General features: G+C 41.2%; 3 protein-coding genes across 4 annotated transcripts; 1 reads left to right on the forward strand and 2 right to left on the reverse strand.

The window, feature by feature from the left end:
* Positions 1–28,722: 28,722 nt before the first annotated feature.
* Positions 28,723–30,430, forward strand: LOC135550504 (large ribosomal subunit protein eL42). Its single transcript, XM_064981397.1, has 5 exons — positions 28,723–28,800; positions 29,143–29,248; positions 29,784–29,851; positions 30,046–30,168; positions 30,361–30,430. The coding sequence occupies exons 1-5, from the start codon at positions 28,798–28,800 to the stop codon at positions 30,379–30,381; spliced, it is 321 nt and encodes a 106-aa protein (XP_064837469.1). The 5' UTR covers positions 28,723–28,797; the 3' UTR covers positions 30,382–30,430.
* Positions 30,431–31,394: 964 nt separating this feature from the next.
* Positions 31,395–55,633, reverse strand: LOC135549175 (glycine receptor subunit alpha-2-like). Its single transcript, XM_064979215.1, has 10 exons — positions 55,434–55,633; positions 54,407–54,534; positions 53,439–53,506; positions 53,122–53,345; positions 52,829–52,911; positions 52,492–52,629; positions 51,788–52,002; positions 50,736–50,894; positions 33,845–33,955; positions 31,395–32,305 (listed from the first exon to the last, which is right to left on the reverse strand). The coding sequence occupies exons 1-10, from the start codon at positions 55,490–55,492 to the stop codon at positions 32,036–32,038; spliced, it is 1,455 nt and encodes a 484-aa protein (XP_064835287.1). The 5' UTR covers positions 55,493–55,633; the 3' UTR covers positions 31,395–32,035.
* An 8,238-nt stretch (positions 55,634–63,871) lies between these two features.
* LOC135550505 (non-POU domain-containing octamer-binding protein-like) lies at positions 63,872–68,014 on the reverse strand. Of its 2 annotated transcripts, none has more exons than XM_064981400.1 (10): positions 67,896–68,014; positions 67,090–67,216; positions 66,805–66,998; positions 66,200–66,501; positions 65,996–66,091; positions 65,639–65,835; positions 65,211–65,398; positions 64,932–64,962; positions 64,470–64,570; positions 63,872–64,264 (listed from the first exon to the last, which is right to left on the reverse strand). In XM_064981400.1, exons 2-10 carry the CDS (start codon positions 67,214–67,216, stop codon positions 64,160–64,162), a joined length of 1,341 nt encoding a protein of 446 aa, XP_064837472.1. In that variant the 5' UTR covers positions 67,896–68,014; the 3' UTR covers positions 63,872–64,159. The 2 variants fall into 2 exon arrangements, with proteins under 2 accessions (XP_064837472.1, XP_064837471.1); XM_064981399.1 differs by having other exon boundaries at positions 63,872–64,267.
* Positions 68,015–72,089: the final 4,075 nt, after the last annotated feature.

Genomic DNA, 72,089 nt, shown 5'->3' on the forward strand with positions numbered 1-72,089 from the left:
AACTCATTGAACCAGGCAGAATTCTATGGAGAGCGGAGACATTTGTGTTAACACACAGCTTATCTCGGAGGCTTTAATTGGCACATGAACCATGAAGGGACCCCCACTGACTCTCACAGCACTTAGACAGGCTGTATTTAGCATTTTGATTGCTGGTGTTGACGTTGAACTGACAAAGTAGACGTTGCTCAATCATATATAACACAGAGGGAAACATGCCCTGGAAGAGTGTTACTTGTCATTACCATGTTGGATTGAGCGTTTGAGGGTTCCATCTTTCAGACTGCTGGGCTCAGAGGTGGCCTCTGTCAGGGTATTGATTGGCTCTGGAGGCTGAGGTCAGGTCATGGGTCACTCGGGCATCTTTGTCTGTCTGTAGCTGGAGGCTTGGTCTGGTGTGAGGAGGAAGTAATTACAGTACATTTCAAACACATCCATTAACCCCCCCCCCACACACACACACACACACACATAATAATTTCACAGATTCAAACTTTTCACATGATTTTTTTCACTCTGACATCAATGAGACTACAGCGCTTGCTACAGTACATCATTAATTTATCTCCTCATACAAGTATTTGCTAGACGGTACACTGTCCTTCTCTCAGCACATATCTAAGCTGCAGGCTAGAGTTAAATCTAGACTTGGTGTCTTCTATCGTAATCGCTCCTCTTTCACCCCAGCTGCCAAACTAACCCTGATTCAGATGACCATCCTACCCATGCTAGATTACGGAGAAGTAATTTATAGATCGGCAGGTAAGGGTGCTCTTGACCGGCTAGATGTTCTTTACCATTATTGTTAACACAGAGCCACGCTGATCCATCACGACTGGACTGCCGATGTGATCGCCCGATGTGGTCTCAACAGGCTATTCTGTTACGATATCACAAAGAACCATCTACTAGCCCGACCCGCTAGCTTTTCTGAACGCTGTGTCCCCTGCTCGCCCAGCATAGTAGTGACCGAACAGCACCCTAATTCACCCATTGCTGCTCTTTTGACCCTATTATCACTCGGCTACGCAGCTGTTGCCCCCTGGACTGTTTCAATAACACGGTACCTCTCTTTGTTTACCTGTCGGCCCCAGCCTCAAACTCAGGTCCTGTATGTAACTAACTGACCCACTCTGCCCATTCATCACCATTTACCCGTTGTTGTCTTAGCTCTCCTGATCAACACCTGTGATTGCATTATGCCTCTCTCCAATGTCAATATGCCTTGTCTACTGCTGTCTTGGCTAGTTTTTGTTTTTATTGTTTTACTTCACTGTAGAGCCCTCCGTCCCACTCAAAATGCCTTAGCTCTTTCATCCGACCCCACACACATGCAGAGACCTCACCTAGGTTAACTGATTCCTCCAGAGACGAAACCTCTCTCATCGTCACCCAACACATAGGTTTACCTCCACTGTACTCACCTCCTACCATACCCTTGTCTGTACATTATGCCTTGAATCTATTCTACCACACCCAGAAACCTGCTCCTCTTATTCTCTGTCCCCAACGTACTAGACGACTAGTTTTTATAGCCTTTAGCCGTACCCTTATCCTATTCCTCCTCTGTTCCTCTGGTGATGAAGAGGTTAACGCAGGCCCTGTAGCACCTGGGGAATAGGAGTGGAACTGGGGTCTATCATTTGTTGGCTTCTGTAACCGTAAAAGCCTTGGTTTCATGCATGTTAACACCAGAAGCCTCCTCACTAAGTTCATTTTTTTTCACTGCTTAAGCACACACACTCCGCCAACCCTGATGTCCTAGCCGTGTCTGAATCGAAGCTTAGGAAGGCCACCAAAAAATGTTGAAATTTCCATCCCCAAATACAACAGTTTCCGCCACGATAGAACTGCCAAAGAAAACCGATAGAAAACCCATTCTCTCATTTAGAAGGTTAACATCACATTACATTTAACAATATTAGATGTAAACCTGACAGCTTGGAAATGTACACTTTAAGAGATACAGTTATGTGTTTCCTGTCCTTCATGAGATCACCAAATGAAACACACTCGTCATAACTGTCCCTTTAAGTGTCCACGGACCATTCCCACATTCTCAAAAGTAGAAATATTGTTTAGTTCTCCCCATTTTGGGTATTAGGAGTTTTGAATAAAATAAGATCTTTGTTCTGGTAGACTCTCTCAGTACTGCACGGCAGTTTCTACCAGGTATTTATAACCTGTCGTAAATTCATAAAACTAGAGAGAGAGCTATGATCTTCCCCCAGGGCACGTCATGACACTATCTTGTCGTGATGTGTGTGTGTTGTCCTATATTTATATTTTATTTTTAATCCCAACCCCTGCAGGGGGCCTTTTGTCTTTTGGTAGGCCGTCATTGTAAATAAGAATTTGTTCTTAACTGACTTGCCTAGTTAAAAAGGTTAAATAAATAAATGTGTTATCTGTGAAGGATGAGGAGCTATCTCTGACAGTTTGCCTTCACATGACGATATAACAACCTACCAGCATCAGACTGAGGTACGTCAGGTAGGCCAAAACAATCTGAGATATAACTTTTTATTTGTTTGACTTTTATTGTGTATTCATTGCAGGATATGTACACACTGAGAGTATAAAACATTAGGAACACAAGGATGTCGAAAGCTTTTAAAGGCACTTAAATATTTTGTCTGCCCAATCACCCACTGATTGGCACACACACAATCCATGTCTCAAGTTTCTCAAGGCTTAGAGATCCTTCTTTAACCTGTCTCCTCCCCTTCATCCACACTGATTGAAGTGGATTTAACAGGTGATATCAATAAGGGATCATAGCTTTCACCTGGTCAGTCTATCTCATGGAAAGAGCAGGTGTTCCTAATGTTTGTACACTCAGTGCTGCATATAAATCAAACATTAAAATTGCCTTGTAAAGCTCTTATACATTGATCCATTGTTTATGAGGTGGTTGGCAAGAACGTTTTCTATAGATGATCTTTATATGCCCAAATCATCTCTACAGTCTGCTGGTTTTACAGAATCACAAACTCCCAACGCATGCAGTATATAAAATGTAATCCAAATGAAATTATAAATAGTGAGAGAGAGTACTTTAATCCACATTATGGGCTCCCGAGTGGTGCAGTTGTCTAAGGCACTGCATCTTAGTGCTAGAGGCGTCACTGCAGACCCTGGTTCGATTCCAGGCTGTATCACAACCAGCCGTGATTGGGAGTACCATAGGGCGGCACACAATTGGCCCAGCTTCGTCCGGGTTTGGCCGGGGTAGGCCATCATTGTAAATAAAAGTTTATTCTTAATTGTCTTGCCTAGTTAAATAACGGTTAAATAAAAATTATGTAGTCTGGATATTGTCATTGGAAAGAAACACAGCTTCAGTCTGGAGCCTGAATTTGTGACTATTTCTTTTCTTGTTTGCTCCCGACTTTATTTGCCAGTCCACAAAGGTCTTATCTAATTCAGTTACAAGGTAGAACCAAACAAGATATATTATGTATACTTCAGTTTTCTGGTTTTATTAACATCAAGTCTTGTTCTGCTGTTATGTGCAGCACATCAACCAGAGCGATACAAAGATCATGGAACGGATGTCTGTTCTGTTGATCTCATCCGTAGGTTTTTGTTGAGAAGTCACTTTTTATTTACTCATTGTTGGAGTCTGCTCAGGCCTTCCTCTCACAATGTGCCACTATGGATCAGAAGACGGCAAAGGAAGTCTGCAGGATATGGCAAAACCAATTATCAGATCGGTAAGTCACGACATTAGCAGTACTGGTGCGTGGGTAAAATCACTGGTGAAGCCAAGTCTGTAAAAAAAGCCATATTACATGTTGTGATAATTGCATTGTTTGCTCTATAGCCCGTTAAGTCATATGCCTTGTGGCTGTGATATACTGTATCGGTCCAAGGCCGAGACAATAAGAAGACACTGGCAGAAAAAATTCAACCACATCTTTGCTTCATCAGAAAACCGGAGAGCAACCTCTGTCCAGTGAAGTCCACAAAGCATAATGCATGTAACAAACAGTTACATGACCTACAGCATGGTCAAGCCAGTTAATGTTTCTGACATTTTCGGACTGCTAAACAACTGTTGATTTAGAACCATGGAGAGTTACCTCAAGTTGCAAAGAAAACAGGAGCTGCCTTCACTATTCCAGCAACATTTCAAAATCAACATTTTACATAATCAAATCACCCATGCTTATTCTAATACAGTGATAACTAAAAGATACAAAAAAATATTTAGTCCAATCAACTTAAGCTAAATATGATGTGGCTGTCCATGATTCTGATTTCTGTGTGTGTGTGTGTGTGTGTGTGTGTGTGTGTGAGTGTGTGTGTGTGTGAGCAAGCAGAAAAAACATTTACCCTACTTGTAGAGAAAAGCTAATCCTCTTCTCTTTCATGTTGCAGTAACGGTCTATGACCCTGTCATACAGTAAACGGTCTATGACTCTTATTTTTTATTGTCCAAGACTAAAATGTTAGCTTGCTAGCCTAACTTCCTTTCATAGGAACGTTAGCCAGTTAACATTAGCCTTCTACATCTAGCTACATATTGAACTTCCTTCCTCTCAGGCAAGGGTCACAATGTATGAATTCATGGTTGGATCAGAATCACCATTATATTTATTGGCCAGTACGGAGAATTAAGTAAAACCACAAGTCCAAATCCCTATCTCCATCCATGGCTAATTTAGGAAAGGGCTAATTGTAGCTAGCTAGCCATCAGAGAATAACAAAACAACGAGAAGCAACAATTCAAGTTGTTCCTGTCAATTACGTATTGCTCTCAAAGGGATGTGATTGGAGTGAAGCCAAATCCAAACTGGCCTCCCTTGACACATTATTTTTATTTTTGGTGCACCAGAACCATTCACAGCTGAACTCACTCAGTTTAGCTCAACACTGATTGGTTATTATTTTATACTTTGTTTATCAAGGGAGGCCAAATGCTCGCTGGCTTCCCTTACGTTTAATGCTACGGGTGCCAACAAAGTCATATTCTTTTTGACCAGACCGCATCACATGCAGAGACAGAGGGGTGCTGTTTTGCTCACTCGAATGCTTTCTCTAGTGAGATACATTCAGCCTCTTGCGAATTTAAGGAACATTATGAAACACGGAGAGACAAAAGATTAATTATGTTATGTGTTTCATTTTATTTTTCTTGGTCAGTTTTTTGGAGAAGCTTGGCTTCCCTTGGCATCCATGAATACACACCACTGGGAATGAGTTATGTGTTCCTGGTTGGGAAGAAAATGCTAATCACATAATTAGATCCATTGTCATTGACTCTGCAGTGAGATCTGCCCCTCCTGTTCCTCTGCCTTTCCTCTCTGTAGATATGAGTCCTCGGCAGCAGAGTACCGGTCACTGGGTGTAGAGGCAGGCTGCAGACATGTGGGAGAGAGTGATGTCACGCAGTGTCCAGCGCCACAAACACATGCAGTGTACACGGATGGGTGGGCATACAACACGAACGTCTAGCAACCCAAAGGTTGCGTGTTCGAATCTCATCACGGAAAACTTCAGCAATTCATCTTATTAGCAGCAATTTACTACTTTTTAATAACTACTTAGCATGTTAACTAACCCTTCCCCTAACCTTAATCCCAAACCTTAACTTTAACCCATAACCCCTAGCCTAGCCAACTAGCTAACGTTAGCCACAACAAATTGGAATTTGTAACGTATCATACTAATTTAAGTGTTACAGATTTACATTAACAATATTGGCCCAGGTTGAGTCCAGGTTGGCCGACACAAAATTGCATTAAGATTGTTCAGCCTTCCTATTGGTCAACAAAAGATGGTCTGTCTCTGGTTGTCAAATTGGAAGGCTGCACCCTTCCTCTCTTCCATCAGCGTCAATCAGAGGTGTGGTTAAGTACAATCATCAATGGTAGAAATTACACTGCCATTACATGGTTGCTAAAATCATATTTGCCTAATTTCAGTTTGTGACAAAACAAGCAAAAAATGTCTGAGAGAAATGCTGTGTAGAGAATCATTGTACCATCTAAATCTAAATATTGTTTGAAGCTGGTGGACAAAACCGAAACGGAGAGGCTCAAAAGTGGGGAGGGGATGGGGAGTAAATCCAGGAGGGGGAAGAGTTGTTTAGATTCAGCATAAGTGTTGTTGCAATTCGTTCAGCTTCAACAATGTTTAATTTTTTATATAACCTTTATTTAACTAGGCAAGTAAACAAGGGGGAAGCATCTTAGAAATAGTTCCTTTAACGTGTTCACGCTACACGTTCCCCAAGGGCACCCCCCCCCCCCGCTCAACTCAAAAGGTGGCGCACTGAATGCAAAAATATTCTTTGAAATATTTAACCTACACACATTAACAAGTCCAATAGCTCAAATGAAAGATAAACACATTGTTCATCTACCCAGCGAGTCAGATTTCTAAAATGTTTTACGGCGAAAACATAGCACATATGTATATCAAACCACCACAAAGACACAGACGATATGTAGCCATTTTGTCGAACAAAAGATACAATCACAAACGCAGGATTAAAAGACAAATAATTCACTAACCTTTTGAAAATCTTCATCAGATGACAGTAATGGGACATGTTACACAGTACATTTATGTTTTTTTCAATAATATGCAATTTATATCCATAAATCTCCATTTACATTGATGCCATGTTCAGAAAATCCTCAAAAATGTCCGGAGAAATTATAGATAGCTCCGCCAGATAACACCAGATAACAGCAATACACATCATAAATTTTGACTAAATATACATGTTCTACATATAGTTAGAAAGATACACTGCTTCTTAATGCAACCGCTTTGTCACATTTCTTTTTCACGTTACAGAAATCGTTCACTATTCAATAATCTGAGGCGGCGCTCAGACGTAAGCAATATTTCTCCGCTATGTTGGAGTCAACAGAAATACAAAATTACAACATAAATATTCCCTTACACTACATTCTGATCGAAGACCATCAAAGGTAAGAAGTCATACTTACCCAATACATCGTTTTGTTTCAGTTCGTGTGTAGTTATAGTAGCATAGGCTACCCGTGTCAGCTGAAATGCATCCAAAATTACTTCTGGTCCCAAACAGTTGCGCATCAAAACTTCAAAATTACATATTATATGTCGACTAAACTGGTCAAACTAAGTGCAGAATCAAGCTTTAGGATGTTATAAACGTACAAAACAATTGGCGATTCAACCGGACAAAAGCAATTCTTCTCAGACCTTCTGGAACGGATGGATGACTGTGTACAATTCGCGCTCGAACGCGCATGTATTTTCTCGCGACACCCACTATTTTGCCTGCCAAAGGGTCAAAGCTCGCGGGATTTGTGCAATTAAACGCTCTACTGATAGAGGACATCTCGTGGAAGACATAGAAAGTGTTTCCAGATCCATAGCTGGTTGGGAAGGGTGGGGACGATGACGTCAAAGTTGCCCCAACTTTCTGGATGCCAAAACTACTTTGGGAGATTGCCTGCCCTGTGAGTTCTGCTATACTTACAGACATAATTAAAATGGTTTTAGAAGCTTTAGAGTGTTTTCTATCCAATAATTATTATTATATGCATATATTAGCAATTTTGGACAGATTTGCTTTCAGTTTACTATGGGCACGCAATTCATCCAAAAGAGGCAGTATTGTCCCGAGCCTTAACAGGTTTTAATGCAGGAGGTCTCAAACCTTTTGGGGCCGGGGACCTGTTTTGTGATAGCAAATTCCTCAGGGCCCCCCCATAATCAAAACACAACAGATGAGATTAAAAATAGCATACAAGAAGTTTTACTAGGACTTCGGCAGTGCATGGCTGGACGAACCAAGTCTCGGGCCCAGGGAAAGAACATTGCCTCTGCAATTCTACAGAGTTTGTCATGAAGCAGAGAGATGTTTTGTTGTTGGCAGGATATTAGCTTTAAAGCTGCAATCTTAGAGATGTGTGTGCTGCAGTGTTTTGGGTTTCCCCGTTGCAGGAGTCCACTGAGGATAGGCTGAGGCAGTTACTGGAGGTCCACAGGCACCTTGGGCCCAGGTCCCAGCATTGATTTGCCATGCTTTGTGCAAAGCATTGATCTCCTGGTTAAATCTGCCATGCTACATAGCTGTGCTTGCTTGATTTACAATGCTGTTTGTTTTATTTCCATGGGAATGTGCCATATTGCCCAACAAAGTGCCATACTACTGTCGTGGTCAATTTGAGAATGACACAAATATTAATTTTCAAAATCTGCTGCCTCAGTTTGTATGATGGCAATTTGCATATACTCCAGAATGTTATGAAGAGTGATCAGATGAATTGCAATTAATTGCAAAGTCTCTCTTTGCCATGCAAATGAACTGAATCCCCAAAAAACATTTCTACTGCATTTCAGCCCTGCCACAAAAGGACCAGCTGACATCATGTTAGTGTTTCTCTCATTAACTCAGGTGTGAGTGTTGACAAGGCTGGAGATCACTCTGTCATGCTGATTGAGTTCGAATAACAGACTGGATGCTTCAGAAGGAGGGTGGTGCTTGGAATCATTGTTCTTCCTCTGTCAACCATGGTTAACTGCAAGGAAACACGTGCCGTCATCATTGCTTTGCACAAAAAGGGCTTCACAGGCAAGGATATTGCTGCCAGTAAGATTGCACCTAAATCAACCATTTATCAGATCATCAAGAACTTCAAGGAGAGCGGTTCAATTGTTGTAATGAATGCTTCAGAGTGCCCAAGAAAGTCCAGCAAGCACCTGGACTGTCTCCTAAAGTTGATTCAGCTGCGGGATCGGGGCACCACCAGTACAGAGCATGCTCAGGAATGAAAGCAGGCAGGTGTGAGTGCATCTGCACGCACAGTGAGGCAAAGACTTTTGGAGGATGGCCTGGTGTCAAGAAGGGCAGCATGGAAGCCACTTCTCTCCAGGAAAAACATCAGGGACAGACTGATATTCTGCAAAAGGTACAGGGATTGGACTGCTGAGGACTGGGGTAAAGTCATTTTCTCTGATGAATCCCCTTTCCGATTGTTTGGGGCATCCGGAAAAAAGCTTGTCCGGAGAAGACAAGGTAAGCGCTACCATCAGTCCTGTATCATGACAACAGTAAAGCATCCTGAGACCATTCATGTGGGGTTGCTTCTCAGCCAAGGGAGTGGGCTCACTAACAATTTTGCCTAAGAATACAGACTTGAATAAAGAATTGTACCAACACATCCTCCGAGAGCAACTTCTCCCAACCATCCAGGAACAGTTTGGTGACGAACAATGCCTTTCCAGCATGGCGGAGCACCTTGCCATAAGGCAAAAGTGATAACTAAGTGGCTCGGGGAAGAAAACATCTATATTTTGGGTCCATTGCCAGGAAACTCCCCAGATCTTAATCCCATTGAGAACTTGTGGTCAATCCTCAAGAGGCGGGTGGACAAACAAAATCCCACAATTTCTGACAAACTCCAAGCATTGATTATGCAAGAATGGGCTGCCATCAGTCAGGATGTGGCCAAGAAGTTAATTGACAGCATGCCAGGGCGGATTGCAGAGGTCTTGAAAAAGAAGGGTCAACACTGCAAATATTGACTCTTTGCATCAGCTTCATGTAATTGTCAATAAAAGCCTTTGACACTTATGAAATGCTTAAAGTTACTATGGAAAACTGAAGTATAATATCTAAAGACACTGATGCAGCAAACTTTGTGAAAATTAATATTTGTGAAATTCTCAAAACCTTTGGCCACGACTGTACATTAAGTAAGCCATCAAACCCAGACCACTTGTTGGGATCATCCTCAGATGAAAGTGCTCTACCAGGCACTTGGTATGATTGGATTATTACAGTATAACAAGAATGTGTGATATAGATGTGTCTAAGATGAAGAGACAGAAATTAGCTCTTTGTCACTGCAAAAAATCTGGATGCACCTGAAGTGAGGACATTATATGGTGCTGATCTAAACATGTCCATATTTCCCTCCTTTCCCCAGCTGATCTGAACAACACCAAGTTCTCTGCCTATCGAACAATACATGAAGCTGCGCCGTGTACAACAGGCCTTGAGATGTGTAATTTAGCAGACGTTCTTATCCAAAGCGACTTAGTAGCAATTAGGGTTAAGTGCCTTGCTCAAGGACACATCTACAGATTTTTCACCTAGTCGCCTCAGGGATTCAAACCAGCAACGTTTCAGTTACTGTCCCAACGCTCTTAACCGCTAGGCTACCTGCCCCCCTACTTCTGAGTATTTTGTATATTGCATTACACTGGGCTGACTCTGTACCGGCACCCCCCCTGTATATATTGTTATTTTTACTGCTCCTCTTTAATTACTTGTTTCTTTATCTCTTATTCTTATCTGTATTATTTGAAACTGCACTGTCAGTCAGGGGCTCGTAAGTAAGCATTTCACTGTAAGGTTGTATTCCGTGCATGTGACTAATAAAATTGGATTTGAACTACACTCCATTGTATTTTGTAACAAGATACTTTCGAAAGCTGTACAAAATACAAAATCATTTTCAAAACCATTTCGTTATAACGGTTCACAATTTTGTGGCTGTCACGACTTTTGCCGAAGTCGGTTCCTCTCCTTATTCTGGCAGCGTTCGGCGGTCGACGTCACCGGTCTTCTAGCCATCGACTATCCACCTTTCATTTTCCATTTGTTTTGTCTTGTTCTCCCACACACCTGGTTTACATTCCCTCATTACTTGTTGTGTATTTAACCCTCTGCACCCCCCCATGTCTGTGTGTAAAATTGTTTGTTGTAAAGTGCTTTTGCACTCTGACTGGTTCGCGACAGGTTATTTTTGTACCCATATTTTGTTGTTCTGGGTGCCGTTGGTTTTGCATATTAAACTGCTCCGGTTATTACCCAGTTCTGCTCTCCTGCTCCTGACTTCCCTGCAGCCAGTCACGCACCCCTTACAGTGGCTTCCTTTCACCCTGCATTAGTATTAAAAGTCTGATGGCACTATGGTGTGATAAGAGCATCTGCTAAATGGATATGTAAAAATGAACAATTGCAAAGCATGCGGAGTATTGCTCTGATGAGCTCCGCCTCAAAACAAGGTCAATGACAATACCCAGTGTGCTTTGCAGTTGTTAATTTTCACATGCACATTTACATTGGTCATTTATCAGATGCTCTTATCCAGAGTGACAGTGCTCCCAGATGTCTTGCTCCCAGACAGACTAACTAACTTTTTTGCTCGCTTTGAGGACGATACAGTGCCACTGACACGGCCCGCTACCAAAACCTACGGGCTCTCCTTCACTGCAGCCGACGTGAGTAAAACGTTTTTTGTTTTTTTTGAATTTATAACCCGTTTCCTCCCCAATTTCGTGGTATCCAATTGTTTTAGTAGCTACTATCTTGTCTCATCGCTACAACTCCCGTACGGGCTCAGAAGAGACGAAGGTCGAAAGTCATGTGTCCTCCGATACACAACCCAACCAAGCCGCACTGCTTCTTAACACAGCGCGCATCCAACCCGGAAGCCAGCCACACCAATGTGTCTTAGGAAACATCATGCACCTCGCCACCTTGGTTAGCGCGCACTACGATACCACAGGAGTCGCTGGTGCGCGAAGAGACAAGGATATCCCTACCGGCCAACCCCTCCCTAAACCGGACGACACTAGGCCAATTGTGCGTCGCCCCACGGACCTCTCAGTCGAGGCCGGCTACGACATAGCCTGGGTGCAAACCCAGTCTCTGGTGGCACAGCTGGCGCTGCAGTACAGTGCCCTTAACCACTGCGCCACCCGGGAGGCCGTGAGTAAAACATTAAACGTGTTAACCCTTGACCGGCTGCAGGCCCAGACGGCATCCCCAGCCGCGTTCTTAGAGCATGCGCAGACCACCTGGCTGGTGTGTTTACGGACATATTTAATCCCAGTCTGCTGTTCCCACACGTGTCAAGAGGGCCACCATTGTTCCTGTTCCCAAGAAAGCTAAGGTAACTGAGCTAAACGACTACCGTCCCGTAGCACTCACTTCCGTCATCATGAAGTGCTTTTAGAGACTAGTCAAGGACCATATCACCTCCACGCTACCTGACACCCTAGACCCACTCAAATTTGCTTACCTCCCCAATAGGTCCACATATGACGCAATAGCAACCACACTGCACACTGCCCTAACCCATCTGGACAAGAGGAACACCTATGTGAGAATGCTGTTCATCGACTACAGCTCAGCATTTAACACCATAGTACCCCCCAAACTCGTCATCAAGCTCGAGACCCTGGGTCACGACCCCGCCATGTGCAACTGGGTACTGGACTTCCTGATGGGCTGCCCCCAGGTGGTGAGGGTAGGTAACAACATCTCCACCCCGCTGATCCTCAACACTGGGGCACCACAAGGGTGTGTTCTGAGCCCTCTCCTGTACTCCCTGTTCACCCACGACTGCGTGGCCACTCACGCCTCCAACTCAATCATCAAGTTTGCGGACAACACTACAGTGGTAGGCTTGATTACCAACAACGACGAGATGGCCTACAGGGAGGAGGTGAGGGCCCTCGGAGTATAGTGTGATGTCAGGACAATAACCTCACACTCAATGTCAACAAAACAAAGAGATGATTGTGGACTTCAGGAAACAGCAGAGGGAGCACCCCCCCTATCCACATCGACGGGACAGTAGTAAGTTTAAAGTTCCTCGGCGTACACATCACGGACAAACTGAATTGGTCCACCCACACAGACAGCGTGGTGAAGAAGGCGCAGTAGCGCCTCTTCAACCTCAGGAGGCTGAAAAAATTTGGCTTGCCACCAAAAGCACTCACAAACTTCTACAGATGCACAATCGAGAGCATCCTGTTGGGCTGTATCACCGGCTGGTACGGCAACTGCTCCACCCACAACCGTAAGGCTCTCCAGAGGGTAGTGAGGTCTGCACAACGTATCACCGGGGGCAAACTACCTGCCCTCCAGGACACCTACACCACCCGATGTCACAGGAAGGCCATAAAGATCTTCAAGGACAACAACCACTCGAGCCACTGCCTGTTCACCCCACTATCATCCAGAAGACGAGGTCAGTACAGGTGCATCAAAGCGGTCCCCGAGAGACTGAAAAACAGCTTCTATCTCAAGGCCATCAGACTGTTAAACAGCCACCAGTAACATTGAGTGGCTGCTGCCTGCATACTGACTCAACTCCAGCCACTTCAATAATGGGAATTGATGGAAATGTATCACTAGCCACATTAAACAATGCCACTTAATATAATGTTTATAATGTACTCATTTAAACTGCTGCATCTTGCCATCTTTATGTAATACATGTATCACTAGCCACTTTAAACTATGCCACTTTATGTTTATATACCCTACATTACTCATCTCATATGTATATACTGTACTCTATACCATCTACTGCATCTTGCCTATGCCGTTCTGTACCATCACTCATTCATATATCTTTATGTACATATTCTTTATCCCTTTGTATAAGGTAGTAGTTGTGGAATTGTTAGGTTAGATTACTCGTTGGTTATTACTGCATTGTCGGAACTAGAAGCACAAGCATTTCGCTACCCTCGCGTTAAAATCTGCTAACCATGTGTATGTGACAAATAAAATTTGATTTGATTTGCATTCAACTAATGTAGATAAACAACAACATATCACAGTCAAAGCAAGTAAGAAGTTTTTAAGAATGTTGTTTATGTTCGTCCGGCTACTTGCAAATGTATTTTTGAATTTTAAAATACATGTATTTGAATTAAATACAATACTTTGGTCTTTAGGGTATTTTGTAGTTGTATTTTGCCATTTATGCCCGTCCTTGTCTGTGTCCTATTTCCTGTCTAAGGGGAGGATGTTCTGGCAGGTGTCTGGTCCTAGTGGATGTGCTGACCAGCAACACCTCAGTGCCCTGCTCCAGGAGCTCATCCAGGTCCCACGGCAGCTAGGAGAGGTGGCCGCCTTCGGAGGGAGCAACGTGGAGCCCAGCATGCCCAGCTGCTTTCGCATGGTGAGCTGGGATTTACGTTGGTCAAAATAAGCATTTAGCTATTACTGTTAAGTACAGCCCAAGGTTTTCCCCATGTTAGTCGCTGTTATAGTACAATATTACAAGAAGGGTAGAAATAAAATCCAATCTGTGTTAAAAACTCTCATTGGATTATCTCCAATCTTGATATGTGATGTTATTGATTTTCAAAACGGATTTTGAACATTCTTTATGCACTTGTAAGATGTACTTTAATCCATTATGTGAGCAGCAGACTAATGTCAAGAGAGGATTTGAGGCTATTTATACGTCTTTGAGAGTAGCTCTGTGACCATGGTGGAGAGATGCAGATGCCTAAACACTGTGAGATCTATTAAACTGAGCATCTAATTTATGATGACAGTTATGCTAACTCAAACCTTATGTCAAACATTCATGATGAATACGGTGAGACATCAATGCCTTGTTTCTGATAGACTCTTATAGATGAGTCAGTCATATGTCTGCGGCCTCAGTCTCATCTTGACGTGTCTGAGATTAGTGTACACTAAATTGTTTGAAGGGGTCATGGCATTTTAATGGGCTGTGTTATCCGAAAGGGCTAATCACCACAGGCCCTGTCTCTGACCTTGTGCTGTCTGGCACTTATGTGTACGCTGCCAGAGAGCATATGCCCTGACTCTGGATCTCTGGTGGTCTCATGGTCCTCCTCTCCTCTCTTCCCCACCATGTGGCTATAGGCTCCTAGGAAAACCTCCATCCAGCTGTCCCACTTCCTGGAGTGGATGAGCCTGGAGCTCCAGTCCGTGGTGTGGCTGTCTGTGCTGCAGCGAGTGGTCCAGGCAGAGAACGCCTAACACCAAGCCAAGTGCTCCACCTGGAAACAGTTTCCCATCAAGAGCTTTAGGTGAGCCACAGGGCCTCAACAGGTGAATGCTATTTCAACCATATAGGGAATGTCAAAGCTGCTTCCTGTCCTGGCATACTACCAAGGGCAAGGCTTTAATTTAACCCATCATTGAGTACTTCAGTACACCCCAGTAAAAAGCATAAATCATAGTCCACAGATGCTGAGATACGATTGTCTCATGTCCCATCTGAGACCACCAAAGTGGGGGATGTACATCCACACAATTCCTAGCCAACGCGTCTCCGGTACGTACGTGTCCTCTATTCATTTGAATGTGTTGACAGTTGGTGAAATTGCTTGAGCTGTGCTGAGAATTCGAAAAGTATAAAAGACAACGGTCCAATGTTGGAGAACACTGCTGTGCATACGCATACACATTTTGGACTCTGATAAACCCATAAGACCAATTTCATTATGCCATTGGTATTTTTTATGTCACTCTCAGCCCATCCCAGCTATCACCATAAACCACCCTCATTTGGTTTCCATGTGTCATATATTTTTCAATTGTGATGTTTTACATACATTGAACCTTTCTAATTGTATATTTGTTATTTTTATTTAAGTAGGCAAGTCGGTTAAGAAGGCATTTTTATTTACATTGACGGCCTACCAAAGGGCAAAAGGCCTCCTGCGGGGACGGGGGCTGGGATTAAAAATAAAATGTATATAGGACAAAACACACATCACGACAAGAGAGACAACACTACATAAAGTAGAGACCTAAGACAACAGCATAGCATGGCAGCAACACATGACAACACAGCATGGTAGCAGCACAAAACATGGTATAAACATTATTGGGCACAGACAACAGCACAAAGGGCAAGAAGGTAGAAACAACAATACATCACGCAAAGCAGCCACAACTGTCAGTAATAGTGTCCATGATTGAGTCTTTGAATGAAGAGATTAAGATAAAACTGTCCAGTTTGAGTGTTTGTTGCAGCTCGTTCCAGTCGGTAGCTGCAGCAAACTGAAAAGACGAGCGACTCAGGGATGTGTGTGCTTTAGTATCCACAGATAGTGAGCTAAAGATGAAAACCTTTTCTGCGAGTATTATTTGACTGACTATGGCTTTCTAAATCACCCAACACTGCTATTTGTAAGGTTCATTTTAAGTGATTTGTTTTAAACCAGAATAAATGGGATCCCTGGTGGCATAGTGGTTTAAGGCATCTCAGTGCTTGAGGCGTCACTACAGACTCCTTGGTTTGATTCCAGGCTGTACCACAACAGGTCATGAGTGGGAGTCCCATAGGGCAGCGCACAATTGGCCCAGGGTCGTCCGGGTTTGGTCGGTGTAGGCCGTCATTTTAAATAAGAATTTGTTCTTAATTGACTTGCCTAGTTAAATTTAAATGTAAAATTAATCTAGGGATTCTGTCTATTCGCAGCAAAACAGAGCTGAGATTGTTGTACGGCGGCAATAATAATTTAAATTGAAAAACATCAAGTGTTGTTTTTGTACCAGTTCATAAACCATGTAATCGGTATGTCAAATCTCTTCCCATTTATTTTGAAACCTGTATGGTGCTGCTGTCAACATTTTTGTCCTCAAACGAAACTCTTATATTTTTCTATTTGTGCCAAATCCTTACAGCCAATTTGCATCTTTAATATATGGCAGGCAAACAAGTTCCCTTCCTTCTCCCTTTTCCACTTGTCTCCTCCATTTTTGTGGGTTATGCTGCAATCAGTTGGTTGTAAATTTGGATTGAGCAGACATTCCCCATATATTTCCGATAGCTACATATGCGACACCGTTTCTATTCATAATATCATTAATAAATATAATGCAGTTTTAAAATAAAAAATCCATAAAGAATGTTGTTTTATTAAGCAGTATATTTGAGTTTAACCATAACATTTACTGTAATATTTGTTCTATCTTTTCTGGAGGATAAAACAGAAATTGTAACCAGCTTTGTATGGCTTGTTTAAGAAAGGGTGATACTTTAAACAAAATTTAATTTTCAATTCGTCGGAAATTAGAAGTTGTAATCTGTATAAAGACAAAAAGGCCATTTTTGAACAAATCTACTGGAGAACCATTTTAGGTTTAAGTATAATTTATGTATGAGTGAAGCTTTTAGTGAGAGGTTTAAAGCTTTAATATTTAATAATTTTAGCCCCCAAACTCATATTCATTATATAAATAGGCACGTTTAATTTGTCTGGCTTAGCATTCCAAATAAAAATAAATATTTTTTGCTCATATGATATAAATAATGAGTCATCTGGAGTAGGCAGTGCCATTAGTAAGTAAGTAAACTGTGATAGGACCAAAGAGTTAATCATTGTGATTTTTCCATAAATAGACAAGTGTTTACCTCTCCATGGTTGCAGAATCTTATTCATTTTTGCAAACGGTCTATTGAATTTGATTGTGATAAGTTGATTTATATTTTTTGAGATGTGAATACCAAGTATGTCTACTGCAACATCCGCCCATTTTATTGGTAAACTACAAGGTAGTGTAAACACTGTCTTTTTAATGATCAAATACGTAATATGGTACACTTGTCATAATTAGGTTTTAGTCCAGAAGCTAGAAAAGTGATCATGAGACTGTGCAGGGATCCAGATTGCGGACTTAAGAAAACTAGAGTCATCAGCATACATTGACATTTTGTTTTTATCCCCTGGATTTCTAACCCCTTGATGTTCTTGTTGGATCTAATTTTATTAGCTAGCATTTCAAATGGTCATAATAAATAGATATGGAGACAACGGATAGCCTTGTTTTACTCCTCTTAAAAGCTCAACACTTTCTGAGAAGTAACCATTATTTACTATTTTACATCTGGGGTTGCTGTACATAACTTTAACCCATTGTAATTGAGATGCACTTAAATTAAAGTAATTCAGGGCATTTATAAATAAATTATAGTCGTACTTTATCAAACACCTTTTCAAAATCTGCTTTGAAGACCAGGCCTGGTATATTTGATGTTTCATCATGTTCAATTGTTTCAAATAATTGTTGTATATTATCTCCAATATGTCATCCATGTAAAAAAAACTGTCTGATCAAGATGAACAATATCTGGTAAAAAACGTTTTTATTCTATGTGCTATGCATTTCGCCAGGAAGTTTGCATCACAACATTGAAGTGGAAAGAGGCATCCAGTTTTTTAAATGGACTGGCTTTTTATACTTACCACCTGGGTCCTGTTTTAGTAGTAATGAAATCAGACCTGGTTGAATACTTGAAAGTCTACCATTTTTATAGGAGTAATTAAATCATGCTAATAATGGATCTTTAGGTACATCAGAAAAGGTCTGATATACCTGGTATACCATCAAGCCCTGGTTTTTCCAGACTGAAAATATTTAATTGCCTCAAAGTTCCTCTTTCTGTAAATATGTTAATTTTATGCCATCATTGTTTACTACACCCAAGCATGGATTCTAGAATATTTCCAAGGAATTGAAATGTCTGTTCTTTTCTGATTTCAGAACAAACCACTTCAGGGGAGAGGATGTGATTTTGCCAAAACACTGAAAAACAAGTTCAAATGTACAGCCTGTCTTCGGGGCAGGGAGTGAGGATTATTAGTCCTAAAGCCTGGGAGGTCTTATGTGATGGAACATCTAGAGACTGTCAACACAGATTGACACTCCTTATTTTGATAGACATCTCTGTGCTTCCGTCAGGTCCAGCTCGTCCCCAAGGCTTCCCCTCTGACACACACTCCAGAATTGAGCACTATACCTGTAGGTATGAGTCAAGAAATAATTTTATAGCATCACCTGCCTGCTGATTCCCACTAGTTGAGTAGGCTTCACCCCAGGGGTATTGATCAGTTGTAACACATTTGTGAATAAGGCTCAGAGAAGTCAGAGAAGTGGGCCAGCCCTACCAGACAGCACAGGAGAGCACGCTGAATGTCAGCAGGGTCGGCAGAACTTCATTTTTTACATTTTTTTATTTCACCTTTATTTAACCAGGTAGGCTAGTTGAGAACAAGTTCTCATTTACAACTGCGACCTGGCCAAGATAAAGCATAGAAGTGTGAACAGACAACACAGAGTTACACATGGAGTAAACAATTAACAAGTCAATAACACAGTAGGAAAAAAAAGGGGAGTCTATATACAATGTGTGCAAAAGGCATGAGGAGGTAGGCGAATAATTACAATATTGCAGATTAACACTGGATTGATAAATGATCATGTACAGGTAGAGATATTGGTGTGCAAAAGAGCAGAAAAGTAAATAAATAAAAACTGTGGGGATGAAGTAGGGTGAGAATGGGTGGGCTATTTACCAATAGATTATGTACAGCTGCAGCGATCGGTTAGCTGCTCAGATAGCTGATGTTTGAAGTTGGTGAGGGAGATAAAGGTCTCCAACTTCAGCGATTTTTGCAATTCGTTCCAGTCACAGGCAGCAGAGTACTGGAACGAAAGGCGGCCGAATGAGGTGTTGGCTTTAGGGATGATCAGTGAGATACACCTGTTCATAACCCAGTTTCTATCAGGCAATGACTCCTGCAGACTATACTTTGAACAGCTGGGTTGACATCAGCAGACTGTGCATAGTGAACACTACTTGCATGCAAAGGATAGCCTGTCAGTTTCTTAACTTTTCCCCCTGACATTTAAGTAATCTGTAGTAGGCTAACTCCTCCGTTTTAATTTGTACATTATACATGCATGCAGTCTTTATATGTCATTATATTCTGCCCTCAGCAGCACTGCCCACAATGTGCCTTTTCTTTGAAATAATCTTCTCCACACAGATGAACATGATGCCACTAACGAGTATGGTGGAGTGGCGTGACTCCTTTGTTTGGGTTTAATCATATTAAAACATTTGGTCTGGCGTGTCCTCGTTCTCTGCCAGATCATGTTTATAAAATGTAAGCAATGAGTGAAGAAGGCACAGAAATGTAATTCTGACAAAGAAAAGCACATAAACCTGACTTAGCAACAACAGCTAGGGTTTCCCTTTTGTAATGTTAAGACTGCTGGATTTGCACTTCTTGGAATTCCCTCCCATGACACATTTCATTTTAAAGTGAACTGTTTTTACTCTCTGCTTCTGTTCCAAGACTCGTTGAGATGGAGAACTGCTCCTTCTTCACTGAGAGCCTGTGAGTTTATCATATAAAGCTCTTACGATACAACAAGATGAGACTGTGTTCGAAAACATTAGGTTATCTTCACTCAGGTTTCCTCACGTCCGCATGGTTCATTCTGTCCTTCCCTCTGTTCTGGTTGAGGATTCTGGTTGAGGATCAGTATCTTGACCGCCTGGAGCCGGACTCCCTGGCATCCTATGACCATTACCTGGGTTATACAGGCTGTGACTGAGGATGAGCTGCAGAAAACACTGGCCATGCTGTAGAATGAGAACAGGTGAGAGGTCACGAACCCTCATGTCCTTTTCATTTTATGAGTACCAAAGTCATTCCAATCACACCCAAATAAAAATATTTCTGGCATCGGGGCCCAGTTTTCCAATGGTTATCTATCTGTATTTTGCCTATCGGATAGGATTAAATGCATGATTAGAACAGACAAATCATTGACTTTAATGGGAACTCACGTTCTAATCATTCTATATGCATTTAATCCTATTCAATTGGCGAAATCCAGATAACTTTTGAAAAACCGGGCCCAGAGTATCTAATCATAATTGGTTTACCTCAGATCTAAGAAAGAAAACAAGTAGGTGGCCAGTACGATGCAGAAAACTTTAGTTAACTATTTACAGATAATATATACATAAATTAGGAGCCAATCAGCCTATAGTTTATATCAGTACGCACAACTACTAAGCGTTTTGAGTACTACAAGAGTATTCTTCAGGCAGTGTTTACCTTAGATCTGCCATCATATCAGAGCACAGTTGTAGACATAAAACACAAAGTACCTTGGGTCACAAAAGTGTAATTCCCCCCAAGGTACTGCAGGGGGAGTACTGACATCGAGAGTGGCAGCATGCTGTGGCCAGGCCTGACCACATCTGAGGGAGGGCTCCGTGGAGCAGTAGGACTACCAGAACCAGGCCTTGCTGGCTGAGGCCAGGGACCTGAAGTACCATCAGGGCAGGCTGGAAACCTGCATGCAGATCCTGGAGTACACCAACAAGGAGCTAGAGTCAGCTCCACCGGCTAAGGTAGATTCTACAACAGGGAGTCCCAGTCAGAGGTTAGCAGACAGGGGGATGCCTTGAATGCAGTCCTATCCACATGAAGGTGCATCCTTTTATTTTCTCGTGATATTAGTATATGTTTAGAGAGAGAGAGGATTCCAAGGACAATGTATCGACTGGAACCCCATCATCAGTGTTACAAAGAGACCAGCTGGGGAGACAGCTAAGCACAGGAGCCAGCAACACTGAACCCCCAGGTAACATAGTACGCTCGTTTGATATGAGGATTAACTGTCAAAAGGCATTAGGGGCCTGTCTAAAAGGGAGCCCTCATGCCTTTGTTTTCCCTCTGTGTAAGCAGGACCGGCCTTAGGCTGGATCACCCTGCTCCAGCTCCATCACCTTCAACAGGCCATAGAGCAACTGAAGAATGTCTTTCCCTTACATGGGACCCAAACCGGCTGCGCGCGTGCGCCATCGTGCATAAATGTATTTTGTCCCCCCACACAACGTGATCATGACACGCAGGTTAAAATATCAAAACAAACTCAACCAATTATATTAATTTGGGGACAGGTCAAAAAGCATTAAACATTTATGGCAATTTAGCTAGTTAGCTTACACTTGCTAGCTAATTTGTCCTATTTAGCTAGCTAGCTTGCTGTTACTAGCTAATTTGTCCTGGGATATAAACATTGAGTTGTTATTTTACCTGAAATGCACAAGGTTCTCTACTCCGCCAATTAATCCACACATAAAACGGTCAAATGAATAATTTCAAGTAATTTCTCTTCCTTCTAGGGTTTTTCTTCTCTCGACTTTATATTGCGATTGGCAATTTTAATAAATTAGGTGCATTACCGCCACTGACCTCGTTTGTCTTTCAGTCACCTACGTGCTACGGGTACCTGCTTCTATAAACTAATGAGATGGGAGAGGCAGGACTTGCAGCGCGATCTGTGTCAGAAATATAACTCATTTCTATTTTAGCCCTTGGCAATGCAGACGCTCGTTGGAGCGCACAAGCAGTGTGGGTGAATAATTGAATAACATAGATTTCTACATTTATTTTGCAACACATGCGACGCGAGCGGTGTGGTCAGCCTGTTAGAGAGAGAACTGTGAGTTCCCTTTCAGTCAACTTTCGTACAACATACTATGGGGAGTCGCTCTCTCGTGACTTCGGTTGAAGCATCTACAATCACGCCAGACAAGGCCAATAAAATCCACACCTCCCTGGAAGCCCCGCCTTCCATAGGTGATAAGCGTGAGGCTTGGATTCATTCCTTCAATTATTCCACATTTCACCTCTCAGGGCTGTAACCAGGGTTTGTGTTTTAGTGAGGTCCAGAAGGGGGCTCCTATGACATTTTCTGAAAGTTGAAGCTCATTTTATGCATTTCTATAAAATAAAATAAATGTTAAAATGCTATTTGGAGAACAGCAAAAACAAGCAAAAATAACCCCAGCCATTATCACCTTGGCTGCTGTAGGTTAATTCACCTCAGTCGCTCTACAAACACATAGCCTATTAGCTATACAATTCTAATGTTATATCCCTGAAAGGGGATATAACATGCCAAGTATTGTGTATTGTGTTCCCTACGGGTTGCAGAAAAGAGCAGGAGGACAACATTTGCTCTTTTAGTATTTCTTCAGTACACCATAAATACTACAGTAATATCTGCAAAAACTCTACAGTAAATACTAGAGTATACTACAGTCTGCAAAAACAACACATAAATACTACAATCTACAATATACTACAATCTGCAAAAACACTACACTAAATACATTATACTAGAATCTGCAGAAACACTACATTAATTACTATACTTTATACTACATTGTTATATTACTACAGTATTCATACTATAGTCAACTATAAGTATTACAGTAAATACTACAGTGAATACTACAATATTTATACCACAGTATAATATAGTATTTTTTTTGTTGAAGCACCTTTGGCCGCGATTATAGCCTTGGGTCTTCTTGGGAATGACGCTACAAGCTTGGCACACCTGTACTTTCTCCCATTCTTTTCTGCAGATCCTCTCAAGCTCTGTTAGGTTGGATGGGGTGTTTTGCTGCACAGCTATTTTCAGGTCTCTCCAGAGCTAAGCAATCGGGGGAGACGGGCCTTGGTCAGGGAGGTGACCAAGAACCCGATGGTCACTCTGACCGAGCTCTAGAGTGCCTCGAGATGGGAGAACTTTCCAAAAAGACAATCATCTCTGCGGCACAGATGAAATCTACGGCGAAGCACGGTGGTGGCAGCATCGTGCTATGGGGATTATGTTCATGGGAAGGGACTGGGAGACTAGTCAGGATCGAGGGAAAGATGAACGGAGTAAAGTACAGAGTGATCCTTGATGAAAACCTGCTCCAGAGAGCTCAGGACCTCAGACTGGTGCAAAGTTTACCTTCCAAAAGTACAACGACCCTAAGAACATAGCCAAGACAACTCAGGAGTGGCTTCGGGACAAGTCTCTGAATGTCCTTGAGTGGCCCAGCCAGAGCCCGGACTTGAACCCGATCGAACATCTCTGGAGAGACCTGAAAGTAGCTGTGCAGCGACGCTCCCCATCAAACCTGACAGAGCTTGAAAGGATTTGCAGAGAACAATGGGAGAAACTCCCCAAACACAGGTGTGCCAAGTATGTAGCGTCATACCCAATAAGAATCAAGGCTGTAATCGCTGCCAAAGGTGCTTAAACAAAGTACTGAGTAAAGGGTCTGAATACTTATGTAAATGTGATATTTCAGTTGGTTTTTTTTAATTAAAATTTGCAGAAATTTCTAAAAACCTGTTTTTGCTTTATCATTATGGGGTAATGTGTGTAGATTGATGAGTGAACAAAAACGATTTAAATAATTTTAGAATAAGGCTGTAACGTAACAAAATTTGGAAAAAGTCAAGGGGTCCGAATACTTTCTGAAGGCATTGTATATATTGGAATAAATAAAAAAGTATACGGACCAAAAATTGACAGCTGCGCCATACAGGTTGCAAAATAATTGGGAGATTTTCAATGTACTGATTCCATGACACGTGGTCTATGAACTGATACACAAAACGACGCTGGATTAAAACACGTTGCAACTAATACAATTTTATATATATATGAGGGATACAACCATCCCATCTCTTCAGATTTTGCTGCAAAGAGAGAATCATTAGATCACTATATATGTAGCTTGTTTTTGGTCACAGGTTCAGAAATGGCAGAAACATTTGTACATTAACTTTTGAGTTTGAGTTTATTTTTATTTTTTACAGGGACAGTGCACATTAATCAACGTTTCAGTAAAAGTGCCGGTTTTAGCCAGCCGGCTAATTTTCAACCGCAGTCCCTGGGCAGGTTATTAAAAACAATTACAATATAGACAATAGCAACATAGAACAAGCAAGACATAGCAACATAGGACAAGCAAGACGTAGCATATAGACAGAGAAACATAGAACAAAAAGCAGCAAGACAAGACTTGAAGCTAACTCTGCAAATAGCACTGCTGGGTGATATGAAGTCATAGTAAATTGATCAATAATATAATAATAATCTTATCAAAGGTGTTTATCTTTCATTTGCAATCTGTAAAAACTATGAGAATAGAAAGGTTCAGAACTTTTGTAAAACATCACAGCACAGTGGAAAAATATATGGCAGCTAGAAATCAAAACTGGATGTTCTTCAGAAATAGATGGGAGGGGTTGAGGGTAGCTGAAGGCTGGGACTAAAAACAAACAAGATAACTAATGTAAACTATACTATCCATGAAATGTATGTAGTATGTATATGCTGGAAGTGGAAGCCTACGTATTGTTGTCCATTAGTTTAGTTTTCTGAGAGTTAGGGAGTGAACGTTATTTATAATAAGGGTTACATGGAGAATATCCATTGCATTGTGTAATAGTGTATTTACACTCTCGCAGCAGCTATTTTAGAAACATAACCTTGCTCTGTGCTTCTCCAAGCATGCACATTGTAGCCTATAGCTTATAGGCTATGGATCATTTGATTGAGACCACACTAATAGCCTTTAGGCGCACTTGATATTGCGGAGAATCAGAGATGAGCGGCGGCGTCAGGCACACATCGATATATAGCCTAATAAGCAACTAATTCTAAAACACTGAGAAATATTGAAATTACATGACCCTCCCCTGGACTAGATTTAGTAAATACTAAACCCTCCCCTTGAAATTGAAAAAGCATGACCCTCCCCCATGTAACCATTCTGTACATGTTGATTCATACTTTAGGAGAATATTCCATCAATGTCACATCAAACATACACAGAACATGGTGGCCATGTTCTCAGAACATAATTTGTTTAGTTCTAGACACGTTTGATGGGACGTTGAAAGAACACTCATGTGTTCAGTTTTCTGAGGGTTAGGGAAATATTCCATCAACTTCCCACCAAACATTTTTATTTTACCTTTATTTAACTAGGCAAGTCAGTTAAGAACAAATTATTATTTTCAATAAGTGGGTTAACTGCCTGTTCAGGGGCAGAACAACAGATTTGTATGTTGTCAGCTCAGGGATTTGAACTTGCAACCTTTTGGTTACTCGTCCAACTCTCTAACCACTAGGCTACCCTGCCGCCCAACATACTAAGAACATGGTTGCCATATTCTCAGAATGTAAGATACAGTATTAAAGTACAGTATTAAAGTTCTACACAAAACGTTCTCCCCCCAAAATAAATGTCATTACATATCACAACTTGTCACTGTTGCCAAGCCCATCAGGGCCCTGATCCATTCATATATCTTTGTTTGGCAAGGTAAGGGATACTCACACACACAGTGTTTTTAACATAGTGTTTTCAACTTACATGACACTTTGACTTACATGATTACATTGTGTATGTTAATTTATCCAGTAATTATTATGCAACATGTCCTCACCTGGGATTTGGACTCACAACCTCTTGATTCACAGCATTTAGATATTTCTGCTATGCCACCATGTCTGTGTCAGTTATCAGTTAATTTGACTATTCTCTCTTCATTGACTTTACATTTCAACAATTTAAGGGCTTTCGGTATAGTTGTCTAATGTTGGTGGGGCATATTAACCAGTTTTAATTATACTCATGAATATCTATGATCAATAAAGGTTTTTCTTGAGTATACTTTAAATTTTCTTAAAAGTGCATTCACCTTATTGCTTACTCCTATCAAGATGTTTCAGATCTACACAAGTACCAAGGGAGGAGGGGTTAGGTTTTCTTCTGGCCTGTGCCTAACTATACTGGCCCAATAAGCACATGCCCTAGAGATATCCCTTATTGGACAGTAGTTAGGGTGTTTGTCATTGGTGCTGGTGGCCTGTGTTCAATACCCACTAGAAGAGTCACCCTACTCTCAGATTCTTAGCAATATATGTTAACGTCATTATTTGGCATAAATTACACCACACCTATCTGTTCTAAGTAAAATGAGTTTCACATTGAAAGATGTGAATTGGTAGAATTTTATATAGCTGAGCATACACACCACATACCATGTAGAACAAACGTATCACATTAGGTCTCATCATTGCATTTTTATCTGTAACATTCTTAAATTATTGCTGAAACATGGCCCAGGAGGTAGTGTTGCTTCTGATAGAAACATACCCAGATCATGGTTGCCATATTCTCAGAATATCAAAAATATGTTTACTTCGAGTAGCATGTCTGTACTTTCTCACATTTGCAATTTTAGCAATGAGGATGCCAGTTATGCAAAAACATTATACACAACAAAGTTCCAAAAACAGATTCTGTTCCAAAAAGTGATTCTGTTCCAAAAATAGAATCACTCGGGACCAGTGTTGAGTGTAATATATTACTTACATGAGTAACGGAGTAATTAATATAAGTTCCTGTCTTTAAATATTGTAATATTAGTTACTTTTTCAAGTAACCCGTTTATTACTTTGAAGCATATCTCTACTGCCGTGTTATATACAGTATACATGTTTAATGCATGGTCTCATGGTAACGGAATTCATGCTGAAGACTAACTTGTTTCCAATAGGCTATCGTATATATACAGTATACATGTTTAATGCCTTGTCTCATGGTAACGGAATTCATGCTGAAGGCTAACTTGTTTCCAATAAGAAACAAGATGACAGCTGTGTTACCCTGCTAAATTGTTTCCTTGTGGAAATGCTCCCATTATTTTTTTCAGTCAAATACAAACTCTGCAAAGGCAGCATTGATCTCTTCATCCGGAAACACCGCATCAAACTTGAAAAAACATCTGGAGGTTGTGCACATAGCTGGTAACCAAAGTTCTGGAAATCTGTGAAATAGAAGAAATCTACACTGAGTGTACAAAACATTAGAAACACCTTCCTAATATTGAGTTGCACCCCCTTTTGCCCTCAGAACAGCCTCAATTAGTCGGGGCATGGACTCTTCAAGGTGTCGAAAGCATTCAATGGGGATGCTGGCCAATGTTGACTCCAATGCTTCCCACTGTTGTGTCAAGTTGTCTGGATGTCCTTTGGGTGGTGGACCATACTTGATACACACAGATAACTACTAAGCGTGAAAAACCCAATTCTTGACACACTGAAACCGGTGCGCCTTCCACCTAGTACCATACCCCGTTCAAAAGCACCCTCTGAATGGCACACAATCCATGTCTCAATGCCTGTCACCTCCCCTTCATCTCCACTGATTAAAGTGTATTTAACAGGTGTCACCAATAAGGGAACATAGACTGACCATGTGAATCCAAGTGAAAGCTGTGTCATAGAAAGAGCAGGTGTTCCTAATGTTTTGTACACTCAGTGTATTGGTCTGGACAATCTATATACCAAAAATGATTAAGATCTGATTATTTGAACGTGTATTCACTTCACTTGATTTGTGAAATGTGTAAAAAAAAATATAATAATTGACCTCGTGTGTCCAAAGACTAAATATAGAAAAAATATTGAAACAGCTGTAGTTCAAACAACAATGAGTTGAATAATATTTGGCACAGGTACAATACTATATGCTTTTAAACAAATACATTCTGAAAAGTATTTTAAAATACATATTCTGAAGTCATTTTAATGATTTAAAAAAAATGTTTTCTCAAAGTCCCAACTTTTATTGGCAGTGGAAGTATGATAGATAATGACAATCTTAATATTTCAATGTGGCCTGTGTAGACACTTGTACTATGTTGACACCAAATGTCATGCAATAACACCAAACATAATTTGTTCAGTGGTGCATTTTGATATTGTATTAAATACCGTACCCTGGCGTGAATGGGTTAATACACATTGAAATGAATAAACAGGCTAATGATGAGAATCATGACCCCGTTTTACAAAATCCATCTAACGTTACTGGATGGAAATCTGATGTGCTGTTTTATGGTATCAGGCCAGTACTATTGGTACCATATACTGTATATGTTGATGTAATATTTCATGATGTTGATATTTTTTACATTTTCAATAATTAATAAATTCATAATTCAATGTTTCTAACATAATTATTTTCCACAATAGTACATTTCCACATGCAGTTATCCATGTCAATATTACATATTCTAGTCTCTCAGTAATGGTTTCAGTAAATGAAAGTCAGATTCCATAATTTCTTCATTTTTACATCCGTGGACTGCGAACAGCCATAAAAATGACTTACCTGTAACAAAGATGGTTTAGTATGGGTTTAGAAACTCTGTGCCAGTAATTTCCATTAAATGATTTTATCTTCTGCTAGGCGGACTTAATCCACAGGACGGCACTATTGTATTGCACAGATCTCTTCTGTCCGCGTATTTCCGGTTTCATCTACATGTGCTCTCCTGACTTATTTTTCTTCCTTTGACCTCCTGCGTCAAGAGTGTGCAGTCATGGTACGGGTTCGCTATCAATTGCTAATTTGTAACCCACAACCATTTAAAATATGTATTTAAACTACTTTATATTGTATGTTGGAGATAATGTGTTGCAACTATTGTTCTCCTTCCCGTTTCATACGAGCCAATTGGTTGTGGCCCTGGAGCGTATTAACAGGAATTGGCTAGCGAATGTTAGCTAAGCAAACACTTCCAATGCAATGTGGTTAAGCTACTTGGCAACTAGCTAACGTTACTGAAATTATTAGAACGCAACGGTGCACATGTTAAATCGGAGAGAAGCCTTAACTATAGTATCTTTGGTACAGTCATTTACTTATTTTTGTATAATTTATCTAGGTAAACGTACCGAAGACCCGCAGGACTTATTGCAAGAAATGTAAGAAACATCAAACTCACAAAGTTACCCAGTACAAGAAGGGGAAGGATTCTCTGTATGCACAGGGTAAGTTTGCTATAGTCTAACCACAAATAGAACAATGAGACAGATATTTCACCGGATGTATAAATGTGAATCATCTGCATTTTGTTTCCACTCACTACCAAATAGCCCAGTAGGAGATGGATTTTGGCTGACATTCTGAAAATTCTCATCCATGAAACATTTGACTTGAATAGTTATCTGTTCCCACAACTATATCTGTTATGAACAGAGTCGACTACATTAAGTGGACTTTTTGTGCTAAGCTAAATTGAGTTATTGCACATGCACCTCACAGGGTAGGCAGTCCCTAACGGATATATGCAGATACATGCTAGGAAGGGCCAGTAGGATCTCGCTAGCTCGTGCTTGGCTCTGCCCTCCTTGCATGATATGACTAATTTGTTCCCATTTGAAACGACAGGCTGTGGTCTATCTTGGCTTAGTTAGAATAAATCTTTGGTCTAAAGTTACTTCCCTTTCTTGTCTGCTTGAACATTCACATGTATTATGTGTGGTATCTACCTTGGCATGCATTTATCAGGTAACTGTCTTTCAGGCAAAAGGAGATATGACAGAAAGCAATCTGGTTATGGTGGCCAGACCAAGCCTATTTTCAGGAAGAAGGTATGGAAGAATCATAATGGGGAAAGATTTACAAATTCACCTTGTCTTCCCCTCCTACAGATGGGACATGTTTGTTTGCAAATTGCCAATGTCTTTGGGTTTATTCTCCATGTCAATACTCATTCTATTAGTCAGCACACATCATTTCCATATTTTTATGTTACTTGCTCAAACCCTTGTGATTTCTCCTGCAGGCTAAAACTACAAAGAAGATTGTGTTGAGGCTGGAGTGTGTGGAGCCCAACTGTCGGCAAAAGAGAATGGTGCCCATCAAGAGATGCAAACACTTTGAACTGGGAGGAGACAAGAAGAGAAAGGTAAGCGTACTGGTTCTCCCCGGTTTTGAGAGCCAGCAAACTTGGCTTCTACTCGAAACCTACTGGCAAACCAGAGCATTGTTTGGAAATAAGGCAGTAGGCAGACAGTGGTGTTAATGAGATTGAGTTAATAGGTGATTTGAATTTCTTTGAAAAAACAATTTCTTATATCTTTTTTTCTCACTCTTTCAGGGCCAGGTCATCCAGTTTTGAGCTCTCTTTTCTTGGGTCACGTGTCAATAAAATATGTATTCTAACTGTACCTGAACTTGTACTGTATTTACTGTCAGTTAATAAACCTTTATGTGTTGAAACATTGGAACCAATCAGATAAGGGATCTTGAGTTGTCTGGCACATTTAGTTCACATTAAAGTACACATTAAAGGTGCGATATGCAGAAATTGCGCTACCATTTCCTGGTTGCTAAAGTTTGCCTAATTTCATTTTGACGAATCATTGTACCATAACTGAAATATGTTTTCCGTAACCTAAAATATTGTATTTTCAGCTGTTTGAAGCTGGTATAGAAAAATTAAACTTAGGATCGGGAAACATAGAAATAGCACACACAAAACTGATCTACTGCCTCTTAGACCTGTTTTCAATGAGAGCGACTGATCTATAACTCACATTCTGTGAAATTTGGTCAGGTTGACCAAAAAGATACATTGCAGCTTTAAATATGTCTAGTGAAGCTTGGGGATGGTACCTTCGCCCGAATTGACTTTCAATGGTGTGAAGCAAATGCTACATAGTCATCTTGCTTGGGGGCAGAATGTTTAGTTGTTAAATACCTCTGAAGGAAAACAAACTAGATAATGCCTATGTATTATTCAGTGTTTCTAATGGAATAGTTGTGGATTTTACATTGACTCAGGAAGATGTACGCTTCATCCTGAACTTTCATTCCCCTCTTATGTATGTTTTCATTCACTGACTTATAAATACTTCCTCAATGGAAGCAAGCTTAGAAACATTGAGACATCTGCATGAATTTGTAGTGGTGACAACAGCCATGGTTTTATATTTAAACAAATTATAAATTTTCACACGAGCCATTGACATTTTTTTTAAAAACACCCAAGACGAGGTGCATAAAGAAAAGGCAGACAATTAACGAAGAACATCGCCTAACTAGACAATTCAAAATGTCCAGCGTTCACTTCTGTTGATTCATGTACCAATAGTACTGTCCCATTACATAGTATTCAATATTAGGTTGAAATCATTTGTAGGGATTTATTAACAATTTGCCAATAATGTAATGTGGCAGGAACGAGTACAAAATACAATTCCGGGAAGGGGGGGAATCCAACATTTCTATGCAGTCCTGCCTCAATATCTGGTCTTGTGTTTGCTCCATGAGAGTGACATTAAAAGTATCCGTAGTACAAGGACTACAATATTTGTGCTAATTAGTGCATTTCATTGGAATTGTAAAAAAAATAGAAAGTTAAAGGGGCAATATGCGTTTGGCACATATTTTTGGACTTAATTTAGATATACTCATTTGATTCTTAATGTTTTTAGGCTAGTGCTTTAAGTTTATCATGTAGGGTCATTAACTGCATCCATAGTGGCCTACACATTTGAGTGGTTATATCTCTCCAGCCTAATCCCATGGTTGTTTACCAAATCAGTGGCGAGGTGGAAACAACTGCAGATTGCCCCCTTAAGGATGATACTTGGACTACATCAGGTTTGCTAACTTTAGTGAAAAAATGAATGGAACTGGACATGCAGTCAATTATTTTTCCATTGGCACAGCGAATGGATTTGACATTGTCTGTAAAAGTGTTCTGTGGAAGACTAGGTTCAACTCCGTATTGGTTTTTAGTGCTGTAATTCAGTCCTCGTGTTGGTTTGTCACAGAGTAGCTCGGATGGCTTCATTCCGCAGCACTTTGTAGGTGAGCCAATAGAAAACATTGAAGCAGAGAAAACTCAGAGGGAACACAGCCCTAGATATGGTGTCGATCCTTTTTGCCCGATCTACAAACTGCCTGCGGATGTCATACAGTGGGAACCCATGAGGTAAGGCCTGAAAGATCGGGGCGTCCATCTCTGGTGGTGCATCTCCTGCTACTCCATAACTATGGAGAAAATAGGCTTGGCTCTGCTCCACCAGCTCCTGCTCCTAAGAAAACAAAAGGAAAAGGGCCAAATGTCTGTCACCCTCAGTCATAACCTGCAATATTTTCTCCACATTACTTGCCGCATACTGGATTATGATTGAACTCTTGCAAAGTCAACAAGGCCTTTGTAAGAATTGGATTTTGTGATAAATACATTTCACGAGGTTAAACAGACAACCTCAACACTAAGTGAGATCTACAGTGCCTTCAGAAAGTATTCACACCCCTTAACTTTTTCCGCAATTAAAGTGTGATAGAAAAAAAATATTTAATTGCAATTGTCAACACAATACTCTGAAATTGGAAGATTTTTATTTTATTTTTAATGAATGGAAAATAAAATGTCTTAGATAAATATTCAACCTCACTGAGTCAATACATGTTAGAATAACTTGTGGCAGCGAATACAGCTGTGAGTTTCTCTAGGTAAGTCTAAGGGCTTTGCTCATTGGGATTGTACAATTTTTCAAGTTAGTTGTTGATCATTGCTAGACAGCCACTTAATTCTTGCCATAGATTTCAACCCTAAACTTTATAAACTAGGCTAGTCAGAACCAGTCAACATTCAATGATTTTCCTGTGCTTCTCTATTCCATTTATTTGTTTAAAAATAACTCCCTAGGCCTTACTAAAGAAAAGTAAACCTGTAACATAACGCAGCCACCACCATGTTAGAAAATATGAAGAGTGTTACTCAGTGTTGTTGGATTTGCCCCATACACAATTCTTGCTATTCAGGACAAAAAGTACATTTTCAGTTTTACTTTAGTGCCTTATCGCAAACAGGATGCTTGTCCTGGAATATTTTTTATACTGTACAGGCTTTCTTTTCACTCTATTTATGTTAGTATTGTGGAGTAACTACAATGTTGTTGACCCATCCTCAGTTATCTCCTATCACAGCCATTAAACTGTTAAAATCACCATTGGCCTTATGATTAAATCCCTGAAGGAAGTGCACCTGTATCTTTGTAGTGACTGGGTGTATTGATACAGCATCAAAGTGTGATTAATAACTTCACTATGCTCAAAGGGATATTCAATGTCTGCTTTTTTCTTTACCCATCTACCAAAAGGTGCTCTTTTTGCGACCCATTGAAAAACCTCCCTGGTCTTTGTGGTTGACTCTGTGCTTGAAATGCATTGCTTGACTGCAGGACCTTACAGATAAGTGTTTTTGTGGGGTACAGAGATGGGGTAGTCATTGAGCCCATGCAACTTGTGACTTAAGCACATTTGTACTCCTGAATTTGTTTAAACTAGCCGCAAGGGTTGAATACTTATTGACTCAAGACATTTCAGCTTTTCATTTATTAATTTGTAAACATTTCTTAACAATTCCACTTTGATATTATGGGGTATTGTGTGTAGATCAGTGACACAATCTCAATTTAACCTCAGGCTGTAACACAATGTGGAAAAAGTCAACGGGTGTCAATACTTTCTGAAGGCACTACCATTTTGTTTTTCTAAGTGAACAAACAGTGGAATACCCCACTAAACTAAACTCCAGTCAGCATGAGAAATGTAGGAGTTTTTACCCTGGCACAGACGCTGCATTGCTGAGGGCCAGGCAGGGTCCCCTGGGAGGAGTTGTTGCCTGGCAAGTTGTTACCTTTCACTTGGCTGCTCTCCCCACTTCCACTTCTCTGCTAATAAACCCAGAGCAACATGGAGGTCTAGCAGGCATACATGAATACTGTGATTCAATCGAAACAACATGCAATGACACATTACTGATTTACATTCATTTTTCAAATGTACATTTAGTAAAGTTGTAATAACTTGTAACTGGTGGTATTTGCGGTCCGTAATTACAGAGGTGTAACAACAAATGCTTGTTACCATGCATGTTACAAATGGGCAAGTTTCTACTAAATTTACCTATTTAGTGTTTAGTTTCTTCCCTGCTCCGTCGGATTTAGTGATAACTGTCACAAGGACTATAATCTCTTGTGCACTGGGTGTCTGAGATTAAAGATTGGAGGCTCAATAGGCTCCAATTACCAAACCAGTGAATGTGCACTCTTCATTTTTGCTAGCACTTGCCACAAAAAAGTACCATCTGGGTTGACCTGGTTAAATTTACAATTACAGATCAGACATAGGTTCACTTTACCGACTAGGGTCTACCATACAAGTGTCATCCCATATTATTTATTTACAGTTGAACCACTCCACAAATTTCTTGTTAACAAACTACATTTTTGGCAAGTTGGTGAGGACATCTACTTTGTACATGACACAAATTTTTCCAACAATTGTTTACAGACATAGTATTTCACTTATAATTCACTGTATCACAATTCCAGTGGGTCAGAAGTTTACATACACTAAGTTGGCTGTGCCTTTAAACAGCTTGGAAAATTCAAGAAAATTATGTTATGGCTTCAGAAGCTTCTGATAGGCTAATTGACATCATTTGAGTCAATTGGAGGTGTACCTGTGGATGTATTTCAAGGCCTACCTTCAAACTCAGTGCCTCTTTGCTTGACATCAGGTGAAAATCAAAAGAAATCAGCCTAGACCTCAGGAAAAAAATTGTAGACCTCCATGAGTCTGGATGATCCTTGGGAGCAATTTCCAAACACCTGAAGGTACCATATTCATCAATACAAACAATAGTATGGAAGTATAAACACCATGGGACCACGCAGCAATCATACCACTCAGGAAGGAGACGCGTTCTGTCTCCTAGAGAATAATGTACTTTGGTGCAAAAAGTGCAAATCAATCCCAGAACAACAGCAAAGGACCTTGTGAAGATGCTGGAGGAAACAGGTACAAAAGTATGTATATCCACAGTAAAACGAGTCCTATATCGTCATAACCTGAAAGACCACTGCTCCAAAACCTCCATAAAAAGCCAGACTACGGTTTGCAACTGAACATGGGGACAAAGATCGTACTTCTTGGAGAAATGTCCTCTGGTCTGATGAAACAAAAATAGAATGGTTTGGCCATAATGACCATTGTTATGTTTGGAGGAGAAAGGGGGATGCTTGCAAGCCAAAGAACACCATCCCAACCGTGAAGCACGGGGGTGGCAGCATCATGTTGTGGGGGTGCTTTGCTGCAGGAGGGACTGGTGCATTTCACAAAATAGATGGCATCATGAGGCAGGAAAATTATGTGGATATGTTGAAGCAACATCTCAAGACATCAGTCAGGAAGTTAAAGCTTGGTCGCAAATGGGTCTTCCAAATGGACAATGACCCCAAGCACCAAAGTTGTGGCAAAATGGCTTAAGGACAACAAAGTCAAGGTATTGGAGTGGCCATCACAAAGCCCTGACCTCAATCTTACAGATATTTGTGGGCAGAACTGAAAAAGCGTGTGCGAGCAAGGAGGCCTACAAACCTGACTCAGTTACACCAGCTCTGTCAGAAGGAGTGAGTTGGGAATAAATTGGGAATTCACCCAAATCATTGTGGGAAGCTTGTGGAAGGCTACCCGATACGTTTGACCCAAGTTAAACCATTTAAAGACAATGCTAGCTAATACTAATTGAGTGTATGTAAACTTCTGACCCATTGGAAATGTGATGAAAGAAATAAAAGCTGAAAGGAATAATTCTCTACTATTATTCTGATATTTCACATTCTTAAGATATATTGGTGATCCTAACTGACCTAAGACAGGGAATTTTACTAGGATTAAATGTCAGGAATTGTGAAAAACTGAGTTTAAATGTATTTGGCTAAGGTTAATGTAAACTTCCGACTTCAACTGTATATTTTAATACAACTTGTGTACATTACCCATTATGACAACCTGAACCTCCAAGTGAGAGGATAAATCCATAAGTACAATGTAACTTCTAGGTGTGATACAGGATTTAGCTGTTTAGAATGAAGTGTATTTTGAGGTGAACTTACATAGTACATTACCCATCCTGACAACCTGGTCCTCATTTTAAGGCTTCCGGAAGCACCTTCCAAGTGGGAGGATAAGCACACTAGTACACCAGAATGCATGTAATATCTGTATGTCCAATGCAATTACTAGGTGCTACACAGGATTTAGGTAGTTAAAATTTAGAGTATGTTGGGGAGTACTTGTAATTAATGTGTACTTATATTGTACGTTACCCATCCTGACCCTCATTTTAAAGCTTCTGGAAACCCCATCAACGTGAGAAAATAAACACAAGTACACTACAGAGTACATGCAATATCCTGCAGGAATCCTGTAGAATTGACAAAATCCTGCAGTGGTATGACTTGTCCTGCAGAAATGTTGAAAATTCTGCACAAACATGACAATTCCTGCAAGAATCCTGCAGGACCAAAACCTGCAGGATATGGCAATTCCCGCAGAACCAAGTAAATCCCAGCACGAATCCTGGCAAACCGCCCTTAGAAAAAAAGATTACAGTCAGAGTGCAGTATAACTGCAGTATGTTGCAAATACTGCGTAAAGTCATTTTTACTGCAGTACTTTTACAGTGTAACTGCAGTTACAGTGCAGTATAACTTCAGTTACGGTGCAGTATAACTGCAGTTATTCTGCAATTACTGCGTCCAAAATACCACAAGGGTGAATCCTGCAGGATTTTGATATTCCTGCACGGTTTATGGTGGCGCACAATTGGCCTAGGGTCATCCTGGTTCGGGGAGGGCGGCGCACAATTGGCCCAGCGTTGTCCGGGTTAGGGGAGGGTTTGGCTGGGGTAGGCTGTCATTGTAAGATAAGAATTTGTTCTTAACTGACTTTCCTAGTTAAATAAAGGTTAAATAAAATTGTAAAAATTCAATGGCAATTCCTGAAGGACCAATTCCAGACCGAATCCTGCAGGATTTTGATATTCGGTAAGGCCATTTCAGATAGTCAAACTACTGGAGGAGATAAAGTGTGTGTGTGGTGGAGTGCACATCATTTTGTATATAGCTAGCTAGTTTTTGATTACACAAAAATGTGTTTTAAACTTTCCTTTACAATCTACAACAAGAAGATGCACGGTCATGTGACATCTTGGTCACCATAACAACAGTTGAGAAAATGGCTGCCAGGCAGTTTAGCTAGCAAGTTCAAGTACTGCTAATATAACTTGTCCTTTTTTAACAGGTAAAGAGTTAGAGAAACATACTAAAACTGCAACAAATGTCTATATAAACATGTTAGGGGTCGCATAGTTATTTTTTAATGTTGTTTGCAGAATATTTTATGAGTAAATTAGCTATCTTAGCTAGCATGTGCTCTACATAGCGTTGACAAAACAAAACATTTAACTTTTGCTTCCATGGAAAGTGACAAATGAGGTTTGATATCCCCCTGCTCTGTCGCTTTAGTACTGTTGTCACAAGTTAAGCTATAATGTTTCATTGCTTATTGGCTTGCACTTGACGACGGTAACCAAGTCACAAGACTGATCATGACATATAACTAAGGAAGTGATTGAATTTAAGTGGTAAAGGGGGTTAAAAGCAATGTTTAAAACAATGTTCCAAATTGCATACTTGCGTTTTCCCGTTCTTTCAAGGGTGATCTTCCAAGAACACCTGAGAGATCATACCGTCTAGTATAGGAGAACACAGAGCGCTTAATATCTGCTAAATTTGAAACGTACTTTGACATGATCTCTAACCTAAATAGGAAACTGCATCATCATGCAGCCGACACCAACAAAACTTTTATGCTAGCTTGCTAAGTGACTATGCATAGATAACAAACAGCAAGTAGCAGCAATGTACAAAACAAATGGAGGGGGGTGGGGGGTCAATGTAAATAATCTGGTGGCCATTTTATTAATTGTTCAGCAGTCTTATGGCTTGGCGGTAGAAGCTGTTATGGAGCCTTTTGGTCTCAGACTTGGCTCTCCAGTACCGCTTGTCATGCGGTAGCAGAGAAAACAGTCTGTGACTTCTGTGACTGGAGTCTGAAAATGTTTTGGGCCTTCCTCTGACATCGCCTAGTAAATAGGTCCTGGATGGCAGGAAGCTTGGCCTCAGTGATGTACTGGGCTGGACGCAGTAGCACCTTACGGTCAGATGCCGAGCAGTTGTCGTACCAGGCGGTGATGCAACCGGTCAGGATGCTCTCGATGGTGCAGCGGGATAACTTTTTGAGAATCTGGGGACCCATGCCAAACCTTTTCAGTCTCCTGAGGGGAGACCTTGTGCCTTCTTCACGACTGTCTTGGTGTGTTTGGACCCTGATCCCCTAACTCTCCACCCGCTCCACTACAGCTCCATCAATGTTAATTGGGGCCTGTTCGGCCTGCTTTTTCCTGTAGTCCACGATCAGCTCCTTTGTCTTGCTCAATTTGAGGGAGAGGTTGTTGTCCTGGCACTACACTGCCAGGTCTCTGACCTCACTATAGGCTGTCTCATCGTTGTCGGTGATCAGTCCTACCACTGTTGTGTCGTCAGCAAACTTAATGATGGTGTTGGAGTCATGCATCATCATGTGGGTGAACAGGAAGTACAGGAGGGGACTAAGCACACACCCCTGTGGGGCCCCAGTGTTGAGGATCAGCGTAGCAGACGTGTTGTTGCCTACGTCTTACGACCACACTGATGAGTCTAAACATGTAGGTATTAGACCCGGTCAGGGAGAGGTTGAAAATGTCAGTGAAGACACTTGCCAGTTGGTCTGTGCATGCTTTGAGTACACATCCTGGTAATCGATCTGACCCCACGGCTTTGTGAATGTTGACCTGTTTAAACGTCTTGCTCACATAGGCTACCAAGAGCGTTATCTCACAGTCGTCCATAACAGCTGGTGCTCTCGTGCATGCTTCAGTGTTGCTTGACTCTCAGCGAGCATAAAAGGCATTTAGCTCATCTGGTAGGCTCGCATCACTAGGCAGCTCGTGGCTGGGTTTCCCTTTGTAGTCCGTAATAGTTTAAGCCCTGCCACATCCGACGAGCGTCAGAGCCGGTGTAGTAGGATTCAATCTTAATCCTGTATTGACGCTTTGCTTGTTTGATGGTTACTCTGAGGGCATACCGGGATTTCTTATAAGTGTCCGGATTAGCGTCCCACTCCTTGAAAGCGGCAGCTCTAGCCTTTAGCTTGATGCGGATGTTGCCTGGAATCCATGGCTTCTGGTTGGGATATGTATGTACGGTCACTGTGGGGACAACGTCGTCAATGCACTTATTGATGAAGCCAATGACTGAGGTGGTATACTACTCAATGCCATTTGATGAATCATGGAACACATTCCAGTCTGTGCTAGAAAAACAGTCCTGTAGCGTGGCATACGCGTCATCTGACCACTTCCATATTGAGTGAGTCACTGGTACTACCTGCTTTAGTTTTTGCTTGTAGGCAGGAATCAGTAGAATATAATAATGGTCAGAATAAGGGAGTTAGGCGCAGGAGAGCAGAATTTTGGTAGCAAACGGAGCCTTTTATTTAGGCGAACAAAACACAAAACACACAGCACAAAGAACACTAAACACAATACGGGTCGACATAACCCAGAGCAACCAGTCTAATGTGCGCATACACAAAACAATAAACAATTTCACACACAGACATGGGGGGAACAGAGGGTTAAATACATGACAAGTAATGAGGGAAATGTAAACCAGGTGTGTGGGAAAACAAGACAAAACAAATGGAAAATGAAAGGTCGATCGGCAATGGATAGAAGACCGGTGACGTCGACCGCCGAACTCCTCCCGAACAAGGAGAGGAACCAACTTTGGCGGAAGTCGTGACACTGTGTGTGGGGGAAAGGTGGTCTATAGTTTTTTTCCTCTGGTTGCACATGTGACATGCTGGTAGAGATGAGGTAAAACATATTGAAATTTTCCTGCATTAAAGTCCCCAGGCCACTAGGAGCACCATTTCTGGATGAGAATTCTTGTTTGCTTATGGCCTTTTACAGCTGGTTGAGTGCAGCCTTAGTGCCAGCATCGGTTTGTGGTCGTAAAAAAACTGCTACGAATAATATAGATGAGATCTCTTTTGGTCGATAGTGTGGTCTACACTGTACATTCATACATTGTACAGAGGCAGAAGCAAAAAATAAATAATTGTAAAATAAATAATTTTGCTTGCTGTTTAACAATGATAAATAGTCAGGATAGTGGGGTTTCGCTGTGAAGCTAAAATTACATTGCATTAGGACCACTGGTGTTTTATTTCCAATGAGCAGGTTTGCATTGTGATAAATTCATACAACTATAACACCCATGCATATTATTAAATGATGCTGATGTTCACGATTAGCTTGGTTTTATATTCACCTTATGCAGTGAGGTGACATGATGCAATACAACTAGATTAGAAGGCCTAGACCAGGGGTACTAACTATTTGAGGTCCAGTCGCACACATTTCCTAGGTGTAAATAATAATAATTTTGCACGCCCAATTTTTCAGTTTTTGATTTGTTAAAAAAGTTTGAAATATCCAATAAATGTCGTTCCACTTCATGATTGTGTCCCACTTGTTGTTGATTCTTCACAAAAAAATACAGTTTTATATCTTTATGTTTGAAGCCTGAAATGTGGCAAAAGGTCGCAAAGTTCAAGGGGGCCGAATACTTTCGCAAGGCACTGTACATGCCGGAAGGATGAATTTTGACTATACCAGCCAGAATATAGCATGAGCTTAAAGTATGGCGACTTGGTATGAACTTTGAACTCTTATTCACTAAAGAAGTGCTACCCCCTCAGCCCGCTAAACGTGGGCTAGGAGAGGATGGACAGAGTATCATATATAATATATATAATAATATATCCCATTTAGCAGACGCTTTTGTCCAAAGCGACTTACAAGTCGGCTGGGGCCACTACTTTTACATATGGGTGGCCCCAGCGGGAATCGAACCCACGACGCTTGGCGTTGCAAGCGCCATGCTCTACCGACTGAGCCACACAGGACTATCAATTCTACCACGCTCCAGTTCACCACTAGACAGTCTTCAGAGGACCAGAGATCTATGCTGGACAACCCGGCCTCCCATCTACGACCAACCGATCGAAGCGCAGCTCAGAGTAAATATTTATTGCATTTTCCTTTTTCAAATGGGTGATAATTTAGAATGCATGATACTGTATTTACGATAGCATAGCTTCCCTCTTTGTTACTCAGTCTTCCCGCTCTTTCACTCAAACCTAACCCCCCTCTCTTTGTGTAACCAGCTGTCATATCTGTTCCGTCCACCAGGGACATCTTGGGTCTATACATAGTCAATGGTAGGCTTCGAGGGGACCGCTATGGTAGGTACACCTACAGCTCATACCTTGGCAGTAGTACTGTAGATTACTTTGTCACTGACATCAACCCAGAGTCTCTCATAGTGTTCACAGTCAGCCCACTGACACCCCTATCAGATCACAGCAAAATCACAGTCTACTTGAACAGAGCAATACTAAATCATGAGTTATCAAAGCCAAAGGAACGGCATAATATTAAGAAATGCTATAGATGGAAGGAAAGTAGTGTAGAAACTATTAGGCAACATATTCATTCCATTTTAGACAACTTCCTGGACAAAACATTTCACTGTAATAGTGAAGGTGTAAACTTGGCAGTAGCACATCAGAAATCATCTCAATGCAATTGAAGAATCCATGAAATCTAACCACTTCTGGGAAAATAGGAACCCACGAAACAAACAACAGCACGAAGCGTTATCTATCCAAAATGGAGATGTATGGATAAACCACTTCTCCAATCGTTAGGGCTCTATAACAAAGAACAAACAGCAAAAGCATATAAATGATCAATAAAACATCTTAGAGTTAGCTATTAAAGACTACCAGAACCCACTGGATTCTCCAATTACATTGACTGAACTACAGGACAAAATACAAACTCTTCAACCCAAAAAGGCATGTGGTGTTGATGGTATCCTAAAGGAAATTATAAAACATACAGACCACAAATTCCAAATGGTTATACTTAAAAACTCTAACATCATCCTCAGCTCTGGCATTTCCCCAATATTTGGAACCAAAGACTGATCACCCCAATCCACAAAAGTGGAGAAAAATCTGACCTCAATAACTACCGCGGGATATGCATCAACAGCAACCTTGGGAAAACCATCTGCATTATCAGTAACAGCAGACTTGCACCTTTCCTCAGTGAAAACAATGTACTGAGCAAATGTCAAATTGGCTTTTTACCAAATTATTGTATGACAGACCACGTATTCACCCTGCACACCCTAATTGACAAACAAACGAACCAAAACAAAGGCAAAGTCTTCTCATGCTTTGTTGATTTCAAAAAGCTTTTGACTCAATTTCTCATGAGGGCCTGCTATACAAATTGATGGAAAGCGGTGTTGGGGGAAAAAATATACAACATTATAAAATCCATGTACACAAACAACAAGTGTACAGTTAAAATTGGCAACAACAAAAAACATTTATTTCCACAGGGTTGTAGGGTGAGACAGGGATGCAGCTTGAGCCACACCCTCTTCAACACATATATCAACAAATTGGCAAGGGCACTAGAACAGTAAGCTGCATTCACTTCTGTCATCATGAAGTGCTTTGAGAGACTAGTCAAGGATCATATCACCTCCATCTTACCTGCCACCCTAGACCTACTTCAGTTTGCATACCACCCCAACAGGTCCACAGACGATGCAATTGCCATCACACTGCACACTGCCGTATCCCACATGGACAAGAGGAATACCTATGTAAGAATGCTGTTCATTGACTACAGCTCAGCATTCAACACCATTAGTACCCTCCAAGCTCATCAATAAGCTTGAGGCCCTGGGTCTCAACTCTGCCCTGTGCAATTGGGTCCTGGAATTTGACGGGCCGCTCCCAGGTGGTGAAGGTAGGAAACAACATCTCCACTTCGCTGATCCTCAACACTGGGGCCCTACAAGGGTGCATGCTCAGCCCCCTCCTGTACTATCTGTTCACCCATGACTGCATGGCCATGCATGCCTCCAACTCAATCATCAAGTTTGCAGACGACACAACAGAGGTGGACTTGATTAGCAACAGCAACGAGACGGCCTACAGGGAGGAGGTGAGGGCACTTGGAGCATGGTGTCAGGAAAACAACCTCTCACTCATCGTCAACAAAACAAAGGAGATGATCGTGGACTTCAGGAAACAGGAGCACCCCCATATCCACATAGACGGGACAGGAGTGAAGGTTGAAAGTTAAGTTCCTGGGTGTACACATCACAGACAAACTGAAATGGTCCACTCACACAGACAGCATCGTGAAGAAGGCGCAGCAGTGCCTCTTCAAACTCAGGAGTGGTGAAAAAGGCGCAACAGTCACCTATAACCCTTACAAAGTTTTACACAATTGAGAGCATCCTGTCGGGCCGTATCACCGCCTCAACCGCAAGGCTCTCCAGAGGGTGGTGCGCTCTGCCCAACACATCATCGGGGGAAAACTACCCGCACTCCATGACACCTACAGCACCTGATGTCACAGGAAGGCCAAAAAGATCATCAAGGACAACAACCACCCGAGCCACTGCCTGTTCCCCCCGCTACCATCCAGAAGGCGAGGTCAGTGCATCAGGTGCATCAAAGCTGGGACCTAGAGACTGAAAAACAGCTTCTATCTCAAGGCCGTCAGACCGTTAATCAGCCATTACTAACACAGAGAGGCTGCTGCCTACAAACAGACTCACTTTAATAAATGGATCACTAGTTACTTAAATTAATGCCACTATAATAATGTTTACATATCTTACATTATTCATCTCATATGTATACACTGTATTTCATACTATCTATTGCATCTTGCCTATGCCGCTCGGTCATCCATATATTTACATGTACATATTCTTATGTGTATTAGGTAGTTGGTGTGGAATTGTTAGATTACTTGTTAGATGTTAGATATTACTGCAATGTCAGAACTAGAAGCACAAGCATTTCACTACACTCACATTAACATCTGCTAACCATGTGTATGTGACCAATAAGATTTGATTATCACCCAGCCTCACCCAACTAGAATCTGAAGTAAAATGTCTACTGTTTGCTGATGATCTGGTGCTACTCTTCCTCACCAAGAAGGGCCTAAAGCAGCACTTCGATCTTCTGCACAGTTTGTCAGACCTGAGCCCTGACAGTTAATCTCCAAAAAAGGTCTAGTTGCCAGGACGACAAATGCAAATTCCATCTAGACACCATTGCCCTAGAGCACACAACAAACTATAACTAAACATCACCACCACAGGTAACTTCCACAAAGCTGTGAATGATTTGAGAGAAAAGGCAAGAAGGGCCTTCCACGCAATCAAAAGGAACATCAAATTTGACATCCCAATTATGATATCTCAATCAGTTGTAGAACCCATTGCCCTTTGTGGTTGTGAGGTCTGGGGTCCGCTCACCAACCAAGAATTCACAAAATGGTACAAACACCTGTGTGTACAACACCAAATAATGCATGCAGAGCAGAATTAGGAGGAAACTCCGCTCTATCCAGAAAACAGAAGCTGTGAGAGTCTACAACCACCTAAAAGGAAACGATTCCCAAACCTTCCATAACAAAGCCATCACTTACAGAGAGATTAACCTAAAGAAGAGTCCCCTACACAAACAGACCCCACAGAACTCCAGGACAGCAACAGAATTAGACCTAACCAAATCATGAGAAACAAATATTATTACTTGACACATTGGAAAGAATTAACAAAAAAACAGAGCAAACTAGAATGCTATTTGGCCCTGAACAGAGAGTACACAGTGGCAGAATACCTGACCACTGTGACTAACCCAATGTTAAGGAAAGCTTTGACCATGTACAGACTCAGTGAGCATGTCTTTGCTATTGAGAGAGGCCGACAGTAGGCAGACCTGGCTCTGAAGAGAAGACCGGCTATGTACACTCTGTCTACAAAATGAGGTGGAAACTGAGCTGTACTAACCTCCTGCCAAATGTATGACCATATTAGAGACACATATTTCCCCTCAGATTACACAGACCCACAAAGAATTCAAAAATAAATCACTTTTGACAAACTCCCATATATATTAGGTGAAATACCACAGTGAAGAACAAACACAAATGTAAATACAACCAATATTTATGTTTATTTATTTTCCCTTGTTACAACACTGTACATAACCATAATAAGACATTTCAAATATCTCTATTCCTTTGAAATTTGTGTGTTATGTTTACTGTACATTTTTTGTTTATTTCACTTTTGTTTATTACCTATTTTACTTGCTTTGGCAATGTAAACACATGTTTCCCATGCCAATAAAGCCCTTTGAATTTAATTAAATTGAGTGAGTGAGTGAAAACTAAATGTACATACTACCTCAATCAGCCTGACTAAGCGGTGTCTGTATGTAGCCTCGCTACTTTTGTAGCCTCGCTACTTTTGTAGCCTACTTTTATATAGCCTGTCTTTTTACTGTTGTTATATTTATTTACTAGGTCCTGTGTGGCTCAGTCGGTAGAGCATGGCGCTTGCAACGCCAAGCGTCGTGGGTTCGATTCCCGCTGGGGCCACCCATATGTAAAAGTAGTGGCCCCAGCCGACTTGTAAGTCGCTTTGGACAAAAGCGTCTGCTAAATGGGATATATTATTATATATTTACTTACCTATTGTTCACCTAATACCTTTTTTGCACTATTGTTTAGAGCCTGTAAGTAAGCATTTCATTGTAAGGGCCACTACACCTGTTGTATTCGGCGCACGTGACAAATAAACTTTGACTTGATTTGGCCGTTGGTTGAGGGCAATCCACCACTGCTTTCAATTTTCCAGGATCCATCTGAACATTGCCCTCAGCAATGACATATCCCAGAAAGGTGATTGCAGAGCGGTGGAACTCACTTCTCGGCTTTCACAAACAGTTGGTTCTCCAGGAGGCGCTGAAGGACCTGTCTGACATGAAGAACATGTTCTCGTGCAGATCGGAAAAAAACAGGATGTCGTCAAGGTATACGAACACAAACCGGTTGAGCATGTCCGGAAGCACATCATTGACCAAAGCCTGGAAAACATGCCGACAGGAGATGCAGACAGACGGCCCCAGTGGCAAGAGACTCCTCTATGTACTCTTCCATAGTTTTGGTCTCTGGTCCGGACAGAGAATACAATCGATTCCGAGGTGGTGGAGTGCCTGGGAGAAGAGCAATGGCACAATCATAAGGACGATGTCATGGTATTCTGTGGGGATAGCAGAGACATCCACAGTCTTGCTTACATCCAGAGGAAGGCGACTTGAGGAAGGCTGTGCTGCTTGAAGGCAGTGGGAATGGCAAAATGGGCTCCAACCCAGGATGAAGCTTGTGGTCCAATCAATCATCGGATTGTGATTTTAAAACCAGGAAAATCCCAAAACAACCGGAACATGGGGAGATGCAATGAGGAGGAACTGTATTGTCTCACTGTGGTTACCAGAAACCCGTAATTGAATGGGCACAGTACAGACAACAGTTATTATTCAACCTTTGGAGCATTCCCCAATTGATAACCTAGCTCTTCCCAACTACATAGGCTCAGGAGTATCCAACTCACCCGTCGTAGATTCCCGAGAGGGCTCTGTTGGCTTCGAATCCTCTCTGAAGAGCTACCTTCGGAAACTTCCGGATTCCCTCGGAGGTGAACGTGCCAAAGCGGGTGCACAAGTGTGCCCGAGACCAGATCTCCTCTCACTCTTGCATTCCCTTAGGCATCCATCAATTTTAATGGTAAGGGCGATAAGGGAGTCCAGATCCATTGGCAATTCCCGAGTAGCTAGCTCATCCTTCACCTCCTCAGATAATCCGTGCAAATAAGTATCAAAAAGAGACTGCGGATTCCAGGCACTCTCGGCGGCCAACGTGCGAAAATCAGTCCGCGTAGTCTGCCACACTATGGGAGTTGACGTAAGTCAAGCAGTTTACTGGCCGCCTTTCTCCCAGAAACCGGAGACTCAAATACCTTTCTCACGTCTGCCATGAATTCCTCCAGATGACCACAAATGGCAGATTGTTGCTCCCAAACTGCCGTAGCCAAGAGAGCACCCATCCCAACATTAGGGTAATAATATATGCTATCTTCGATCTGTCTGAAGGAAACAAAGATGGCTGTAGCTCAAAAATAAGCGTGCACTGAGAAAGAAAACCCTGGCAGGATTCACCGAATATCGCTCCGAAGGAGGTAAGCGGGTTTCTGGGGAGTGGGTTTCACGGGGAGTCGGGATAGGCTGTACAAACTCACCACAGATAGGGGGAAAATACCTGGGTGATTACTGGGTGATTGGGGTTTTTCCAGAGATGGCAGGTAGCCTCTGAGCTAACTCCCTGATTTGCTCTATAACAGCCTTTAACCCATGGTCATGGAGTTCCGTCAAGAACCTGAGCCCTTCCAAAAGGCCCTGTACCAGCTTCTCATGTCTCCTAATGGTGGCTTCCTGCAGGGGGAGAGTGTGGCGGAGCTGGTCCAAGTCTGCTGGTCTGTCATGGCCAGTTCGTACTATCAAGGCACAAGGCGAGACCCAGATGCAGACACAGGAGGCAGATGGTTGGAGTCTTACAATGTTTATTAATTCAAAGGGGTAGGCAAGAGAATGGTCGTGGACAGGCAAAAAGGTCAAAACCAGATCACAGTCCAGGAGGTACAGAGTGGCAGAGAGGCTTGTGGTCAAGCAGGCAGAATGGTCAGGCAGGCGGGTACAGAGTCCAGAAACAGGCAAGGGTCAAAACCAGGAGGACTAGAAAAAGGAGAATAACAAAAGGAGTACAGGAAAAGCATGCTGGTTGACTTGACTAAACATACAATACAAACTGGCACAGAGCGACAGGAAACACAGGGATAAATACACTGGGGAAAATAAGCGACACCTGGAGGGGGTGGAGACAATCACAGGAAAAGGTGAAACAGATCAGGGCGTGACACCTGGAGCTGTCAAACGGATTTCATCAGTGTTGGAAAACGTACACGTGAAATTCACCCAGTAAAATACTACCTGAGTAAAAATCTAAAAGAATTTGGTTTTAAATATACTTAATTATTAAAAGTAAATGTAATTGCTCAAATATACTTAAGTATCAAAAGTAAAAATATAAATCATTTCAAATTCTTTATATTAAATTAAGCAAACCAGACGGCACCATTTTCTTGTTTTTATTTATTTATGGATAGTCATGGGCTATTGCCGTCACTCAGACATCATTTACAAATGAAGCTTCTGTGTTTAGTGAGTCCGCCAGATCAGAGGCTGTAGGGATGACCAAGGATGTTGTATTGATAAGTGCAGGATTTTGACAAATTTCCTGTCCTGCTAAGCATCTAAAATGTAACGAGTAGTTTTGGGTGTCAGTGAAAATAGATGGAGTAAAAAGTACATACTTCACTACATTCCTAAAAAAGTAAAAGTAAAAGTTGTCAAAGATATAAATAGTAATGTACAGATACTCTGCAAAAAACTACTTAAGTAGTTTACACCACTGGATTTAATAAATAGACCATTTTATAACTTCAGTTTATTGTTGTTGGAGACTTGTGTTATTATGCAATTATTAATGCCAATGTTTAGTAAAGTAAATTGAAAGTTATTTAATTGTGATCATGGTTACAGTTCTATCGCAATTTTTGATATCATTTTTTAATAGAATGCATTCGATTGAAGGTAACAGTTAGATTGGGCTATGGGTAAAGAAAACACTAGCTGTTGTTGACAAGCATAGGCCTAGTCAGTTCATATTATATAATTAAGTGATTGAAATGATGACCCCATTCCACCAGGCTATTGGGCAATGGAAGCACTTCTTACGTCAATCTCCTTGCTATTCATGTTGAATAAATTAGCCTGTCAATTTGAACTAAGCATCTTGCCTAGGCTACTGTAGGCTGAGATGTAGGCCTATCAGGCGTTATCAGGCGTTATAGGCTACCTGTATCTAGCTAACCAAACCATAGCAAAGTTCAATTAGAATCATAAACCCAGATTTTAGTCAGTAGGCCTAGCCTATGCCTGTGGAAATGACAAGTCAATCAAGCAAATAGGCCATTTATAGCGGTTTGTAGTCATAACATCTGGCACATAATAAGGGCACAATGGCTAGAAAATAGCCTAACATTTGTTTTCTGAAGTTTAATAAGGGCAAATTATATTTTCTCTTGCAACATATTCAAATTCCTTTATTAGTCACATTATAGCTTACAAGAATTATTATTTTGATGTAAAACCTTCTTAGGTTGTTAGAAGTTAAGTCGATATCCCTTCTTATTTCACTCGATAACGTTATTGAAAAAGGGTTTATTGGCTAAATGTGGCAACTTCTCTCTTGCTGTGAAAAAAAACATTTAGGCTAGCTTTCAGGGCATTTTGAGTAGTCTTTGGGCTAGAAATTTTAACTAGACCGGGTAACTATGGGGCAAAACATACAAGGTTGGCTTAGATTATTGACATGTAAACTATATTTAATTTCCAATGTTTATTAAAAACATTAAAACATTTGCACAATGAGCACTTGTTGTCCCTCATGTTGTCAATGAGGTGGTCGGTTTTCAATTGGCTTACACTTATCACATGGTTTGTACAGGCTGAAATATGGTGCGTTTGGATGCTATCAGAAACTTTAAGATTTGTATTGAGCATTCGTTGTTACACCCCTGTAATTACAAACTGCAATTTCCCCATGTTGTTATTACAGTGTAACTATGAATTATTACAATTAATTACAATACTTGTTACAATGTAACTATTACACTATAATAAGGACTACTTAAAATGAAGTGTTACCAGAATTGTCATAATATTGTGGGCAGGCTAGCTCTGGAGCTACACACAAACTACTACCACAATTCAGTTAAATAACTCCTGACAAAAAAATGTTTTAGATCATTCTCTTTTGCGTTACTTGTTTACTTACATATTTGTCTCATTATTTTGAGATGCAAAGGGAAACGGCAAGCTAAGCTGTTGTACAGAGCACATATAGACAGAAGAAGAAAGAAAAGGACTTGAATTTAGCACAGGCCAGTGGATCTGTGGATCTCCCAGCATGAGATACGACAGCCAGCTGAACTGTGTAGCTGCTGCATAACTGGGCTTAGATGGAATAGCAGGTGACAGCAGCCTGAGGGGGTGGGCTGCACAGGGGCTTGTACCAATGATTTATACACTAGATGACGGATAGGGGAGCACTGAGTTAAAGCCACCATGCCGCCATCTTGGCACTCCCCCATTGTTGTAAAAAAAAACATCTTGGAAGCTATAGAAATGCAGTTTTTGGGCCCAAAAAATATTAATGTCTACATTTTTTTTTTGCCAAATGTATTCATTACAGACACCTAAATGCATACTTTTTTGTATAACTAACCTTACTGACACTCTACAACATTTAAATACTTTTATGTCCTTGAAACATTTAATTGAAATACTGCACAATTCCATTCATTCCTATGGATGATTGCTTTTACTGGGGAGTGCAAATATGGCTACCCAGTGGCGTCAAAGCCTCTCAATGGCCAATACATAGCATCAGCAATGCAATGTTTATATACATCATTGTACTGTACTCACAGTTCTCTGCCGCTGTTGTTCTTTGATCCTTTTCCTCAGTCTGAAGAACTCTTTGTGCTGCCGTGAAACAAAGTTTACTGCTGCATACTCCAGCAGTGCAGCGAACACAAAAAGAAGACACACAGCCATCCAGATATCAATGGCCTTCACATAAGACACCTACACAACCCACAAAATAAATTAATAATGGTTAGAATCACAACTTTAACATGCAGGTAAACAACACGGTGATGGTGGTCTTAGTATAGGAACGTTCCCACCACTGAAATAATGTGGGGGCCTCCCGAGAGGCTCAGTGGTCTAAGAAATTGCATCGCAGTGCTAGCGGTGCCACTAGAGATCCTGGGTTCGAGTCCAGGCTCTGTCACAGCCGGCCGCGATCGGGCGGTGCACAATTGGCCCAGTGTTATCCGGGTTAGGGGAGGGTTTGGCCGGCAGGGATGTCTTTGTTCCATCGAGCACTAGTGACTCATGTAGCGGGCGGGGTGCAGTGCACGCTGACATGGTGGCCAGGTGCACAGTGTTTCCTCCGACACATTGGTGTGGCTGGCTTCCGGGTTGAGTGGGCTTTGTGTCAAGAAGCAGTGCGGCTTCTTCAACCCAACGGTTATGTTTCGAGGACGCACGGCTCTCGACCTTCGCTCTCCCGAGTCTGTACGGGAGTTGCAGCGATCCCAAAGATTTTTTAACTAGGCAAGTCAGTTAAGAACAAATTCTTATTTTCAATGACGGCCTAGGAACAGCGGTTTAACTGCCTGTTCAGGGGCAGAACGACAGATTTTGTACCTTGTCAGCTCAGGGATTTGAACTTGCAACCTTTCGGTTACTAGTCCAATGCTCTAACCACTAGGCCGCAGCAATGAGACTGTAACTACCAATTGGATACCACGAAAAAGGGGTAAAAAATAAAATAAATAATGTGTGGATTGGGAATTACGTATAGAACTGGTAGCTTCTGAGTTAAAACATATTTTTAAATAAATGTTTATTGACTATATGTTGGTTGTCCTGACAAAACACCTGAGCAGAATACAATATCACTTCTCTCTGACCTTAGGCAGGGATGCCCTGGACCCAGAGCTTTGGGTTGTCATGGTGAGCACTGTGGTGATACCAAGGCCCACTCTAGCTGGGGCGGCATCCATGTTGATCCAGAAGGAGACCCAGGAGAGGATAACGGTTAGCAGGCTGGGGATGTACATCTGGATCAGGTAGTAGCCCATCTGTCTCTCCAGGTGGAACTTTACCTCAATGCAGGCAAATTTACCTGCCAGCATGCCAAATGGTTGGAGATTACATTTTTTATTTTATTTTTATTTCACCTTTATTTAACGAGGTAGGCCAGTTGAGAACAAGTTCTCATTTACAACTGCGACCTGTGACACTGTCATAAGGATTGGACCCTTTAAAAAAAATGTTTTGCCTAAAATGACATACCCATATCTAACTGCCTGTAGCTCAGGACCTAAAGCAAGGATATGCATTCTCTTGATACCATTTGAAAGCAAACACTTTGACGTTTGTGGAAATGTGAAATTAATGTAGGAGAATATAAGACATTAGACCCCCCCCATCTTTGAAATGCAAGTGAAAGGCCAAAATGTATGTCTGTCCTTGGAAATGTTCTTGTTACTTTCAACCTCATGCTAATCACATTAGCCTACGTTGGCTCAAACGTCCTGCGCGGGGACACCGATCCTGTAGAGGTTTTAAGCAAAGTGTGGCAATAGCATACCATTGGGAGTCCAGAATCTACCTGTGTTGTAGTGCTTGGTGCAGTAGCCCAAGTCTTTCTCCTCCTTCAACACAAACTGAGGAAGCATCAGGTCATCAGCCACCTGGACAGGACCAATGTCCAGCCACTGGAAACACAGGTCATTCATGGTGTAGCCAACTAGAGCACAGAGGAGAAGAAGGGAGAACATGGGTTTCTTTTATTCATGGTATAGCCAGCGACAGAGAGAGTTTATTTATAAAGTTGTCAACAGCAAAAGCCTGTCTAGTCAAGTGGAGAGAATGGGGAAAAAGAGGCATCAGGGAGTGAAACTAGCCAAGTGCAAAGAATAGATAAAAAGAGGGAAAAGAAAACTCACAGCTTTCCAGCTGCATAGAGCACGTCTGAATGTCCATGGGGAAATTCATCAGATCCATGGGGCAGGACAGGATCAGAGTTAACCTGGCTCACAGAACCAGAAGCACATAGTGAGAAGATGAATCGAAGACAGGTATGGGGAGCTTGGTACAATCTAACATTACCTGTGGCTTCAAATTGAGTGTATAAAGTCAAAGATGTGAACTTTTGCTAATTATTGTTACTGAACACATTATAACATTGTATTATTATCTATCATTATGAGGAGACTACTGTTTTAGAGACACCGGTCACCTGATACTGTAGAGGACATTCCCATCTTGGAATATCCGCAGCAGTTTGTTGTCTGTGGTGACTTCGTGAAAGTTTGCCCCCTTTTCATTGGCAAAGAAAAGGTCAGGTTTCCAGATGGAGTCCAACATGGAAGGATCCAGGTCCAGAGAGTCATCAGGGTACTCCTTATAGGCCAGTCGCGGGTCATTCCATTGTTGACGTAGAAACACATTGAGACGATAATCCTATGGAAGTTATTGTATAAAAGAGACTATTAAATGGAGCGAACAGCCACTGTTTGGATGAAAGGTGGATGACGATAGTGAAAAGACCCTCACCATTGTGGTTTCTGTGATGGATCCAAAGCTGTTGATGAAGAGGTTAATGGTGACATTCACAGGAGGACCTGAAAAATCGTCCATAAGAAACTCAGCCATTCATATGTAATATATCTGTAATATAAATATAAATTCCATGTTTCACTTTATGCTGCTTTCTGAAACAGGCAGTGTTCTTAGCTTCAGATGTACAGTAAAATGCATTACTTGTACATGTTCATTCATACATGTTTATTATCTCACTGAAAAGATGCAGCATCTGTGGTAAACACAAACTGATCAGAAAACATTTTCAGGTCTACAGTATCTAAATTGCAATGACATGAGGATTGTATTGTCTACCATTGCATAATGGAATAACAGCTTACAATCATATTGTGGCAAGTTGTCTTGTATTAGATTGAGTTATCACAAACAGACAGAATAAAATGGTGTTGTCATTTCCAATACACTCCCATTAGTATATTGCATCTCTCAACTACTGACATCCTACATTTTTCATAATATAATTTCCTAAGAGGGTATAATTTATTAATTCTACTTGAGTTACATTAGTGTATTTATAGACATCAGCAGGGAGTTACCCTGCAAGGCATGTACTGGCATATTTCAGTGATGTGGAGCAAGCATGAAATATATATGACGAGATGTGACCCCTGAGAAATGAAGAGGAAGTATGTCAGAGAGAATCTGCTGGCTTCGTTGGCTGTGAAGAAACAAAATAAACTAGGCCTGTGGGTGAACATGCATTCAAAATGACACTTCTAACCAAAAACAAACACTCTTGAGTTATTCTGGGTTCAAGTACCACAATAAATAGAAAGTGGAAATCTTTCTGATTTATGTCACGTTGTGTCTTAGATTTATTCTGTAAAACTACTGTACTATACCCACCTGTTTAGGGTGTACTATACGGTAATGTGTATTACTGTACTGTGTAATCTACTGTACTATGTATTGCAATATACCTTTGAAGTTGGGTCTAATGCGGGCGTCATACCCAGATGTCCTTCCCATAAGTTTATCCAGAAAGTCAGATGGGGAAGGGGCCTTCCCTACCCTGCTAGGTGGCTTCATCTCCTTACAGGACCCAGGCCTGCCAGAGGGGAGGAGGAACCGGGAGAGGAAAAGCAGGAGTGCTATTATCTGGAACTGATGGGCAACTACTGCTTCAGATGATGGCCACGATAAAGGTGATTTGAGTCATACAGGTGAAGGTGAGGAGTTACACTCTGTATCTCAAGTGATTTTCCGCTCAAATATTTCTCAGAAGACATAAGGAAATAAGATATGCTCTTTTGTATTTGCCATCTTTTTGTAATGAACCACATGCACTAAAGTAAAGTCGTTTTTGGTAATACAATTGTAATATTCATATAATTACAATTAAAAGGATGGTAGTTCAGTGGGAGTGATCGGTTATATATTATATTGAAATTAGAAACGCGCAGGTCATGTAGCTTGCCCCTCCCTCTATGTAGACTGTTGTATATCTCATCCAATGGACAACATCCTCCAACATCCAACATCCACCAACATCCTCCTCTCCACTGTGGCTTTCCCAACATTCCAAGTCGTCTCTTTCTGTCTCTCAGCGGTTTACAAATCCTTGTTATTAGTCATTCCTTTTACAAAATGCAATGTAAAACATGCTTAGCTCGTCACCTCAATAAAATATATATGTTACATATGTTCCTTAGGCACATTTAAATAACATGAACCTTTCAAATAACTATATTTCTCTGTAGGTAATTAGCCTGATTTTCATATAATTGGCAAAACATTGTAAATTCCCTATGGTTCAACAACTTCTCTCACTTCAAAAGTAGCTGATCTATATTTCTTCATATTATTACACATTATAAATGTACACTGAAACAACATATTTCATTTTTTTTTGTCTCCTCCCCAATTTGACTCAAAACAGCCAGCGGCATAGGCTATAATAAAACAATAGTAAGCCTAAGGTCATGACAATATTTAGATGTGTCTTACCTGCCTTGTAGAAAGCAGACAGACGAGACCCATACCATCCATGGGACTAGTGAAAGCATTCTCTGCTTACAGCAATACACATAAAATAAAGGACAATTTTATTAAGTATTCAGAGGCATATAACTCAGTGAAGAGTCTGTGAACCTATGCAGAGAACCATGGTATTGCTCCGCTACCCAGACAAATCCTTATGGAGCCCTCTAACCCTCCCGCTCTCTGCAGGTGTAACATCCAAGATGATGCTTGTCTATAACTCAAGGTCTGGGGAAGTTTTGCTATATGAGAGTTTGTGTGGAAGAACACAAGCTTTATCTCTTTTGCATGGCCACATGCATGCTGCAGGAATTACGTCAGGAATATTTAAAGAGACAGTAGCATTTTAGACTCTTTTCAGTGCACTTTTTGGGCCCAAAATACCTTGAGATTTCATCTAATGATGGCTTTAGACTTTGAGCACAATTTGGATCCACACTCTTATGATGGCATTTTATGTGGAATAAATCATTTCCTCCCCCCACAAATAAAAACACATTCATAACAGAGAACGTGGACATACATTCCCCAAATATATATGTATAGATACTTCCATTATTAGAATAGTAATTCATTTCAATAATTATTTAGTAAATAAATACTAATTGGTAAAAGGGATTTTGATTTTGAAGTCTAGCATGAGAAGAGGGGCACTCAAGGCAGTCAAATGCAATAATCAAGGGTACAAAGTTAAGGAAATTACTTTCAAGGAGTCAGATAAAAAAGGGCAAAAGGGGAAGAAATTTTGCATATTTATTTCTTATGATAAATGTTAGTTGTCTCAACTAGTTAATTAAACTCTCCCTCGAAGGGTTACATTTTCTGTTCACAGGTTAATCACTTCAGTATCTTTGAACACCTAGATAAATTACAACACCTATGTAGTAACCCCCCCCCCCCCCCAAAAAAAATACATATATTGCACTTCCCTTTTACCACAAGTACAAACTTTGCTGATAAATACTTTGAGGGAAAATGTACATGATATGATTGTGTAGTTGTCTCACCTAGCTACAGTACCATAAGATGAATGCATTAATTGTAAGTTTCTCTGGATAAGAGCGTCTGCTAAAATGTAAATCAGATTTACAGTAAAAGTCAGACATGAGGCGGCAATACATCTCACACAGTTTTAAAAATAGTAATTATGCCTACGACTACCTTAGCAACAGGGATGTAATCTGCACATGTTGTCATAAGACCTTTCCCTCACATCTGTAAGACCTTTCCCACCTTCCCACTAGAAGGTCTTTAAGAGCCAAAGTGTTAGCGGATGGGGAAAAATCATTACAATCATGAAGTAAGTTTTCTGCATGTAAAACCATTTCCAGTCCCATAGTGGCAGCCTTCTTTAGATCATAACGTATTCTGCAGAGCATACTGCAGACCTACTTTTCCAGTGAGTGGTTCTGTATGCTATAATCCGCACAGGTCAGGTACTCTCTGAGCAGGACTGCCTGTTCCCAGCCACTCCAAGGAGAGCCATGGCACTTTTACCAAGCCAGGAACAGTCTGTAGGAGCAGTGCAGGCAGGTCAGTAGTGATGGTTGAAATTTGGGAATGGCTCTTTTGATTAACTAAACTTTGTTTCAACATGGGTAACCCTTGCATAATAGATTTCAAATTTGAGCTTGTGTAATTTAATTACCTACATTTCAACGATGCGAAACCGTGATGTCTTAATAAAGTACATTTCCAAGAAAACATGTGTCAAAGTGCTAGACTATAGTGCTAACATTCCATGTCAGAATCAGTTCCTCTAACTGAGAGGTCATATCTTTGGACATAATAATGCAAATGGTGGGATAATTAAAAATATTTTTATTGCAGCCTTTGACATAATGAACTGCTCTGATCACACTGAAAAATAACTATACTATTGTTAGTACTTTGTACACGTCACCTGTATTCCCGGGATGAACAATTTCACCTTGATCACAAAATGCAACATTTAAACTATAGATTGATTAGACAGGGTGAATATTACTATTCACTATCTTGAATAGAAAAGAAAAAAACAGATGCATGTGATATAAATTACCAAAATATGAAAATATTCCAGCGACATGAAATGTAGATGTACAGAGTAGATGTGTCAGAGAGTCTCCCTTTTCTCTTCAAATGCATCATCATATTAGGGTCTGCCAAAGCCTGGCGATGACTGTGAAAGTTCAAAGCCTTCATGAGTAGTGACAGCGTACATCTCCCAGCATAGGCTCAGCCTCCCCAGAGGAGAGAAGACTCAGTCCTCGTGAATGTTGAAGAGCTTAGCCACTTCATTCAGATCGGCATGTTCCTCTCCATCTTTAATGATCTGCAAAGACAAGAATGCAAAGCAAATCAGTCTATATTTAACTCTGTTTTGAACTTCACTTTGGTGACACTAAGTGTTAGAACAGAGAAAATATTTATCCTCCGACATTTGTGACGGTTCTCACTTTCCTTGCGACGGGCATTCTGTTGAACACGTTTCACAGGATAATGCCTACCACCACTTTGTCTCGCAGATAGAAGTTCACTCCTTTCCCGTAGTCGTCCTTGGTATTGGAGGGGGTGCGCGGGTGGAAGAGGCTACAGGGCTACTGGTCATTTACTGTCTCTCCCTGAACGGATTCCAGTTATTACAGCAATCAGAGGAAAGACGCTCAGTCTATGTCTTCAAATCAATTGTTTTGGGGGGGATATTAAATATGTATTCTTGATTTGTAAAGTACACAGAGGTACCACAGAGCTAAGTGGTATCCCATAACACACTGCATTGTTTTTTAGCTTGTGCAAATTCACACAAAATAATGAAAAGGCATGCCTAATTATGAGCCACCTGTATTTGTTTGTGTCTGATTTCGAGGCTTGACACTTGCATACAAAATACCTCCAAAATAAAATGTTTCATTGTTACTGAGGTTTATGTCTTGTAAAACGACAGCAGACATTTTTTAAATTTGAATTTCATGCTTGTTTTATTGATCAGGGTGCCTTGGGATGATCAGGGGACAAGTGACTAATCTGCCTTTGCCGTCTGTCCTGCTAGCTAAATTTTAATCGCTGGAAAACAAATGGGACGAACTCAAAGCACGTATATCCTACCAATGGGACATTGAAAACTGTAATATCTTATGTTTCACAGAGTCGTGGCTGAACGACGACATTAAGAACATGAGGCTGGCGGGTTATACAATCTATCGGCAGGATAGAAAAAGCATCCTCGGGTAAGACACGGGGCGGGGTCTTTGAATATATGTAAATAACAGCTGGTGCACGATATCTAAGGAAGTCTCAAGGTTTAGCTCACCTTAGGTAGAGTATCTCATGATAAACTGTACTATTTACCAAGAGAGTTTTCACCTATATTCTAAGTAGCTATCTATTTACCGCCACAAACCAATGCTGGCACTAAGACCGCACTCAATGAGCTGTATAAGGCCATAAAAAAAACAGTAAAACGCTCATCCAGAGGAGGCGCTCCTAGTGGCCGGGGACTTTAATGCAGGGAAACTTAAATCTGTTTAACCTCATTTCTACCAGCATGTTAAATGTGCATCCAGAGGGGGAAAAAACTAAACCACCTTTACTCCACACACAGAGATGTGTACAAAGCTCTCCCTCGCCCTTTATTTGGCAAATCTGACCATTATTCTGTCCTCCTGATTCTTGCTTACAAGCGAAAAACGAAAGCAGAAAGCACCAGTAGAAACAGATGCTAAGCTAGAGAACTGTTTTGCTAGCACAGACTGGAATATGTTGCGGGATTCTTCCAATGGCATTGAGGAGTACACCACATGAGTTACTGGCTTCATCAATAAGTGCAATGACGTATGTACGTACGGTCACTGTGAAGCCATGGATTACAGGCAACATCCACACTGAGCTGAAGGATAGAGCTGATGCTTATAAGGAGCAGGACTCTAACCCGGAAGCTTATAAGAAATCCTGCTATGCCCTCCGACGAACCATCAAACAGGCAAAGCGTCAATACAGGACTAAGATTGAATTGTATTACACCTGCTCCGACCTGGTCTGATGTGGCAGGGTTTGCAAACTATTACAAACTACAAAGGGAAGCACAGCTGTGAGCTGCCCAGTGACACAAGCCTACCAGACAAGCTACAGCATATTACTTCTATGCTCGCTTCGAGGCAACTAACACTGAAACGTGCATGAGAGCATCAGCTGTTCCAGACAACTGTATGATCCGTAGCCGATGTGAGTAAGACCTTTAAACAGGTCAACATTCAGAAAGACAGACTCCGAGCATGCGCTGACCAACTGGCAAGTGTCTCCACTGACATTTTCAACCTGTCCCTGACTGAGTCTGTAATACCAACATGTTTCAAGCAGACCACCATAGTCCCTGTGCCCAAGAACACTAAGGTAACCTGCCTAAATGACTACTGACCCGTAGCATTCATATCTGTAGCCATGGAGTGCTTTGAAAGGCTAGTCATGCCTCACATCAATACCATTATCCCAGAAACCCTAGACCCACTCCAATTTGCCTACTGCCCCAACAGAGCCACAGATGATGCAATCTCTATTGCACTCAATACTGCCCTTTTCTACCTGGACAAAAGGAACACCTATGTGAGAATGCTATTCATTGACCACAGTTCAGTGTTCAACACCATAGTGACCTCAAAGCTCATCACTAAGCTCAGGACCTTGGGACTAAACCCCTCCCTCTGCAACTGGATCATGTACTTCCTGACGGGCCACCCGAAGGTGGTAAGGGTAGGTAACAACACATCCGCCTCGCAGATCCTCCTATTGTACTCCCTGTTCGCTCAAGACTGCATGGCCAAGCATGACTCCAACACCATCATCAAGTTTGCCGATCACCGACAACGATGAGACTGTCTATAGGGAGGAGGTCAGTAACCTGGCCATGTGGTGCCAGGACAACAACCTGATCAAGACAAAGGAGATGATTGTGGACTACAGGAAAAGGAAGACCAAGCACGCCTCCATTCTCATTGACGGGGCTGTAGGAGAGCAGGTTGAGAGCTTCAAGTTCTTTGGTGTCCACATCACTAACAAACTAACATGGTTCAAACACACTAAGACAGTCATGAAGAAGGCAAAAAAAAGCCTATTCCCCTCAGGAGACTGAAAAGATTTAGCATGGTTCCTCAAACGGTTCTACAGCTGCACCATCTTGACTGGTTCCATCACTGCCTGGTATGGCAACTGCTCGGCCTCCGACCACAAGGCACTACAGAGGGTAATGCGTATGGCCCAGGACATCACTGGAGCCAAGCTTCCTGCCATCCAGGACCTCTATACCAGGCGGTGTCAGAGAAAGCCCCTAAAAATTGTCAGACTACAGCCACCCTAGTCATAGACTGTTCTCTCTGCTACCGCACTTCAAGCGGTGCCGGAGCGCCATGTCTAGGTCCAAAAGGCTTCTTAACAGCTTCTATCCCCAAGCCATAAGACTCTTGAACAGCTGATCAAAGGGCTACCCAGACCCCTTTTTTACACTGCTGTTACTCTCTGTTTAATATCTCTATATATGCATAGTTACTTTAACTCTACCTACATGTCCACTACTGTTCAAAAGTTTGGGGTCACTACGAAATGTCCTTGTATTTGAAAGAAAAGCTCATTTTTTTGTGAAGAGGCGACTCCAGGATGCTGGCCTTCTAGGCAGAGCTCCTCTGTCCAGTGTCTGTGTTATTTTGCCCGTCCTAATCTTTTCTTTTTATTGACCAGTCTGAGATATGGTGTTTTCTTTGCAACTCTGCCTAGAATGCCAGCATTCCGGAGTCGCCTCTCCACTGTTGACGTTGAGACTGGTGTTTTGCGGGTACTATTTAATGTAACTGCCAGTTGAAGACTTGTGAGGCGTCTGTTTCTCAAACTAGACACTCTAATGTACTTGTCCTCTTGCTCAGTTGTGCACCGGGGTCTCCCACGCCTCTTTCTATTCTGGTTTGAGCCAGTTTGCGCTGTTCTGTGAAGGGAGTAATACACAGCGTTGTACAAGATCTTCAGTTTCTTCACAATTTCTCGCATGGAATAGTCTTCATTTCTCAGAACAAGAATAGACTGACGAGTATCAATAGAAAGATCATTGTTTCTGGCCATTTTGAACCTGTAATCGAACCCACAAATGCTGATGCTCCAGATACTCAACTAGTCTAAAGAAGGCCCGTTGTATTGCTTCTTTAATCAGCACAAGAGTTTTCAGCTGTGCTAACATAATTGCAAAAGGGTTTTCTAATGATAAATTAGCCTTTTAAAATTATAAACTTGGATTAGCTAACACAACGTGCCATTGAAACACAGGAGTGATGTTGCTGATAATGGGCCTCTGTATGCCTATGTAGATATTCCATTTAAAAAAATGTGCAGTTTCAGGCTACAATAGTCATTTACAACATTAGCAATGTCTAATGTATTTCTGATAAATTTTGATATTATTTTAATGGACAAAAAATTGCTTTTTGCTCCAAAACAAAGACATTTCTAAGTGACCCCAAACTTTTAATGGTAATATACATATTACCTCAATTACCTCGACTAACTGGTATATAGCCTTGCTATTGTTATTTTCAGCCGCTGTTAAATTATTTGTTACTTTTATTTTCTATTTTTTACTTAACACTTATTTTTCTTAAAACTGCATTGTTGCTTTAAGGCTTGTAAGCATTTCACTGTAAGGTCTACACCTGTTGTATTAGGCGCATGTGACAAATAAAATCTGATTTGATATGGGTGAGAAAAAATCTATTGAATCCATTTTGAATTCAGGCTGTAACACCAAAATGTGGATTAAGTCAATGGGTATGAATACTTTCTTAAGGCTAAACTTCACATCAGTTGCATGTTCTACCTCTTTCCCTTTATAGGTATGTTGGACATTTTATCTACTACATCAAAATGTCTTTGATTGGTAGTGGTCAAAACCTATTTCCTGCACTTGAAATGGACAGAATAAGGGAGCATTTCATTCCACCGTCAAATACGCAAATTAAATTGTAGGCTATAGGTTTTGGGTTAAATGTGATTATTTGAGTTTATATCCCCCTTTCATCTGTTTATACAATCTCTTTCAGATATTTTCCTGCAAGCTGACATTTTAATTCAGCAGCATCTTAGAGATCCTAGTATTATCCCCTGGTGCTTTTGAAGTGACACTTGGTGAGCTAGTCTTGTTGTCCTTGAAGTGTCTTACTTTAAATGTATTGTTTCGATGGTAATACTAAGTTCTCAAATCTAGTGAATATTGGTGTACCATTTATTCAATTTTCTCTAAAAATACACCAGTGTGGTCCAAGCTTGAATCAAGATACATCCCTACTTCAAAGACCTGAGATCCTGGATGGTAACTTTGGAGTTGAAACATACAAATTCTTATAAAACTACACATCAAGCGAACCAGCTACTCCTGAGATCTATGGGACTGTCTCGTGGCTAAATGAAGGTCTGCACTAAAAACAGCATGCTCTGGGTCCAGGCCTGATGTCCAGTCACGTCACATTCTTGCTGCCTCTGGAAATACAGAATACCTCAAAGCTCGCATTGTTTCGCTTAATGGTCAACTATTAAAGAGAATTATAAACAGACCTGAAAAATGTCAAAACATTTACGCTATTGTTTTGATCTGCAAATAAATGGTAAGAACAGGTTGTCAATGTAGTAAGTTGTAGACTGCAGTGGAGACTGATGAGTGGAGAACGGCTCATAATAATGGCTGGAACGGCATCAAACTCATGGAAACCATGTATTTGATACCGTTCCACTAATTCTGGTCCTGCCATTATCACGAGCCCGTCCTCCCCAATTAAGGTGCCACCAACCTCCTGTGGTAGACTGGCAAAAACACAGTTGATGTTTGTTGGACAAACACTTGAGTTCAATGTTTAAATGGCCATAGAGTTAAAAGCCCTATTTTACTGTACACCAGTTTGTACAGTATATTAGACAAGAGGAACAATGTTATTTTATAAGACAAATATATCTTTATACTATTTTTATTCCATCTCATTTTCACTGAGAAGCGTAGCAGTGTTTTGAAGTATACTGAACATAAATATGAATGCAACATGCAACAATTTCAAATATCTTACTGAGTTACAGTTCATAGAAGGATATTCTAGTTTTGTCCCTTTAGTGCACCTGTAACTCCCCCACACCTCTTGCTTACCCCCATTGAAATGCTTGGAATGTTCTTCCTGTGAAACGCATTAAACAATGCCCCCGTTAATTTCTACTCCCATCTCATGTCCTGTCCTTATATTAGTTGTTTAAGCAATACATTGTGCCATACAACAAATACGAATGAGTTTTCCCCCACAAAAGGGCTTCATTACAGACCAAAATACTCCTGACTCCTTCGCTGAACCAGCCTTTTGAAGGAAAGGATTACATTCTAACACGGTTAACTCAAATAAAACACATGAAAGTACCAAGGAATTACAATTTTATTTAAAACTGTCCAGAAAGGCTTATTGAGAGAGAATGAGTGACACATTTACTATTGCTATATAAAACATTGCTTTGAGGAATAAAATAAAAAAAGTCTATACAGAATCAGTATTCATCTGAAATACGAAAATGCCAACGTGATGCTATTTTAAAACAAAAACATTCTAAATATTTCCCATGCAATTTTCACAGTACATAACATACCATGTATGATTTTTTTAAATATAGTACAGTTTCAAAAGTAAAAAAAAATGTAATTGACCATTTTAGAATCTGCGACGCTTGTTGGCACCAAAGTCCGCAGGGCCTTGGCCAGGGACTCTTGGGAACACAGGCTGGCCTCCTACGGGCATGTTGTTGTTTCCTGCCCCCTGCTGGGAGAAAACAGAAAAGACACACAAGATGAGTGATAATGACAAATGAAAGAGTCTCTTGCAGCTATATATTTACATGAGATTAACAAAGTGGTGAAATGATCAAATACATATTTGGTTACCCTATCCCTGTTGGCACCATAAATGTGTTGATCTTGGTATGTAAATATATTGTTTGTTATTCTGAAATGTCTAACATTACCATTAAAGGGGGGTTCTCAGCAGGTATGTTGGCAGCTCCAGGGATGGGCACGCTGGGGTTACCTTCACCAGCACCCATCGAGTTTCTGTTAATTCCTTGACCTACACCAAACCAAAAAACAGACAGCACATCAGCAAACCAATACAATACAGTGGGGTCAGGAATGATTGGATCCCTTGATTAAGACTAGAAAAAAATAAAAATAAAATACTGAGCTATATTGTATGCTAAAAATAAAATACAAAATATATTTTATCCTAATGCAATTACTCAGCAAAAGAGGTTGCAAGAAGTCATTTTTTTTAATTCTAAAAAAGATGGGGTTCAAAAGAACACATTGGGAGGGATCTAAGACGTATCAAGGGATCCAATAATTCCAGACCCCACTGTATATACTAGATAACATGGTAACCATCACCCTTGACAGGTCAGTGAAGATCTGAAAGCTAATGTAAACCTTACCTTGCATGTGCATCCGCATCTCCTGCTCCCGCTAAGAAAAATGATAACGCATTAAAAAAATGCATTCTTTAATCAGATAGATTAAACAATAGACAGCTTAGAATAAGCAACCAAAATATTGTTTTAGTGAATAATGGTCCTTTTTCCAATTGCTTTACCACAAACACAATTGCAAAGGTGCTTAGAAACATTTAGGCAACTTCCATTTGACTATAGAGGAATAATGATATAGATATATATATATATTTTTTAAACCAGTCTCAAATAGCAATGACTCACATTTCCAGGGAAGTTTCCCTTGAAGCCCTCCTGCTGCCGCCTCATCATCTCCTCACTGTGCATCCTCATCTCCTCCTCCCTCCTGCGACGTTCCTCTTCCTGACGCAGCTCCATCTGCTTCCTCTTCTGCATCTCCTGGTTATGGAGCTCCTCCATTCTCCTCAGCTCCTCTTGACGCCTCAGCAGGTCTGTAATGAGATGAACACCCCATTTGTTAGTAACCTAGTCAAAAGACCTACACCATATGAATCAATTACCAACAGGATTGGATTTAAGTGGTGTATGAGATTGACATCTGGGCTACATCTGGGGTAGGACACTTCAAGAAATACATACATTTCTCCATAAGACACCCTGTTTTGTGTTTATTAGTGTCCTTAACCTTGGACTGATAAGGTGTCTGTAGAGTAGACCCAGACCTTACATACCTTGTCTCATCAAGATAACCTGGTGCTCATGTCTAGCTGCCTCCATTTCTTGCTCCAGCTTCTCATGAGCCTCCTTGATGTTCCTGTCCACCTGCTCATACTGTTGCTTCTCCATCTCCATCAGGGCCTTCCAGCGCATGGCATACTCATACTCAAATGTCCCTGGCTGAGCAAATCTCGGTGGCTGCTCCCGCTCCCTGGCAGAGAGATTTTACACAAGAAAAACAGATCAATATGCAACACTTTGTCATGGATTGTACCTCTTTTCAGCAGCATGGTGCAAGATTGTTCTATGCACAGTTCTGACCAATGTATTTGGAGAAAGTATGCCAAAACCCCAAAACTATGATTACTCACTTGTGAAACACTTGGTTTTTGTTTACAATCCTCTCTGGCAGTCCCTCATCCTCATCAAACTGCTCCATTGGCTCAACTGTTACTGGCCTGGGGAATCTGAAAAGCGTAAAACAATCAGCATTACCTCTCCCATTTTGAAAACATTACAACAAAATGCATTTGAAACATCACATGTTTTCATTTCATTTACAGCCTGATACTTACGCAGTCAATAGAAAGGCCCCATCTGCACACCTATCCAGAGCCTTCCTTGCTGCAGGCTTGGCTGTGTATTCCACAATCCCCTTTCCTGTGGGTCTCCCTCTATCATCTACTATGACTATGGCCCTTTCAATCTGGCCAAAGACAGAGAAAGCCTCTTCCAGGAGCTCATTGGAAATGAACTGTGGCAAATTCCTCACAGTTAGAGCAGCACCATGTGTTGCAAATCGCACGCGCAACTGTCTGCCTCTGAATGAAGTGTCATCAAGCTCGGCTTTAGCAATCTCAGCCACTGTTTTTGTCTCCTGTTGGTAGAAAAGTATAAAATAAGAACATTTAGAAAGTAGTCACACGTGAATGCTTTCCCATTCATTTAAGATTGAGGAATATAACTTCTATCCCTTGAACATGCTACTGTGACAGTGGAAATTAAGCCCAAACCGGAGTGCAAACCCACGACCCTCCCCACTGTAACAAAAACTCAAGAGGCACTGTCAATACAACTGACCCAGAAAGCTAAGGCAATTCTGAATCGGGGGTGACGGTACTTCTACATCTCAGGAAGGCAGTAGTGATGCACTCGGTCATCCGCTACACTAACTACTTACCAGTCTAATGAATCCAAACCCCCGGTCCTTGTTGATGAAAATCTCAGCTGCCTTGCCATACTTGGAAAACAACTTCTCCACCTCTGCCTCTGTAACACCAGTTGGTAAATTTCCCACAAACAGACGGCTGCGCTGAGTGTAAGTCTTCTCTCCAGGTTTCCTGAAGTTTTGTAGATCTATGGTTATCCCTGCATCTAAAGAGAAGAAAATATTAGAATCATCTAATACTGGATGATTTAATTTCTTTCCAATACAGGGCTCAGGAGTCAATGAAACCTCTCTTACTTGGGCTCTCCTGCTCATCTGCATGCTGTCCATTGCTGTTGACTCCAGGATTTTTCTGGTTTTCAAACTGGTGTCTCGATGGGCCATGATACTGCTGTTCTCCACGAGGGCCCTGGTTTCCTTGCATCTAATTAAAAGGACAGTCATTAACAGAGTCACTACATTGATTTTTTTTTTTAAATAGTTAACACCATCGGGCAAAAAAAAAATGCATGAGGACACACGAGATGTCAAAGCCAGAGGAAGGCTAAAGCTAACGTTAAGCTGGCTAGCAACGTGTTTCGTTATAACGTTAGCTATAACAGATCATTTAAGTCTAAAACACATTTTGGCTAACGTTTAACAAGCAAATCGTATATGGTAACGAGTGGCGTTGAGAGTTACCATTGGCTAGGTAACTAAATGTAATATACAGTAGCTAAATCAACTAGCTAGCCAACGTTAGTTACTGTAGAGTAACGTAATCAACATGTGAAAGGTACCGTCTTTGTTTGCTAGCTAGCATAGCTAGCGAACTAGTTCGAGACGGGCAGTGGCAGCTAGCCAACCAATATCGATTGTTCAACAATCTGTTAGTTAGCTAACGAATTAAAACATGTTGGTTAACTGTTAGCTACTTATGTGAAGCTGGCTAGTAATTTCGCTACTTACCTAAGCTAACCTCCTCACCACTAAGCTAACATAGCTAACTAGCACAACCGTTTTGTTCCTTGCAAATGTATGTAACATATTGCAAGTTAGCTAATATAAGCAACTTCTCAGATTAAAGCAAACATGTTGCATATTCAACTAATACGTTTTCATACCTTCACAAAATAAATGTTTGGGGATTCCAACACACGTAGAAGGGAAAATCGCTCTTTACAAAGAACATATAATGGATTTCACAAACAACCTATTGATTCCACTTGAGGAAGCAGATTGGCTGACTGGGAGAAGGCGGATGTTGTGTAGACATGCAGTGATTGGAAGAATTCCCGTCAATTATCTAGAGAACAGTAAATCTAACAATCTAATTGGTACATATTATATTTGGACCATTCCTTGATTTTTGTCAGAGATCTGAAAGAATGACTATTGAAATTAGATTAATTGAACGGTTTTGGAACCTCTGACCCTGGATTTTTGACTGGGAAACTCTTGGGTACACTCGCAATGGCTGCCTGGTATTATGATGCAATAATTTCCATGTAATGTAGAATATTCATTCGGATAATGTTAACTGATGTGGATCATGCAATTTAATGTACTTTTTGCAACGTCAATTGCGTTGAATCAACAAATCACAACACATTTTGATGGTTACACTTCCTGCTTATACTTATTTTACTTCCTGCTTTGCTCCATAGTACCACAGTATGAGTGGTATTCAAACAGGGAAATTGTTTCAATCTTTTTTTTTCTTCTTTTTTTAAAATTAACAACAAATCAATACATAAAGCACATGAGAGAACACAAGCATACATAGATTACAAACAATGGGCAATCGAGCTAGGGGGTACAATATGACAGTATGACATCACACAAGGACCTTAAGGGACATACATATACTTACAATTCAAACAGCTATTTTGTTAGTAGAGCATTTAACCGTCTTAAAATACACTTCAATTTCTTTTAGTAGGATAAGAAAATGTGGTTTTCTGTTTGTAAATTTACATTTGTGTATATGAAATTTGGCCAAAAGAATAATGAAATTAATTACATAAAATTGCTTCAGCTTATTTCTAACGTATGTAAAGAATCCAAGCAGCACATCTCTCCACAATAGTGTAAAATCTCCATAAATGTGTTCAATTATAAATCTACTGATGTCTTGCCACAGTTTTCTTACATGAATACAATGCCAAAAAATATGCAACACTGTTTCTGGGTTGTCCTTAATTAAACGTCTTCATATAGTGTTTGTCAGGATAATATTTATGAATAACGGAGAGGAAAGGAAACTTCCTTAATTTTGTTAACAAGTAGGTATGTGTGTGGCAACATCCAAACTTTTTCCCAACAGATATTATCAATAAATCCATTCCAATAAGGCATGACATAAGGTATAGATACAGTGCCTTGCGAAAGTATTCGGCCCCCTTGAACTTTGCGACCTTTTGCCACATTTCAGGCTTCAAACATAAAGATATAAAACTGTATTTTTTTGTGAAGAATCAACAACAAGTGGGACACAATCATGAAGTGGAACGACATTTATTGGATATTTCAAACGTTTTTAACAAATCAAAAACTGAAAAATTGGGCGTGCAAAATTATTCAGCCCCCTTAAGTTAATACTTTGTAGCGCCACCTTTTGCTGCGATTACAGCTGTAAGTCGCTTGGGGTATGTCTCTATCAGTTTTGCACACCGAGAGACTGAATTTTTTCCCCATTCCTCCTTGCAAAACAGCTCGAGCTCAGTGAGGTTGGATGGAGAGCATTTGTGAACAGCAGTTTTCAGTTCTTTCCACAGATTCTCGATTGGATTCAGGTCTGGACTTTGACTTGGCCATTCTAACACCTGGATATGTTTATTTTTGAACCATTCCATTGTAGATTTTGCTTTATGTTTTGGATCATTGTCTTATTGGAAGACAAATCTCCGTCCCAGTCTCAGGTCTTTTGCAGACTCCATCAGGTTTTCTTCCAGAATGGTCCTGTATTTGGCTCCATCCATCTTCCCATCAATTTTAACCATCTTCCCTGTCCCTGCTGAAGAAAAGCAGGCCCAAACCATGATGCTGCCACCACCATGTTTGACAGTGGGGATGGTGTGGTCAGGGTGATGAGCTGTGTTGCTTTTATGCCAAACATAACGTTTTGCATTGTTGCCAAAAAGTTCAATTTTGGTTTCATCTGACCAGAGCACCTTCTTCCACATGTTTGGTGTGTCTCCCAGGTGGCTTGTGGCAAACTTTAAACAACACTTTTTATGGATATCTTTAAGAAATGGCTTTCTTCTTGCCACTCTTCCATAAAGACCAAATTTGTGCAATATACGACTGATTGTTGTCCTATGGACAGGGTCTCCCACCTCAGCTGTAGATCTCTGCAGTTCATCCAGAGTGATCATGGGCCTCTTGGCTGCATCTCTGATCAGTCTTCTCCTTGTATGAGCTGAAAGTTTAGAGGGACGGCCAGGTCTTGGTAGATTTGCAGTGGTCTGATACTCCTTCCATTTCAATATTACCGCTTGCACAGTGCTCATTGGGATGTTTAAAGCTTGGGAAATCTTTTTGTATCCAAATCCGGGTTTAAACTTCTTCACAACAGTATCTCGGACCTGCTTTGTGTGTTCCTTGTTCTTCATGATGCTCTCTGCGCTTTTAACGGACCTCTGAGACGATCACAGTACAGGTGCATTTAAACGGAGACTTGATTACACACAGGTGGATTGTATTTATCATCATTAGTCATTTAGGTCAACATTGGATCATTCAGAGATCCTCACTGAACCTCTGGAGAGAGTTTGCTGCACTGAAAGTAAAGGGGCTGAATAATTTTGCACGCCCAATTTTTCAGTTTTTGATTTGTTAAAAAAGTTTGAAATATCCAATAAATGTCGTTCCACTTCATGATTGTGTCCCACTTGTTGTTGATAATCCACAAAAAATACAGATTTATATCTTTATGTTTGAAGCCTGAAATGTGGCAAAAGGTCGCAAAGTTCAAGGGGGCCGAATACTTTCGCAAGGCACTGTACAACATCCTGCTGAAACAAGGATCGTATCGCTCTGTTGTTGAATGGACCAAAAGAGAAACAAATCTTTCCTACTGATGAGTCAACCGGGTCAATAAAAGGTAGGCTCTGAGGGTCAGGTCTTGACAAGTTCCTGAATAACAGAGCAACACCTGAGGTAATGGCATCTAAATGAATTGCAAAATCTTTAGGTGTTACAGGGACCTTGTAAATCGATAAGTATTCCTTATAACTGATTAAAAGACCCTCTGCATTTACCAGTTGGCTCACCAATAGGATATTATATTTTGAAACCAATATAGGGTAGCCTAGAGGTTAGAGCGTTGGACTAGTAACCGGAAGGTTGCGAGTTCAAACCCCCGAGCTGACAAGGTACAAATCTGTCGTTCTGCCCCTGAACAGGCAGTTAACCCACTGTTCCCAGGCTGTCATTGAAAATAAGAATTTGTTCTTAACTGACTTGCCTGGTTAAATAAAGGTAAAAAAAAAAAATTAAATTCTAAAAACAAAGAAGTATTTTTATACAATGTCACGACTTCCGCCGAAGTTGGCTCCCCTGCCTGTTCGGGCGGTGCTCGGCGGTCGTCGTCACCGTCCTACTAGCCACTACCGATCCCTTTCTCCGGACTGTTTGGTCCTGTGTTTGGGCTGGTCTGTTATATGCGCCCTGTATGTTGGCGTAACCGTTTATTGGCCGGAGAATAAATCAAGATATATTCAACCCTGCTCTCTGCGCCTGATTCCAACCCACCACTCCTAGTATCCCGTGACAGAATCCTGCACCACTACACATGGAATCAGCAGGAGCAGCCGCATCTCCTCTCCCATCGATGGAGGAGAGAGTCCTCCATCATACCAGAGTTCTTCATAGCATTGGTTCGGCCATGGACCAAATGATGGAGAGGATGGATCGATGGGAGAGGAGTGGCCTCCTGTTCCTGCTACCACATCTGGCTCCGGGGCTCTTTGGCTGACGCTCCCACGGGAGTATGATGGAACGGCGGCTGGGTGCCAGGGTTTCCTTCTACAACTGGAACTGTACCTGGCTACCGTGCGTCCTGCTCCCTCCGGAGAGGAGCGCGTGAGCGCCCTCGTCTCCTGTTTGACTGGGCGAGCCCTCGAGTGGGCCAATGCAGTGTGGAATGGTCCGGACTCGGCGAGGGATAATTACCCCGAGTTCACCCGCCGATTCCGAGCTGTGTTTGACCATCCACCAGAGGGTCGGGCGGCGGGTGAACGGCTGTTCCACCTGCGTCAGGAGACGAGGAGCGTGCAGGACTTTGCCCTGGAGTTCAGGACCTTGGCCGCAGGAGC

This window comes from Oncorhynchus masou, chromosome 12 (assembly GCF_036934945.1).
Source record: "Oncorhynchus masou masou isolate Uvic2021 chromosome 12, UVic_Omas_1.1, whole genome shotgun sequence".
Taxonomy (NCBI): domain Eukaryota; kingdom Metazoa; phylum Chordata; class Actinopteri; order Salmoniformes; family Salmonidae; genus Oncorhynchus; species Oncorhynchus masou.

Coding starts and splice junctions, on each gene's coding strand:
- LOC135550504 (XM_064981397.1), top strand. Junction 29,852..30,045: donor AGCCTATTTTCAGGAAGAAG/GTATGGAAGAAT, acceptor TTTCTCCTGCAG/GCTAAAACTACAAAGAAGAT. Junction 30,169..30,360: donor GAGGAGACAAGAAGAGAAAG/GTAAGCGTACTG, acceptor TCACTCTTTCAG/GGCCAGGTCATCCAGTTTTG.
- LOC135550505 (XM_064981399.1), bottom strand. CDS start 67,216: ATGCAAGGAAACCAGGGCCCTCGTGGAGAACAGCAGTATCATGGCCCA. Junction 66,502..66,804: donor GGTTTGGATTCATTAGACTG/GTAAGTAGTTAG, acceptor TTCTACCAACAG/GAGACAAAAACAGTGGCTGA. Junction 64,571..64,931: donor GATGCGGATGCACATGCAAG/GTAAGGTTTACA, acceptor GGTTTGGTGTAG/GTCAAGGAATTAACAGAAAC.
- LOC135549175 (XM_064979215.1), bottom strand. CDS start 55,492: ATGCTTTCACTAGTCCCATGGATGGTATGGGTCTCGTCTGTCTGCTTT. Junction 53,507..54,406: donor CATTAGACCCAACTTCAAAG/GTATATTGCAAT, acceptor ACGATTTTTCAG/GTCCTCCTGTGAATGTCACC. Junction 52,630..52,828: donor CTCTATGCAGCTGGAAAGCT/GTGAGTTTTCTT, acceptor TCTGTGCTCTAG/TTGGCTACACCATGAATGAC.